Source organism: Eschrichtius robustus, chromosome 4 (assembly GCF_028021215.1).
Source record: "Eschrichtius robustus isolate mEscRob2 chromosome 4, mEscRob2.pri, whole genome shotgun sequence".
In the NCBI taxonomy this organism is placed as follows: domain Eukaryota; kingdom Metazoa; phylum Chordata; class Mammalia; order Artiodactyla; family Eschrichtiidae; genus Eschrichtius; species Eschrichtius robustus.
Window position 1 is genome coordinate 98,102,912 of NC_090827.1, and position 72,089 is coordinate 98,175,000.

The following is a 72,089-nucleotide window of genomic DNA, read 5'->3' on the forward strand; positions in this document are numbered from 1 at the left end:
TCTAGGAACAATATATCACAATGATTCCTGCTTTCAGTCCAAATTACACATTGTAGAGGAACAAAATTTGCCACCCAAAAATGTGGCTCTTAGGCATGAGGGTTGTTTTGGGCTGGTTATTTCTGAGAAACAGTAGACTCAGGAAGTTTTTCTTTTTACTTCCTCCTTTTTTTTTTTTTTGGTTTCCTAGTGCATATAAAATTTATATTTACACTCTACTGTAATCTATTAAGTATGCAACAGCATTATGTCTAAACAAATGTATATACTTTAATTAAAATATTCTTTATTGCTAAAAATTTCCAACCATCAACTGAGCCTTCAGCAAGTCATAATCTTTTTTCTAGTAGAAGATCCTGCATCAGTGTTGATAGCTGCTGACTGTTCAGGGTGTGGCTGCTGAAGGCTGGGACGGCTACGGCAATTTCTTAAAATAAGCCAACAATGAAGTTTGCCACATTGATTGACTCTTCCTTTCATGAATGATTTCTCAGTAGCATGCATTTTACCCATAGCAGAACTTTTTTCAAAGTTGGAGTCAACCCTTTCAAATCCTGCTGTTGCTTTGTCAACTATGTTTAAGCCATATTCTAAATCCTTTGTTGTCATTTCAACAATCTTATACAGCATCTTCACCAGGAATAGATTCGATCTCAAGGAACCACTTTCTTGCCTCATTCATAAGAAGCAATTCCTCATCCATGAAAGTCTTATCATGAGATGGCAGCCATTCAGTCACGTCTTCAGGCTCCACTTCTAACTCTAGATCTCTTGCTATTTCTACCACACCTGCAGCTATTTCCTCCATTGAAATCTTGAATCCCTCAAAGTCATTCATAAGGGTTGGAGTCCATTTCTTCTAAACTCCTGTTAATGTTGATATTTTGACCTCTTCCCTGGAAAGTCACGAATGTTTAATATTCTTAATGGTATTTAGAATGGTGACTCCTTGCCATAGGTTTGCAATTTACTTTGTCCAGATCCACTGGAGGAATCGCAATCTATGGTAGCTATAGCCTTATTTTTTTTTTAACATCTTTATTGGAGTATAATTGCTTTACAATGTTGTGTTAGTTTCTGCTGTATAACGAAGTGAGTCGGAGAGACCTTCAAGATGGTGGTGGAGTAAGACGTGGAGATCACCTTCTTCCCCACAAATACATCAGAAATACATCTACATGTGGAACAACTACTTCACAACACATACTGAATGCTGGCAGAAGACCTCAGACATCCCAAGAGGCAAGAAACTCCCCACGTACCTGGGTAGGGAAAAAGAAAATAGGAAAAACAGAGACGAAAGAATAGGGATGGGTCCTGTACCTCTGGGAGGGAGCTGTGAAGGAGGAAAAGTTTCCACACAGTAGGAAGCCCCTTCACTGGCGGAGACGAGAGGTGGCAGGGGTGAAGCTTCAGAGCCACCGAGGAGAGCACAGCAATAGGGGTGCAGAGGGCAAAGCACAGAGAGATTCCCACACAGAGGAGCGGTGCCAACCAGCTCTCACCAGCCTGAGAGGCTAGTCTGCTCACCCGCCGGGGCGGGCAGGGGCTGGGAGCTGAGGCTCCAGCTTCAGAGGTCAGATCCCAGGGAGAGGACTGAGGTTGCCTGTGTGAACACAGCCTGAAGGGGGCTAGTGTGCCACAGCTAGCCAGGAGGGAGTCTGGGAAAAGGTCTGGACCTGCTGAAGAGGCAAGAGACCATTGTTTTGGGGTGCACGAGGAGAGGGGATTCTGAGCACCACCATTCACTCCCTTCTGGCTTGCAGAGTTTCTGCTGAAAGATCAGCTGTACCTTACGGGGATTCCTTTTTATGTTATTTGTTGTTTTCCCTTGCTGCTTTTAATATTTTTTCTTTGAATTTAATTTTTGATAGTTGGATTAATATGTGTCTTGGCATGTTTCTCCTTGAATTTATCCTGTATGGGGCTCTCCTCACTTCCTAGACTTGATTGACTATTTCCTTTCCCATGTTAGGGAAGTTTTCAACTATAATCTCCTCATATGTTTTCTCAGCCCCTTTCTTTTTCTCTTCTTCTTCTGGGACCCCTATAATTCGAATGTTGGTCCATTTAATGTTGTCCCAGAGGTCTCTCAGATTGTCCTCAATTCTTTTCATTCTTTTATCTTTATTCTGCTCTGCAGTAGTTATTTCCACTATTTTATCTTCCAGGTCACTTATCCATTCTTCTGCCTCAGTTATTCTGCTATTGATTCCTTCTAGAGAATTTTTAATTTCATTTATTGTGTTGTTCATCATTGTTTGTTTGCTCTTTAGTTCTGCTAGGTCCTTGTTAAACATTTCTTGTATCTTCTTCATTCTATTTCCAAGATTTTGGATCATCTTTACTATCATTACTCTGAATTCTTTTTCAGGTAGCCTGCCTATTTCCTCTTCATTTGTTTGGTCTGGTGGGTTTTTACCTTGTGCCTTCATCTGCTGCATATTTCTCTGTCTTCTCATTTTGCTTATCTTACTGGGTTTGGGGTATCATTTTCTCAGGCTGTAAGTTCGTAGTTCATGTTGTTTTTGGTGTCTGTCCCCAGTGGGTGAGGTTGGTTCAGTGGCTTGTGTAGGCTTCCTGGTGGAGGGGTCTGATTCCTGTGTTCTGGTGGGTGTTGCTGGATCTTGTCTTTCTGGTGGGCAGGGGCACATCCCATGGTGTTTTGGGGTGTCTGTGAACTTAGTATGATTTTAGGCAGCCTCTGCTAATGGGTGGTGTTTGTTCCTGTGTTGTTTGGCATGGGGCATCCAGCACTGGAGTTTGCTGGCCGTTGGGTGGAGCTGGGTCTTAGCGTTGAGACGGAGATCTCTGGGAGAGCTCTCGCCAATTGATATTACGTGGGGCTGGGAGGTCTCCGGTGGTCCAATGTCCTGTTCTCGGCTCTCCCACCTCAGAGGCTCAGGCCTGACACCAGGCTGGAGCACCAAGACCCGTTCAGCCACACAGCTCAGAAGAAAAGGGAGGAAAAAAGAAATTAAAAATAATTTTAAAAATAATATTAAATTTAAAAAATTTTTAATAAAAAAATAATAAACATAAAAAAGAAGAGGGCAAACCAATAAACAAATCCACCAATGATAACAAGCACTAAACACTAAACTAATATAAACATAAAATCAGAAACAAATCAGTTGCAGACAGCAAATCCCAAGTCTACAGTGACTCCCAAAGTCCACAGCCACAATTTTGGGATGATTTGTTGTCTATTCAGGTATTCCACAGATGCAGGGTACATCAAGTTGATTATGGGGATTTAATCTGCTGCTCCTGAGGCTGCTGGGAGAGATTTCCCTTTCTCTTCTTTGTTTGCACAGCTCCTGGGGTTCAGCTTTGGATTTGGACCCGCCTCTGCGTGTAGGTTGCCCTCAGGCATCTGTTCCCCCCCCCCCCCGCACCCAAAAAGGAGGGGATTAAAGCAGCAGCTGATTGCTGTTGCTCAGCTGTTGCTCATTCAGGCCGGGTTGGGGCGGGGGAGGGAGAGGTACGGTAGTTATAACTGGAATTCAGGGTGAGCCTGCAGCAGCAGAGGCCAGCAGGATGTTGCAAGAGCCTGGGGGCGCCATGTGTTCTCCCAGGAAAGTTGTCCCCGAATCACGGGACCCTGGCAGTGGCGGGCTGCACAGGCTTCCATGGTGGGGAGGTGTGGATAGTGACCTGTGCTTGCACACAGCATTCTTGGTGGCTGCAGCAGCAGCATTAGTGTTTCATGCCCGTCTCTGGGGTCCAAGCTGATAGCCGTGGCTCACACCCATCTCTGAAGCTCTTTTAGGTGGTGCTCTGCCTTCCGTGAGCAGACAGGGAAAGAATCCCCTCTCCTCACACACCCCGAAACAATGGTCTCTTGCCTCTTAGGCAGGTCCAGACTTTTTCCCGGACTCCCTCCGGGCTAGCTGTGGCGCACTAGCCCCCTTCAGGCTGTGTTCACGCCGCCAACCCCAGTCTTCTCCCTGCGATCCAACCGAAGCCCAAGCCTCAGCTCCCAGCCCCTGCCCCCGTGGGTGAGCAGACAAGCCTCTCAGGCTGGTGAGTGCTGGTCGGCACCAATCCTCTGTGCGGGAATCTCTCCGCTTTGCCCTCCCCACCCCTGTTGCTGTGCTCTCCTCTGTGGCTCCGAAGCTTCCCACCTCTGCCACCCGCAGTCTCTGCCCCCAAAGGGGCTTCCTAGTGTGTGGAAACCTTTCCTCCTTCACAGCTCCCTCCCACAGGTGCAGGTCCTGTCCCTATTCTTTTGTCTCTGTTGTTTCTTTTTTCTTTTGCCCTACCCAGGTATGTGGGTATTTTCTTGCCTTTTGAGAAGTCTGAGAACTTCTGCTAGCGTTCAGTAGGTGTTCTGTAGGAGTTGTTCCACGTGTAGATGTATTTTTGATGTATTTGTGGGGGGGAAGGTGATCTCCACATCTTACTCTTCCGCCATCTTGAAGGTCCCCAGCTCTTACCTCCTCCTTAATTTTTAAAATAATTTAGATAGGGAGTGTGTGCCAGGAAGTGAGCTATTATGAAAGATAACTTCTTTTTACATCAGCAAGACTCCTCTGTATGACAAGGGAAACATTTGCATACCAAACATTTACTCTTCCCACCTCCCTGTCGATTGTCTTCCTCCCCTTTGAAGTCCTAGACCCACATCTCCTTCTCCTTAGCTCAGGATAGCATATAAGCCTCAATTGCCTGTCTGTGGGTCTCATATTCTTATGCGGCCTGTATATATACATTATCAAATTTGTTTTTCTCCCATTAATCTGTCTTATGTTAATTTGGTTATTAGACCAGCCAAAGAACCAAGAAGGGTAGAGAAAATATTTTTTCTCCCTTACAACATCAATTTAGTTGTTGTGGTTTGTGGGTTAGATTATGGTTTTTCTGAAATAGGATTTTAATTAAATGCTTCACATATCTGTTGGTAGCCTACCATTCTGTATAGTCATTGTGCATAGAAAAAAATAAGTAATATCAATGGTTTCAAGAAGCAGCTCCTAACTTAGCAGAAGAGACAGATAGGCAAACTTACCTAGATAGAAATTCGACTCTGCTAAATTAAAGATGTGTAGTAAGTGCAATCATATTATAGAGGAGACAGTTGTTGGCAACCTCAAAGTAGTTTTCATAGGGAAGATGATATTTTTATCAGTACTTGAAATAATAATTTTACAGTTGGATAAACAAGAGGAAAATATTCCAAGTAGGAAGAATAGCAAAGGTAAGTACTTTAAAAAAATGAAGTATTTAAAGAATAATTTAAAAATTTAGTGTGGCAAAAGCATAAGCCATGTGTTAGGAATAATTACCAATAAAGGTGAACAGGATAGACTTTGAAGAGCCACAAACACCATGCTGAAGTTTTACATCCTATGTACTATAAGCAATAAGGAGTCACAAGGGAACATACTTTGGTTTGGTTTTGGTTTAATTGTATTCTGCCCAGACAATAACTGGTCTCTGAAGATACCTTGAACATCCCGCTGGGATCATTCTGTATGTGAAGTAAAACCTTTTGCTACGTTATGAAGATGTAAAAATTATAAAGTATCACGGAAAGAAGAATGTTATTCCCCCAAAATCCATAGGATAATATGTCAGCTTGTCAGCTATACCTACAAATTTACCCAAGTATCTGTCTATTTCTATTAGTATCATTAATAAAACCCAGATCCAAGACACCATCATTTCTCACCTACACTACTGGACTGGCTATAATCATTTTAAAACATAAGCCAACCACTTGAACTCCCTTGTTTAAAACTTTCTTTAATTCTTAATTTCATTGAAAATACAATAGAAGCTTTTATTTATGTCTCACAAGGTTTTTATAACATCCTCAAACTCACCACATACCCATGCTTCTATGCAGTCACTCTTCTTCAGCAACACAGGTTTTTCTTGTTCTTCTAACAGCTAAACTCTTTTCTACCACAGGGTCTTTATTCTCTTTTACCTTTCCTGGAACACAGATCTTCTGTATATTTGAATGTTCCACCCCTTCACTTCATCAAAGTTTTTGTTCAAAGACTTCTATTAGGGAGATTGGTCCTGACCATAAACTGAAAAGTAGCTCCTTTTTTCAGTCATCATTCTCTAGTCTCTATCATTTCATGCCATTTTATTTCCTTTTGGCATTTATTGCAAGCATAAATTATTGTAATTTTTACTTATTTATTTGTAATCATCTGTCATATCAGTGAGAGCAGTCTCTTTTATTTACCTTTGCTTCTCCAGTGCTGTAAAGAGTGCAGGCATGTGTGTTTATAAAATGTTTGTTGAATGAATGAATGAATGACTTACTAAAGCCAAAGTCACATGAGAGTAAAAGTGAAACAGAAAGCAACTGAGATGCTAAATCCAAAAGCAGAAGGAAAAAAAAAAAAAGACAGATGACTAAAGAGGAAAGCATGAGCATCACATGTATTAATAGGAAAGAAAAAAACAAAAGAGACATAGCTAGTGTCCAAATGGCTATGTTTACAGTCAAAGGCCATTTAAATTCATTACATCAGCGATAAGTGGGAGCATTTGGAATTAATCGTCCTCTCTGTGACTGCACAGGCTCTGGGGGACCTGCTGAAGGAAGTGTGAGAGATCTTCATAAGCAGCCTATGCATGGACTCACGGGCGGCTGGAGGAAGAGGCAATGTGTGCTTATGTAGCACAGCAGCGGCAGCTGGAAAGTCAATGCCACATCGCAGGATCCCTCCACAGATCTTATAGCAGAGCACTGGTGAATACAGGAGCAGGAATTATCTATAAGAAACTCTGCCATTAGGAGATGTGATCCTAATTTTAACAAGCTGGGTTTTATATCTGCTCCCTGACAGAGAAAAGAGAGAGGGGAGGCAATGAGGTGAAGACCGGAAGTCTTGGAAATAAAAAAGATACTATGTTTGTTGTTACTTTGAGAATTCTGTCAGGTGGGTAATTCCAAAGCCAGTAAAATCAAAAGGAAGAAACAAGGTCAGAATTAGACCAGTAGGTACTTGAGGTGTGTTCAGACTATTGGTTTAAGTATTCCTCTAAACCACCTATTTAAGGCAGATGTTGATGCTAGCTAGAGCTGTTTCTCTAGGTGTGAAACAAGTTCCTTCAAATGAGAAGGGAAAACTACAAAATCTAGGATCTGGTGGTTCATGTAAAAAGGCAGCAAATACTTGCATTCTAGTTGTATTTTTTGTTTGTTTGTTTCTTTCCTGAGGCAACTGATAATATTGTCTGCAAATGACTAACATTATATATACATATATATATTCACATATATATATATATATATAAAATTAACAGTGCTAGTCATCACACAAACTTTCCTACAGACACTCTATTTGGCTGAGCTACCTGTAGGAAGAGCTGCCAGCTGGGGAAATGGATCTGTGTGGCCCAGAATGCTAATATAAATGCTGATCTCCTGAATCTGTGAGAACCACATGGAATGAATAGTAACACAGCGTATTGTAGGTTTTACGCAGGAAAAAAAAAATGCCTGTGATTAGAGAAAAATTCATGGGGAATAAAAGAATGTGGAGGCAGAATTACAGACTTAGTACAGGAAAATAGATTAAGGTTGAGAAAAAGTAAGATAAAAAGAGATTTGGCAGGACGCTGAAATGCTTTTAAATCCATGCAAATAACCGACAAGGGGAAACGAATAAGTTGAAAGAATAAAACAATGTGTTTTAGAGCAAGACAAAAGATCAGCTACAGGGACAAAACATTAAAAAACCTTTACAAGTTATCTAAGAGTACGAAATTACTTGAAAATGTTCTCAAGTATGTATGCAAAAAACAATAACCAAGCAAAGAACATTAATTGAGCAAACAAGGAAAAATCAGAGCGACCTGGGTTAGCAATATTATGCAAATAAAATGGAGGGATTCTGCTTTAAAAAAAAGAATTCATTATAAATCTTGAATGGAGCATTTGGGAAAGATTTTTTACTTTATGCCGTTTAAAGTTTGCACAAAACAGGTACTGATCAAATTCTCATGCATCACACTATAGAGAAACAGCGTGACAATCTTCAATTCTGAGAGGCTGGGTGCTGGACCTCTAGTGCTGAAACATCATAGACTCTATATCTTGTCCCCCAAGGGGCTAAATATGAGTTATTAATCTGGAGTTTCTATGGATGTGTTTTGTATATGGGGAGGCTGAAGATTTGTGAATAATTTAAAACCATAAACTGTAGGAGAGCAGGGCCTATTGCTGTCATCATCTTTTTGTTTTTCAAAAAAGTCCTCAACTTTAGTTTCAAAAGCACTGAATGGTTACCAAATGATGATATAAAAGCTTAATGTAATGATGATATAAAAGCTTAATGTAACATTTGTAGATCATAATACATACATAGCATAACATATATAGATCACATATATATGTGTGTATGAAATGTATATATAGTTATTATATATTATCTATATATTATTATCAATAAGCATTAGTTTATGTTTTTATATAATCATTTGGTCATCATTCATATATATAATAACTTGTGGAATTGAGAATCAATTGTAAATCCCCAGTGAACAGTGGATTGTTTTGGGAACTACATACCTGATGCAATAAGGAGTCATCAATAAAGGTACTCAATGGATAGATAACTATCTCCAAAAGCACACTGAAATACCAGTGTTTTCTTTCCTCTCTCAAACATGATGATGTTGTATCTAATACAACCAGTTTATTTTGCTCAAATTATAATTTGTCTTTATTAATTAAAGGCAACATAGTTTCATCATTCACTTAGTCACTATTTCAACAGTTTGAGATTAAATTATTAAGTGTTTTATATATATATATATATACTTTTTTTTTATGTTTCTATTTTGCTAGATTTTCTTTTTCTTGGAATGGCCAGCCATAATTTTCATCTGGAAAAAGCTTGCCTCTCTAAAGGCATGAAATCTCATACAGAAAAATGAAGGTCTTGATTCAGCTGTCTGTAAAACCATATAGCTTATTAAACTGAACTGCTATTGTGTTGCAACGGCATGATAATTAATCATGGGACAAGGCTAAAAGCCCAGAACAGAGAAGCTTTCTGTTCTTAGTGCTGTCAAAATGGGTGAAGTGGGCATGGTATTCATTAAAAACTTGAAGAAGTGGTATCCACTAATTTTTTTTTAATCAAATACTGGACTTAGAATGTGGGTAATAAGTTTAAACAAATACAACATAAGCACAGTTGCTTGAAATCTGGAACAAACATTTTAAGATTGGATCTTTGCCCTATTTCAGGTACAAAATAAATATCTTCATATCCTCTGCATTGTAGAGAAAATGTATGGGAAATTTTCTGGGGTCTACTGTATGGAAACTGAGACGATTCTGGTAATTTTCTGTTACCCAAATATGAATTTGGGCAGACCTCTGCAGACTATCTCATTTGTTAACATTTTCCCTTATAACACATCCCTTTGTTTTGTTTGTTTGTTTTTAAATTTACTTATTTATTTAGTTTTGGACTGCGTTGGGTCTTCGTTGCTGCGTGCAGGCTTCCTCTAGTTGCGGCGAGCGGGGGCTATTCTTTGTTGCGGTGCGCGGGCTCCTCATTGCAGCAGCTTCTCTTGTTGCAGAGCACAGGCTCTAGGCACGTGGGCTTCAGTAATTGTAGCATGCGGGTTCAGTAGTTGTGGCATGCAGGCCCTAGAGCACGCAGGCTCAGTAGTTGTGGCGCACGGGCTTAGTTGCTCTGCAGCATGTGGGATCTTCCCAGACCAGGGATCGAACCCATGTCCCCTGCATTGGCAGGCAGACTCTTAACCACTGCTGACACCAGGGAAATCCCCTTCCCTTTGTTTTTAAACTCTAAATTTTGTCTTATGTACAGGTCTCTCAATACAGTGATATTCAGTCAGTGCTTAAATAGAAACAATTTGTATTAGCTTCCCCCAAATTTATTTCCTGTTATAAAACATTTGTAACAAAAACATATGAGAGAAAATTCTTGACTTTTACATTTCAAGTATAATTTGTAGAATGTCATATTTATATAGGGAAAATTTGAAATGCCTGTGGATTCCCAACAATTGGAAAGTGTGTTTTGCTTATTGTGGGCTTAAGAGATGCATTCTGGCAAAATGCACCATATATGACACTTTCTCTGCTATATTGTTCTCATCTGAGCATGACTTCACTATGTCTTTGTATTTAGCCCTTGTTTTTGTCTATTATGATAAAATGAGTCCCAAAGAAGTTGAGAAATTATTAAAGAAGATTGTACAAAATGAAGCAAAGCAGATGAGTAAAGTCCATGTCTCTGCATATAAGACAACTGTTTGTTAATAACTGTATTAATATTTTGGATACCAAGTGGCAATGTTTAAAGCAATTTACATGTTTACCTGATAGTTTCGTACTTTTTTTCTGGCATTTTACACAATTTATCTACATTTGTGGATAGTGTTTGCACATTTTAAAGATACATGTAGCGCTTTATAATGTTTCTCATTTAAACTAATGAGAAATTGGGTCCTATTAGGATTTTAGAGTAGAAAGTCTGACTCTCAGTAAAGGGTTACTAACTTTAAGTGGGTGATGACTGATTTTGGTCCTTCTAAGGCTCTGAATTGTCAAGTAGCCTCATGGATGCTTTTCCTTGGAATCTGGCGTCATTTTTAGGCAGATTTCAGCCTCTTCAAGGTTGCTCTTGTTTCTCCATGATTAGGGCAACATTACATCTTAGGAGACACAGCTGTGAATCCCTCCCACTCTACAGCTGCAAGTAATGAGATAGTAAAGGGAGATTGGACAGGATTGAAAGGAAGATCTCTGAACATGGAAGTTAGTTTAATACTTAGCCTCCTCTAATATTGACCTAGAGCCCAGGACAATAGCTTATTTTACCCATGAGACTTTGTAAATTTTGATAAGACATTTACTAACAGAGGAGTTGTGTCATTTGGAAAGCAAGAGTAGGTATACTTGACTACACTTAGGTAAAATCTAAGAAAATATACACATAAACGCTTCATGAGAGGTGAGCAGTTTAACCTCAAATTATTTTTAAAAACAAAGTTGAATAAATAGTTAAATTAGTTAATGGCAAAATTAAAATGTTTACTTTTAACAAAAATGCATACATTAGATTTGAAAAGAAGACTTTACTTTAAAGGTCAAACCAACACAGACATCTATTTCCTGCACTTGGCATTCCCTATTGTGAGTGCATTTCCATAGATGTCTGTACTTTTCAAAGTATATATTTTTATCATGCGCAGTGGTTTGCAGAGGGAGGAAAGAATATTCTATTTCTTGATTATGCAAATAATGACATTTTCTTCTTATATTCTTTTCAATAATGGGTCAAAATCAAGCAAATAAAGAATAAGTGTTTAAAATCTGAAAAACAATCACTTGTCTGTATTGACACCACTGTGTCATATGGATAGTAATGACTCATACTTCAGTACCACCCTCATGGGCTATTCAAATTTGACTTTCTTTCTCTCCTTTCCTTCTTCCTTTCCCTTCCCTTTTCATCCCTTTCTTTCCCTTCCTTTCCCTTCCGTTCCATTCCCTTCTTCTGCCTTCCTGCTTTCCTGCCTTCTTTCCTTTTCTCATGCTCATTCTTTTTTTTTTTAAAACATCTTTATTGGAGTATAATTGCTTTACAATGGTGTGTTAGTTTCTGTTTTATAACAAAGTGAATCAGTTATACATATACATATGTTCCCATATCTCTTCCCTCTTGCATCTCCCTCCCTCCCACCCTCCCTATCCCACCCCTCTAGGTGGTCACAAACCACAGAGCTGATCTCCCTGTGCTATGTGGTTGCTTCCCACTAGCTATCTATTTTACGTTTGGTAGTGTATAAATGTCCATGCCACTCTCTCACTTTGTCACATCTTACCCTTCCCCCTCCCCATATCCTCAAGTCCGTTCTCTAGTAGGTCTGTGTCTTTATTCCCGTCTTGCCACTAGGTTCTTACATTTGCTGTCTCCTCTCTCACTCTCAAATGTAATTCTGTGCCTTGGAAACAGAGATTCCTATCCCCATCATTGAAAGTAAATTTCTAACTCTTCTGCAGCATCATGGCTTTCAAAACAAGGCTCTTTTTTTTTTTTTTAATGTAAATGTTCAAATAAAATTAGCTTCAGTATTTGAATTGCCATTACTGTTGGTAAATGAACTTTTATAAATGTTTTATCACGAAGAGCATTTGCATCCAAATAAGGAAAGACTAAGCTTCAATATCCATTCTATTTGGTTGGCAATCTCTCAAACAGTTTCCTATTGGAAAATTGTTAAGGGCACTTGATGAATGATTTCACTTAGTTACACTAGATGGGTTAGCACACCTTGTAGTATTCAGAGTTTTATTGGCAAGGAATATTAAGTTCATCTTTTCTACATTTATAATTTCCCTTCTGTTTTCTTCAAGTTCTTACTTAGATCAGCAGTTCTCAAAATTATTCAGTTGGTTTAGCAGCTGCAAGTCACAGTGCTCTTTGTGAAACACCACTGAAATACTGAGATACCCAGGATAAGGCATCTTTAAATTACAAATACACAATTTTGTGGCATATAAAATATCATTTTACATACATATGGGATTGATAAGAAACAAGAGTTGATGTTCTAAGACAAATATATTTGGAAGAAAAACATAAAATTAAAAAAAATTTATCTCCATTAGGTATTTTTCTACAAATTGGGAAAAGACTCATTATTCAATTATAGCAGCAGAACACCTTGATCCTGGTAATGGAACATGCTCTGCACAATAATTATTTAAAAACCATCTTCCTACAGACTTTGAAAAAAGACCAGGCAAGTAAAGAACATGTACATGACTATAATCAACATGAAAACTGGCTGGATATTTAAATGTATAAAATTCATGCTACACTGCATGATGTATGATCCGAACAGATTGTTTTAAGCAAATATAAGTTAATTCCATTAAAACTTTTAGTTGGTATTAATATTGTCTGCATATTTAGATATTCCTTGGACAATAACTTATAGATAAATTGATATGATAAGCAGTAGTCCTATAGTTTTATCTTTCTGTAAAAAGATAAAATAAAATGGGGCTTCCCTGGTGGTGCAGTGGTTGAGAATCTGCCTGCCAATGCAGGGGACATGGGTTCGAACCCTGGTCTGGGAAGATCCCACATGCTGCGGAGCAACTAGGCCCGTGAGCCACAACTACTGAGCCTGCGCGTCTGGAGCCTGTGCTCCGCAACAAGAGAGGCCGTGATAGTGCGAGGTCCGCGCACTGCGATGAAGAGTGGCCCCCGCTTGCCGCAACTAGAGAAAGCCCTTGCACAGAAACGAAGACCCAACACAGCCAAAAATAAATAATAAATTAAAAATTAAAAAAAAATAAAATGAAACAACAATCTAACAAATATGCACAAACTCATTAAATAACTGAAATATATTTTTTAAAGAAATGTCTTTGTCATATAGCACAAAGAATGCAGAGGAGATATATTCATACAGGCTGCTATTTTTTAAATTGATTACTGGTACAAGATATTCTCAGATCATCACAGTCATAGAAGAAGGTTCTGGCAAAAATCCACCATCTATTCCTTCTATAAAGGGTTGGTAAATTTAGGAGAATTTAAAGTTGAGTTTTTTCTTTATCGGTAGTCTGCATCAGGCTTAATTTCTCAAGATGGTGATCAAATAATTAAGAAATACAGTTCTTGTTCACATAGGTTGTAGAGAGATTAGGTACACAAAAAACTGAGAGAAAGATTAGGATGGGGCTTCCCTGGTGGCGCAGTGGTTAAGAATCTGCCTGCCAATGCAGGGGTCACGGGTTCGAGCCCTGGTCTGGGAAGATCCCACATGCCGCGGAGCAGCTGGGCCCCTGAGCCACAATTACTGAGCCTGCACGTCTGGAGCCTGTGCTCCGCAACAAGAGAGGCCGCGATAGTGAGAGGCCCGCGCACTGCGATGAAGAGTGGCCCCCGCTTGCCACAACTAGAGAAAGCCTTTGCACAGAAACGAAGACCCAACACAGCCATAAATAAATAAATAAATAAAATTAAAAAAAAAAAAAGAAAAAAAAACCCCTAGGCATTGGGTTAGCCCAGTGTTTGCACGTATATTAAAAAAAAAGATTAGTATATATATATATATGTATATATATATATATATACATATATATATATATTATATATACACACACATATGTATGTATATATATATCTATTTTACTACTAAGAACTGGTTGATTGATAAGTATCAACTATAAAATGGAATATTAAAAAAACAGAATTACAGTTATTTGGCCTGAAAAATATAACTGAAAATAAGTAATTTAATTTTGCAAATGATGAAGCCAAAGCTTAGAGAGGATATGTGACATTTCCAAAATATCAGTGTGGGAAGGGATCTGTTTACACAATGTATAAACAGACATTTCGTCAAAGAAGATAGACAAATGGCCAATAAGCACGTGAAAATATGCTCAATATAATTAGTCATTAGGGAAATGAAAACCAAAACTACAATGAGATATCATATCATGCCCATTAAGATGGCTTCTATCAAAACAAAAACAAACACAGAAACAAACAGAAAAACCCAGAAAGTATCAAGTTTTGGTGAGGATGTGGAGAAATCAAAACCTTTATACACTGTTGGTGGGAATGTAAAATGGTACAGCTGCTGTGGAAAACAATATGGTGGTTCCTCAAAAAATTACAAATAGAATTACCATATGATCCAGCAATTCCACTTCCGGGTATATGCCCAAAGGAGTTGAAAGCTGGGTCTCAAAGAGACACTTGTACTCTCATATTTAGCAGTGTTCATTGTTCACAGTAACTAAAATGTGGAAGCAACCCAAGGGTCCGTCAACACATGAACAGACAAGTAAAATGTGGTACGTACACACAATGGAATATTAAAAGGGAAGGGGATTTTGACTTATGCTACAACATGGATGAACTTTGATGACATTATGCTAGGTAAAATAACCCAGTCACAAGAAGACAAATACTGCATAATTCCCCTTATGGGAGGTATGTAGAGTCATCAAAATCACAGAGACAAAAATAGAATGGTGCTTGTTAGGGGCTGGGAGGAGGGGGGAATGAAGAGTTATTGTTTAATGGGTATAGAGTTTCAGTTTTACAAGATGAAAATAGTTAATGGCATGGACAGTGGTGATGGTTGTGCAACATCATGAGTATATTTAATACTACTGAATTAAACACTTAAATGGTTAAGGTGGTAAATTTATGTTATTTGTATTTTACCACAATAATAAAAAGTTGGGGAAAAAAAGATCCTATGGTGCATACCGAGAAGAAAGAAATCAAATAAAACATGGTCTCTGCTCACAAAAAGTTTATAGCTTATTAGTGGAAAAAGTGCAAGTACAGAAATAACTAGAATACACCAATCTAAGATGTGGGACTTCAGTCTGGTGACTTTTTATTCTATCACATCGTCTCCTAATCATTAGAAATGGGTGATGATTGAGAACTCTGACAAGAGGCTGGTACCTCTGGCTACAATGGGCATTAGCAGATGTGTCTGCCTTTGAGGTTCACAGTTGTTCAGAATGGGTGTGGAGTCCAGAGCAAGATAACTTTCCCAGAAGAAAACACGGACTGTTTCAAAATCTTCTTACAATTAAGTCTGAATTTTGTTTAATAAGCAAACACCTCCCTAACACCTTGTCCTAAAGGTCCTCTTCAGTAAAACCTGGCATTGTAAAGAATTAGAGTTGTAATGTGGGAATAAATACACCCTCATATTATTACATTTTATTTATTCTTGACTAATATCATTTGAGATATTTCTACACACTGTTTTTCAAACTACAGGAATGATATATAAATAGAGATTAGAGAATTTTAAATGCAGATTAACTCAAAATCTTTTAATTATAAGCAAGTATATTTCTACATTAAAATTGAGGTAAGATCCCATTTGAATTTTGACCTCATGAAAGAGTTGCTATACAACTAAATATAGATTACATAAAATCACTTGCAGAGTAAAAGGGAGGGCTAAGAGAGTATTTCTTCAATATATCCATATTTGGAAGTATAGAATATTCCATTGAAGAAGGCACAAGAATAGCTTAAACCTTGAAAGTTCAGGGTGGAATTTCATTTTATTCTCTGCTTTCATTTAAGTCCCACTCTCACATTTATCAAGGGTGAGAAATACAGGCCACTCCCACAGGAGGTCTTGCTATCTGGAGATCTTATGGCAGAGCTTCAATACAATACTAGCCAGTGTTCCGAGTTGCAAAAAATAAATCAAAACTAAATTTGGATTATATAAGCAGAAAGGGGATTTACTGATAGAACACTGAAGGGTGTGACTTCAGAATGGCAGTGTGAAGAGTTCTACAAAACTGTCACCCAGTGAAATAACCACTAATGGTGAAAATCATAAAAAAATTAAAGTATCTATAAATGGTCCTAAGGGCATGTAATAAATGAAGAAACTAAATCTTAGTAAGAATAGCAAGAGTCTGTGGCAGTTGAGCACAGTTCCCCACATCCTACCGCCTCCTGCACAGCAGCTCAGCAGATGGAAGCACCGCTCTGGGCTCTGGGCCCTGGGCCCTGGGTGTGTGTTGCCAAGAAGATGGAGGCTTTCTTTTCCCCCAGCTCCCAACCAAGGGCTACCATGACTCGAAAGCTGCAGTACACCATGTTTCCGATGCCCCTTCATCTTGGCATTGTAGAAGCTGGACTCCAGGTGAGTGCCTCTGAGAGTTCAGGGGATTGTAAGATGTGCGATGGGGGGCTGTACCCCACACAGGTCTAGAATACTGGAACTGGAGAATACCCAGGGCACGGCTAGGGTGGAGGCTGCACGCTGCGAGAGGCAAGCAGAGAAAAGCAGAGGCTGCCACCGCCCTGAACACCCCACGTCACTCTGAGAGAAGTGGGCCACTGTCCCTGTTCCTAACTCAGAGATTTTGTGTAGGCATAGAGATAGACCATAAGAATAGAGAGTTCTCAAGCCCTTTCCAAAGGAATTGACTTCATTTTGAACAGAGTACGGGAAATTAAAATCTAAGGGCAGTATTAAACACAGTGGAGATTTTGGTGGTAAGCAACTAGAAGGAGTTTGGTAGGTCAAAGGGTGCAGCAAGCTAGCTGTAGGCCAGCTAGTTCACCGGAGAAAACTAGCAAAAGATTCAGCTGAGAAGAGCAGTCCTAGAGTCACAACAAGTCTCAAAGACTGGTCTCAAAAAACTAACCCCTAAAAGTGGGAACAAACCAAATATCTATTAGCTGATAAACAGAAAATAAAATATGTGTATTCTTAAAATGGGATATTATTTTGTGAAAGAAAAATGAAGTAATGATACATGTTACAACATGGATGAACGTTGAAGACATGATGCTCAATGAAAGAAGCGAGCCACAGAATATCATGTATTGTATGTTTCCATTTACATGAAATATCCAGAAGAGACGAATCTATAGAGACAGAAAATGCCTAGGACTGAAGGTGTTAGGGTTGTGGTGGAATGACTGCTATGAGGTACAGGATTTCTTTTTGGGGTGATGAACATATTCTAAAATTGATGTGGTGATTATTGTACAACTCTATGAATGTACCAAAAACCACTGAACTGTATATTTTAAACAAGTGAATTGCATGGTATGTGAATTGTATCTCAATAAAGCTGTTATGTATATATTATTTAAGTAGATATTTGGTGGTTCCCGTTATTGCTGGGATGATTGGAGAAACAGGCTATGAAAGGATTGAGAAGAAAAGGTAGCCAGACTACTGGAACCACAGCTGGAATGAATTTATAACATCTGAGACTATTAAACACCTGGCCACTGCAGCCTGCCCTGCCACTACCAGTTTTCCTTGGATATTATATTGCAAGGACTTCTGTCATTGGTACCACCATTGAAAGAGATTCTCCACTCTCTTTGTTGTTTGTCTCATTAGCTCCCACGTCAAAGCACTGAGATGGCTCATCTAATTGGTTAAGCTTACATTACATGTCTGACTGAGCATGAAGTGTAAATAGAAAGTCATCTGCTCTCTTGTATTAGGAGTGAACTTTGGGTCCTTATCAGGCAAGAGTCCTTCAAGCATAGGAAAAGAACTCAATGCTGGGCAGATTAAGATGACAAATATACAATAATAAATAAATATAAAATACAACATAAATATATATAGTATTTATATAAATATATCCTAAAATGAAAATAACTAACACATATACTTCTTACCATGTACAAGACAAGGTACCATTCCAAGAGCTTTACATATTTTTTTTTTTTAGAGGGAAGGATTTTTTTTTTTTTTTTTTTTGGCTGTGTTGGGTCTTCGTTTTGTGCGAGGGCTTCCTCTAGTCGTGGCAAGCGGGGGCCACTCTTCATCGCGGTGCGCGGGCCTTTCACTATCGTTGCCTCACTTGTTGCGAGGCACAGGCTCCAGACGCACAGGCTCAGTAGTTGTGGCTCACGGGCCTAGTTGCTCCGCGGCATGTGGGATCTTCCCAGACCAGGGCTCGAACCCGTGTCCCCTGCATTGGCAGGCAGATTCTCAACCACTGCGCCACCAGGGAAGTCCCAGAGCTTTACATATTTTAACTCACTTCTTATTTTTTGCATCAACTATGTGAAGTAGGTACTTTTATCATACTTCATTGTTTTCTAGATGAGGAAATTGAGACCCAGAGAGATAATGTAAACATTTCCATGATCACTTAGCTAGCAAGTAGCAGAGACAGGATTTGAAACCAGAGTGCCTCTGGAGACTAGGCTCTAACCACTGCTATGTGGAACTCCCTGCCTGTGAATAACAAAGGTCTTTGGATTCAATTCAGCTCTCCTAGATGGATCATGATCTATATTCAGAAACATGCTTTTTCTGCCAGGCATATCCATTGAAAAAAGCCAGATTAATTTAGCACCCTATTATTTTACTTCTTCAGGGTTCTTTTTGATGCTAGGGAAGGGAGTAGGTAGCAAAAGTGAGTACAATATAACCTTCACTCTTAACAAACTTACAGTAGAAATGGATTCATGCTAAATGAGTATATAAAACTTAATTAAATAAGGTCTTTGCTTTCCAAGAGATGAAAACTGAAAACCCTGTTTCAAAATAAATATCAAGTGGAAGTACACTATATATAAAATAAAATAAAAATATAATGAGTTTGATTCAAGCTTGGGTTTTGAAATTTGAACCTATACTCATTTACTCCTCTCCCTGGTCCTCTAAGACAATTTCTGCAACACCTCTGAGGAAACCCTCAGCTCCCTGAATTTCAGTTTGAAAATCCTAAATTATGACAAATTCAGAAAGAAATGGAAAAACAAAGATTTATTGGACTTTCTAGGAAAAGAGATAGCACTGAGTTAAGGGGAATCCAAAAGCAATCTTTAAGGAGGATGGAATTTGAGCTAAGCCTTGACAGATGCAGATGGGTGGTGGTGATGAACTAGGAAGAGGACTATTATGACCATAGATTCACAAGCAGTGTTCAGGAAGCAGTGGATGATCTAGTTTTGTTTGAACATAGGTCATATGCACAGGGCACTCGGAAGTCTGGTCAGATAGACTGACTCAATGTTATAGACCATGAGCTGCCAATGGACAATAGGCTTAAGATGGAAAGTAACAAGAAATCATTGTTTGTTAATTAGAGAGTGATATTATCAGAACTATGTTTTATGTTTTAGGATTTAATAGTGTGTGTGTGTGTGTGTGTGTGTGAGTGTGCTTGTTTTGTGTGTGTGATGGTTTTCAATGGTGGCAGAAAGGAGAAATAGAGACCGGCTAGAAGACTGTTGCAGAATACTGCTAATGAGACTTAGTTAAATGGGAAAGAAAGGAGAAATGTTTGCTGGATTGACAAATGGATGAAAAATTAACAAAAGAATGAATAAATGCATGATGTAGTACAGAGGCAGAATCCATATAATTGGATCCGTTTTGACAACATGAGAGAAAAGTCGGATGTTGATGTCAAGAGTTTATTTAAAATGAAGATATCTATCTAGGGTAATGCTCATATAATTAACAAATCAAGAAGATGAAAAAAGGAGTGACGGTTTTGAGGTAGATATCATATATTTGTTTGATCTAGTCAGATAAGGTTATATTGGAGCATCTTTATGCTGATGTCAAAAAGTTGAAATTACAAATCTGAACTTTAAGAGAGATTTCAGACTATAAAATCTGATAATATATACGCAGAGAAAATAAATTAAACTGTAGGGATAGATTCAGAATATGATCAGAAGAAATTAAAAAGAGAGAGAAGTTCTGAAAAATGAGGACTTCTAGGGGATAAAAGTATGAAAAATATCAGAATAGTTAGATAGGAGACATGACTCAAGTTTGCAATGAGCCTAGACGCCCTGAATGAGAATTTAAAGAATTGATTTGCAAAGTAGGTTAGAAAAGGGCATCAAATATTGCAGAAATTAAGGATTTTATACGACAAGTGATCAACTCTGCTGAATAAAAAACATCATTTGGACTGTATAAAACCTTTGTCAAAGCACCCTTAGCAATAGCATATTGGAAAACAGAAGAATCCCTCCAGCTAGTTTTGAGACTTTTAGGCTTTGAAAACCTTACTTTATGATTAACCAAAGTGCATAATTTCTTCATTGAGTTTATGTTAGGTCACATGAAGTAGGCCTAAAGTTTTGGAATTATTCTGCGGTTTTGAACAAAATTAACATGAATATTTTTTGAAAGATACGCTTATAAAAATGTGCCATTTTCTGAAGACATTGAAGAGCAATGTTGAGGTTTTATTTCACACGTATGAGATCTTCCAGTTACTCAAATAGATGTCCAGTAAGTGTTTCTCAAAAACATCCTAAATATGATGATAACCAGTGCCTCTTATGTTGACGTGCTGAGTCATTCTATTTACTCTATTTCTTTTTGTTTGAAATAGCAATAATATAGTAAGTATTTTCTATTTAGATATTAGGCTTCACACTGTTCACACCATGTTTAAGGATCATGAAGAAAAACAAATCTGAACTAAAAATAAGCCACTGTGTAAATTTTCTAGGGCAAAAGGAAGAAAAGACAAGACTCTCTCTCTCTTTCTCTCACTCTCACTCTCTCTCTGTCTCTGTCTCTGTCTCTCTCTCTCACACACACACACAAAAGCATAGCTAAGATTTTGAAATTTTGTTTTATAGCTTATTTTTAGTAGTGTGTAGATAAAGCTAATCTTCCAAGTCTACCATGAGGGTTGAGTTAATATATACAAACATGATTTACAAATTATAAAACACTCTAAAACCATTGTTCTACTAATCATATTGAAATTTGCATAAGTCAACAAGAGAGTATTTCTTAATCCAACATAGTAGATCATGAAAGAGAAAGTAGCACTAATGATGATTTCAGTTGCTATAGTCCTTATAATTCTACTCATTTTGTCTTAGCTCACGTTCATCCCATGAAGAAGTAAAAACTTAGATGCTATTATTTTTCTAATTGTTTAAATGACAAAATTAATATCTACATGTACTCATTTTCAAACATCACATAATTATCAAGATGGAAAATAACAAAAATATGCTGGATTATGTATCAGTATTTTGTGCCCCCAAAGTAACTTTTTCAAGGTCAGAAATCAAGTGACAGGGATTATACTTTGATCTCTTGCCATTCACCACATATAATATTTCTTGAATTCATATCTATGTCTGGATTTTTTTCTGTCAAAATAATATTTTTTCAAAACAAAATTATTAAAACTGACTTTCAGACATTTTATTTAATTCAGTAAAGATTTACTGAAAGCTTAGAATGTTCAAGGTAGATGTTTAAGATATTGTGATTAATTAAAAATCAATAGTGTATGCTTCCCCACTGCTCTCTCCCCTCCTCCCATAATATCACAGGGATTCTTAAGTTAGTAAATAAGGTAAGTACTTACAAATTGTTAATAAGTCAGACTTGCATAAATAGTGTAATAAATATTCATACAAAGTGCTATAGGAGTGAGGGGGATAAAAATGAGAAATTTATGCTGATGGAAGTGACGTGGGAAGGTGTCTTGGATCAGGTAGAATTTGATAATGGCATGGCAGGGAAGTAAATGTAGACAGGAAGATAAAGAATAGAGGATATGGATGGCATTCTTCAATGGCCAAACTCAAGTGAAAACTTCAGGGATCTGAGATTATACTCAGAAAATTCACGACAACATCTATCCATAGAATTGCCTAAGGTGTGTTGAGCAAAGAGCACCTTGAGAGAAATATTTTGAACACTCGTTATAGACACAGGTATGTGGGGCAGTCACATCAAATAAGTAGGAGGGCACATTTGAAAAGAAAAGAAATCAAATTATAGAGAGATGGTATAAAGTAATAGTACTGATTGTTCAACAAAATATTATGCTAACTACAATAAACAGTTATGTAATTGCCTTGACACAAAAACTTAATAAACTCTTCATCTCAGATCTGCCTCTTTTCTGCTAAAAATGAAAGGAGATTTTATCTGACATCATTGAAGCCTAATTTTAATAGGCATCTTTGGAAAATACATAGCCATTTATCTTTTCTTAACCATGAGGCAAAAATATATCTTTTTGAAAAATTGTGCATAAATCAAATATTGGGCAGCTGCATACCTGACAATTTAGAGAACTTGGAAGTATTTCAGGACCTTAGATAACTATGTCCCAGGTCTTCTGATTTATCTTTGAAGATTTATTAATAGAGGTATATTCCATTTTATGCAGATTTTATATTCTTTGTAATATTGCAGTTAATCTCACAGAATTGAATTGTAGTTTTATAAAAGAATGATGCAGAAATTAGAATTTAATACCAAAGAATAAGAAAATTGTGTGCCTTTTAAATGTTATAATAAGTGCTCTGCATAAATAACAAATGGCTTCCATAATATTTGGACGTTCTATGCTGATATTTCCCAACTCTTTTCTTACTTAAAAACCAATGACTGCTTTTCCTAAAGTTCCCTTGTATCAGGTGGCTTCTCTGTCCAGTAACCAGTTTGGCTCTCCATTGCCCAACCACATTGAACCCTCTTTCTAACAATCAAAACCCTGTAAAATATGAACACGTGTTTCCTAATTATTTTTTCCCTCCCTCAAGTCTTTATCATTCACATGATTTCAAATGAGACTATATTCCACACCACTTTCAGTATAGGTCAAGCCTACTTATGTATTTGGCCATCACGAACACCTAGTCCGCTGATCTCTACTATCTGAAGTTCTCCTATTATTCAAGACCCACCTCTGTTTCACTAGGTCTTTTTAAGGAGATTATTAACTGACTACTAATTAAAAGCAGAGCACATTTAAATATTATCCTTGCCTTTAAGGATCTTATAGTTCAATCAGAGCAAATCAAAAGAATACATAAGTAAGACTGCTAATACTTAGACTTCTCTGATGAAGGAATTCTGTGGCATGAACATGATGGCAAGTCAAAGCTGTATGTATATGAGTAGCTATATTCCAGGAGGCAAAGGGTCTATTTTCAGGCAGGATGTTGGACACATGAACACTGAATGGCCTCCCCAGCTCTACCCCTAATAGTACAGACTGTGCTATAAAAAAATTATTATTTGAAATACAAATGTAACTGGTATCCTGTATTTTTATTTTCTAAATCTGGCAACCCTATTGACAAATGAGTGACATTACATCAGAAATGAAATTTTTGACTTTACCATCACACTCTATCCAGATCAGGGTATCTCAGCCTTAATGTTATTAACATCTGGGGCCAGATAATTCTTTGTTGGGGGTTGGTTGTTCTGTGCATTGTAGAGTAAATAGCAGTATTCTGAGGCTCTACCCACTAGATGCCAGTAACATCCACCCCATTGTGACAGCCAAAAAATGTCTCCAGATATTGCCTAGTTTCCCCTGAGAGCAATTTTTTGTGTGTGAAGCTATAAGTTTTCATAAAAAAATACTGGAAGTATGCCACAGTGTCTATATATTCATCTGAAGAGTAAGTATAAGGATGGAGTTCTGAGAAAAACAGGTCTTAACACTACAGAAAATAAATGTGGTCCTTAAATTGTTCAAAGGAAACATTTTTTTTAAATGTTAAGAGTTAAATATAAGAGTTAAAGATAAACTAATTTAATGATCAGGATTATTCAGGCCAAATCTTTCTCTTTCAGCTAGATACTTGCAGCAAACAAACAAAATAAGTGGCACACATGGAGTTGTTTAAAATAGTTGCACTTTATTCAGTGTGTAACATAAATTTCTAGCTAATCTACTTGCTGATACATTTGATTGTTAAGAGCAGACCATGAAAAAGCCTTCTGTTGTATGGTCCTACTTGGAAAGCTATTGACTCGATACTCAGCACCAAAGCAGTTCGGGTGCAAAATATTTAGTCTGACAGAAGATACTTACAGATCATGAGATGCATGCCCTACACACTTCTACATTTGCACGTGGCCTACTGAGATGCAAATAGACTATTCTGTGGCTCATTTTTCTTGGATAAAGTCATGATAAAACTTCTGTGGTGAGCTAAGGTGCAATTTAAGATGATTGAAATAACAAGAATGCCTGCTGAGGTCCGTTTTAATTCAGTGAGAAAAACAGCTGTGGGATAAGGATAAATGATAGAGAGGAGATGGGGTTTGTGCCTATTTATGTTACTATCAAAGAAGAGGGTGTAAACTCCAGGAGAGATACTTCGTCTGTTTCCATCTTTGTTGTATTTCCCAAAAGAACTTAGCATGGTACCTGGCCCATAGAAGATGCTCAATAATATATTTATTACGAATAAATTAATGGATGAATGAATGAATGAAGACAACAGATGGAGCTGACATAGTCATATCTGATATCGTTAATTAGGCACCCTGTCCGATTAGAGGTAGTACTTTGTTTGGCAGATTAGCATCACCTTGCTTACACAGTTGTATTGATTAAAAGAGAAATAAAACTCTTAACATTACTATACTTAATAAGTGATTATGCTTTTATCAGAATTAATATTATCATTCATTAAGACAGACTATAGGGCTCTAATTTCAACCAGCCATGCTAAGTTTGGTAAGTGGTATTCTGTATCTCAGAATTTAGGTGTATGAATAGATGAGACATAAAATATCGCAGGCATTTACTGGCAAATGATGAGTGACTTCCAGATGGAAAGAGAGAGAGAGAAAGGAAAAGAGAGAGAGAGAGAGAAAGAGAGAACTTGAGAACCTGATTTAGTTATTTGAGGGGAAAATTATGTGCTTCATATTAAATATTGCAAAAAAAAGCAGGAGCAAATTTTGCCTTTAAAAATGCCTGGACAGTGTTCTGGGTGTACTGCTCCTACTTTTCTAAAGTTGATAGGATTTTGGTAGCGCCTGGCAATTTTGCATAATATAGCAATTAGCTGTGCTCTAGCCTCAGATATTTTAAAGGAAAGTAATTTCTCAAATACTAATGTTAATGAGATTGATGAAACCAGTTTTATCATTTTGGAAACATCTGTTGGGCCATGACTAATTGGAAAAAGAATAGTGATCAAAATTTTTGAAACATCTCCTTCATATTTTATTATAAAGAAGCAATTACCCTATAGAAGTGTAAAATGCATATAGAACACAATTATGGGTTTTTTATTATTCAGATTTCAATACAAATATTCAAAGACAAAAAATTAAATGTATATCATTGGTTTAAAAATCCTGCTTGCTGCTCCATTTTCCCCTTCACACCTAAATTAGAACAGACATTGCATATTTTCAATAGCAGAGGAGAGAATGTCTTCCTCCACAGGCACTAAATTTGTGCTTTTATTTTCAGCCCAGCACTGCAAGACATTAATATTACCTATCTGGCAGTATAGTATGAAATTGGGCAAATCTCATAGTGGTGCCATCCTGTGATAGTCTCTTAAACTCTGAGCCTCAATTTCCTTATCTGTAAAATGGGAATAACAATGACTTCTAGGATTAAATGTAATGATGTTTACAAATGGTTTAGGACCATGTTTGGCACATAGTAATTGACAGGAGGCTACTGTTATGTGGTTTTCCAAACAATTTCAATCCAGGTATCAAAATAATCTTTTGGTTTTAAGTAAACACTTTCTGCTATTATGTACATCTTTATGGTCTGATATATCAATGTGTTTCTTGGTTTTTTTTTTTAATTATATGGTAATACAAATATAAACTTAGATATATATTGTACAAGGGATCAATGTTGCTGTTTGCTGAGCCCTAAATCCATTCAAGTCAATACATTTAGTTCCAGACAACTAAGATTTATGGAGCAAGCATCAAATGCCAAGAATTATGCTCGGCACTGTATAGATAAAGATAAGCAAAATTCCATAGAACTCAGTCTTGGTTGTGAAATAGAAGCAATCATTTTACTTTAATATGCAGAGCAAAATTTAGCTTTTTTCTCCCGACTATAAAACCTAGACCCTGGGCTTTACCTATGTATATCAGAAAGGCACATTTGAGTGTGTGCTTGTGTGTGTGTGTGCGTGCGCACGTGTGTATGCTTTCTTTTGTTTCTTTAATAATGGAAGCTGCCCTTTCAAAGATGAAAGTTATCTCTATTCCTAGAGCAACTGATGAAAACAGAGGCAGCTTTTAAAACATCAATTCTTTTCCATCCAACTATATATCAGCAAATGCATTCATTTAACCACCAAGTATTTATTGAGCACCTACCTACTTGACATTCTGATAAAAGGTGGGAGATACAAAGATACAAAGAAGTAAAACAGGAAAGACTCCACTCTTTCAGAGTTCAGACTCTACTGTATCTACAAATATACATCATATAAACATGCACACATATCAAATATATACATACATATAAAACAGGCCTTTCCTCCATCCCACAACTTAAAATTTTAACAAAAGAGAAGAAGAAAAAGTAAAATGTTCGCACACACTCAGTATATCTGCAAACTTCTCATGAGAAAGCATCCATTCATTTGTGTAATAAATATTATTGTGCAGCTTGTATTTGCCAGACACTTTGCTGAGTACTGGTTACAAAGAGACAGAAAAGACCTTGTCCTTGGCTCAAGTTGATCTCAGGCTCTCACTCTAGGTGCAAACAACAACTGGTGAAGAACATTAAACCCTGGAGTTTGACACCCCTCCCCCATGTCCATCACCTCTCATTGACTTATTCTTATGTAACTTATATAACTCTCAACTCTTGAGAGTCACTGATTTTGAAGCGGGAGCTCGACAACGGAAGTAAATAAATGCAATAAAATGCTAGAGGTTTTATGAGAGAAACGTTTACAAAGTTCAACAGTATCACAAGTGTTGGTCTGAATAATTTAATCTTGCAGAAGGAAGGTGTTTGACATACCTGGAATAAATGAATGGACCTTTGAAATAAAATTTGAAAGGTAAGTAAAATAATCCAGCCTGTTTCCCTAGGCTATTGGTTTTGAAGAAGAGGCAGGCATTTAGAAAGTGGGAGTTATGCCGTCCGTCCGAGGTTAAAATAAAACATAGATGAAACAACATGGCACTTTCCGAGAACTTCAAGTGGTGTGGTGTGAGTAGAAAGTAGTTTTAAAGAAAGTGGAGAAATAGACATGAGCCTGATTTTACACACATGCGTGTGCGCGTGCGTGCACACACACAGATATTTATTCCATGGACTGAAGAGTATGGGTTTTTTCTAATGGGTCATATTGAATTATTTTAAATTGGCAATAAAACAATTAAACTTGCATTTTTGAAAGATTTCCATGGAAGCTGCATTAGAGGGATGTAAAATTGCAAATCAAAATTGCAGATGACGATTTCAACAATCTTGTTGAGTCTGATAATAAAAATATCAAGGAGGCAAAACCCAAACATTCAAAAATTCAATTAGTTTTGTTAGACAAATGCAATACAGCAATAAAAAATATTTTGTTCTCTTAGATGGAAAAGTACACTTGATAGTCTTCTACACCAGATTTGACATTCAGTTGCTGAGGGCTTGCCATATAGAATCTGTGGAAACCAGTTCTCTGATTTCTTCCTTTGCCAATGTAAAGGCAGAATGTAAAAACTTTTGGCAAACATTCGTTTCAACCAAACTTTGCGTGTTAAACATCTCAGCTGAAAAATGTCTTGTTATGCTATATTCTTATTCACAGCTTTCTAAACAAAAGGTCAAATATTTTATTTTTAAGTTGTCACATAACAGCTGCAAAAAATTTTAAGTAACTGGCAACTTGTGCATAAAAAGTTGAGACTTAAAAGTATCTGCTTATACAAAGGCTAATAAATCTGTAAATTTTGTCTGAATGTGAATTTTGCTTACTTATCAAGTTTCTTGGACTGTTAGTTTAATCCATAGGGCAGTAGAATTCTCTAGGCTATTTTTCTTGCTATATTAAGAGTGTTCCTCAGACAAATACTAATTCAGCATAAAGATAATGATTTCAAGGAATAAGTCCTAGAGAAAAATAAGTTTGGATAGTAGATAAAAAATGTTAAATTTCTAGTGAGTGTGGAGAACATTTTAAAAATTTAACAATGCTTGGGCGTGCTTAAGGTTATAAATTATAGAATCAATCTTTAAAAGTGACTAAATATTTTAAAATTTATTCTGCTTTAATGATTATTAGAAATATTTAAAAAACATTTCTAATCTGGCATCAGTGTCTTGTAATCTATTCATGGGACTTAGATCACTTTCTCAAAGAGTAACTTTAAATACATAAATGGAGCCCTTACCCTTAAAAAAATAAAAAGAAACAGAAAAAAATGTAGGTTTATATGAGATAGCAAAATAAAAGTAACAGTAATCATTTTTCCCCCAGCTATTATCATGGTCAGTTGTTAATTAGTAAACTCATGGAAACCTGAACAGTCTTGCCTCTATCACCAAATATCTTACAATTCCTTTTCATATTTCAATGTTACCTCAATCTCTCTTAATACCATCTCTTTCACCAACATTGGAACTCATGATTTTTCTTAGTCTCCTTTACTGTTTTTTTTTTTCCTCTTCTCACATTTTAAAAGTACACAATTACATTAACTAACATTGCTTTCATAAATGTATTCCCTGGTCAACATTGCCAATTCAGTTCACAGAATCAGAAATTTTTGTCCAATTTTGGAGTAAAATTTTCATCCATCTACAACTTAACCCCATTATGTAGTTGATGCCAGAATCCCATTCATACCAAAAACTCACTCAAAGAAGTCTTTGCTTATTTGTTGATCTCTAATTACAGTGAACTCAGGGTTTCCTTCAAAACAGTCAATTGCACCTTAGAATACTAATTTAGAAAGTTTTGCTTATATAGAAATATAGTTGTTTTTCCTAAATTTTATATACTTTATTAGCTTACTTGGGCTGCCATAATGAAATACCACATACAGAGTGGCTTACACAACAGAAATTTAGTATTCACATTTCTAAAGGCTGGAAGTACAAAGGTCAAGACACTGGCAAGGAAAGTTTCATTCTCAGGCTTCTCCTCTTAGCTTGTAGGTGGTCACCATCTCACTGTGAGCTCACATGACCTCTTCTTTCCTCTTCTTTGTATGTGCATAGGGAGAGAGAGAAAGAAAGAATGAGAGAGAGAAGGGAGAGAGAGAAAGAAAGAATGAGAGAGAGAAGGGAGAGAGAGCTCTCTGGTGACTCTTCTAATAAAGACATCAATCCTATGGGATCAGGGTCGCATCCTTATGACCTCATTTAACCTTATTTCCTTACCCCAAATATAACAACAATGAAGATTAAGTCATCAACACATGAATTTGGGGGGTGACACAAACACTCAGTCCATAACATATACTAGCTAGACCCCTTGAAGCTATATGGAAAAGTGCATTTTAGATACCCTATAACTACTACAATTATTTAAAACATGAGATATTCTTTGGTTTTCACACACCTCCCAGTAGCTACAATTGTTCTTCCTAGAATATCTCGTTGGTACACTTCCTACAGCATTAGCTATTAATTCACATGTTTCTTTTCCATTTGAGGACCCATGAAAAGTTCTGAACACTGCTTCCCTAACTCACTCTCCCCATATCCAAGAATAAGTAAGTATAATAGAAAACAGGTCAGTGAATTTTCCACAGAGAATGTTTTACAAAAAAATAAAATTTTTCATGGAAAGTAATCTAAAAGAAGTCTCCCCCTGTGCTGCATAAAAGATTAAGGTGCCATGTTTTTGGAATATTGATGAGAAAAGGATGAAAATGTTCACTCTGAGAAGCTGTTTTCTTCCATCCCAAAGTTGGTAGCTGGCAGTCTGGCATCTTAGTTTACATCCTGGACATTAAACCCAGGCTGTAAATATACCTAATGGGGTTTTCAGTAGTTTTGTTTATCTCCCTGAGGACAGAAGAAACCTGCTGCTTAGAAATGTCAGATCTTAAACCTTGTTTCTGTGAGCTGTTTTTATTCATGTTCCATGTTGTGTTTCTCTGACTCACACACAAAAGTCAACTTCAAAAGCTATTTGTCATATTTGAAATTCTTAAGTAGTTAAGCTTTAGTTTGAAGAACCACCTGGAAAAGTGTAGACAGGCAGTACATCCAGCACATTAAACCCAGACTATGAATATCTAACATTTTTTATATCACAATTTTGTATTCCAGAAAACCAAGCAAACTTGGCATTATATAACCTCATAAATATAAAATAGTGTTATATTACATAACATTATAAAATGTTACTTTCTTCATGTTCTCCTGTGAATTGATTTCATGCTTACCATTGTATTATTATTAATAACTGTAGAAATTCTATGACATAATTAACAACTTTTCATATGCAGAGATTCGGGGTGATGTATAAAATTAGTCCTGAGTTTCAAGCATAACAAATACGTTTTGTTCATACATTATCAAGGTCAGAGTTTTGGGGTTTAATATGATGCCCTCATTTGAATTCTTAGATTCTAACAATCATTTATATCACTGATTTATCCTCAGTGATAGATCAGAGTTGCTTAGCTTAGACATAGAGTAATAGAATGTTATCGTTGCAAGCACCTCAGGGTAAATTTTGAGATAACTGATTTTGCAGAAATGTCTTAGAAAATAAGGTCATGAAGCTAATGAGTAGCAAAGCCAAGGAATGAACCTAGCATTTCTGTAGGTTAATACAGTAATCTGCCCTGGACTCTGACTCAAAATTTCTAATCCCCAGCATAGTAGGCTATTCGCTTTTCTTTTCTTTTTTCAGAATCACTTATTGGTTTCTAACATATTATAAAATTATTTATTTATTGCTTACTGTTATGGTCCATTTTCCCTTATACAATTCAAGTACAATAAGGCAGGACTTTTTATGTGTCTTACTTACTGATACATTCTAAGTGGCTAGCAAGTGATCCATAAATATTTATTTAAAGAATGAATGAGTTAATAGTGCCTAAGATATATAAAACTGTAGACACCATTCATTATCTTATTTCACATGTATTTATTTGGTGTCTACTTGTTCCAAATACTGTCCTATACGTTGGATTTAAGATAATAAAGAAAACCAACATGGCCTCTTCAGTCACGGTACTTACAATGTATTGAGAAGGCTGAATATTACACAAGTAAACATCATAATTAATAAGCGACATTTTTAAGCCAAACCCAGTTGTCATTTATGTCAGTTCACATACCGTTCATACTGTGATATTGCTTTATTAGATTATTAAATAATCCTTCTTATTACAGAAAGTCAAATGGATTATTGAGATGGTAGAAATAGCAGCACATTCAAGGCTTTTGTGCAATTATTTTTGTTTGTCTAGGCATGGCCTTGACGTCAAACTCCACCATGACTGCATTTTTATATCAATGCTATTTCCATTTATATACCATAACTCTGGTACCCTGAATGCACTCTCCTCTGTTAAATGTCAATCAGAGGTTAAGGGAGGATTTGTTTTGTTCTACCAAAGGCAATATTTCACCTGAGAACCTCATCTTATATATCTGGATACCAAGATCACCAATCCTGGCCAACTTCTCTTTCAAAACATCAAGTACTAAAAGATTACACTAGAGGAAATTCTAAAGTCATTAAATCTATCTCTAAGCAAATCTTTAGAGTTGTGACTGGCGTGTTTTTAAAATGCCCTTTTAATATTTACCTAAATTATTTCATAGAGTTTCTTTCTCTCTCTCTCTCTCATCTTTAATTTTCATCAATCAGTTACTCTGGAAATGACATTGATAATATCTTAATTACAAACTTAGTAAACCAATAATGCTCATGTTTTCAAGTAAGGCGTTGATTGAGTTCTCGTAACATTGGGAAGAATCAAATGACTATTATTTGTGATTGATTAAACAAATTATTGAAAGTTTTCAATCACTTGATTATGAGCAAAGAGTTTATTTAATGTTGTATACAATAAGGTCATAATTAGTGAAACTTTTCTTCTATTTTTTTGCAGCAGAAAATATGGGATGATTCTAAACTCAATATTATGAGAAATGGATGCCTTAACTAGACATTTGTAGATGAGGCTAGCTACATAATTCTGAAAAGAAATAAAAATAAATAATTTGCCCATAGTCTAATATTAATAGATGAAGGCAGATAGTGAATCCATGCTAATTGTAACTATTCATGATAATATCATTATATGTTCACTAAATATGAGCTATAAGTCTTTGTTGTTCACAGATATAAAGAAAATGTTATTCATTAAGGAATTTGTAAGCAACCTAGATTTGATATGTAATTTTTAGACAAAGTTAAAACTGCTAAAATCATTTGTAAAAATAATTTGTAGGGAATTCCCTGGCGGTCTAGTGGTTAGGACTGGGCACTTTCACTGCTGGGGGCCCGGGTTTGATCCCAGGTTGGGCAACTAAGATCCCATAAGCCCCACAGCCAAAAAACAAACAAACAAAAATATGTAGAGTAAATGTGAGTCTTTTAAATTTAGAAGGTAATTAAATATCATGCATTTCCTCAGAAAACATTTAGCATGAATATAAATATAATGCTCTCTCTCTCCACACATATATATACATATATATAAAATCATAAAGATATATGGAAAGTAAATATATAGCATTGAACATAATTTGGAATATTGTCATCAATGGAATTTGAAATAAAATATTTTGTCACACTGCTAAATGTATAACTGGTAGGTATATATTTAGATATCTAGATGGAGGACATTATAAATGGTAGTGGTATAATATAACAAATTTACACATATAGGACATGCTATTCCTATAAGGTTTACAAACTGAAGATCTAAATAAATCTAAAGTTTATATAAATGTATTTTCCAGATATTTAAAACTTAAAGGTATTAAAGAAATGGTTAATATGTTGGTGTATTTGTATTCCTACTTGTTATTTCTTGGAGTCTAACTACTGTCGTTACACAAATGTCACCTAGAATTCATCATGGTGGTTTGGGAAGACATGATATGACATAGCCAGCAGTTAACTCCTTATTAATATTCTTAGCCCCATGCAACTCCACTACTCAGAACATTTTAATTCTGAATTATCAAGTACTACAAAATATCTATACTAATGATCAAAATCTCTCACTACCATTTAATTTAAACTTTAAAAATTACATTTGAAAAATAAAGGCTTATGTTGCAATTTTCAGGTCAAATGAGTTCTGGCTCTGGCAGATAAAAATAAACACACTTAGGGACTTCCCTGATGGCCCAGTGGTTAAGAATCCGCACTTCCAGTGCAGGGGACACGGGCTCTATCCCTAGTCTGGGAGCTAAGATCCTGCATGCTGCGCGGTAAGGCTGAAAATAAAAATAAACACACTTAAATTTCATGTTATAATATACATAGACTAATTCTATGATGTTATTTTCTCATTCTAACCACTTACCATATATAGCATGACATATAAGGTAAAAAAACAACTTGAGCAAGTCCCATTATGACAATAGATTAATACCAAGAATATTTTTCTACTGCTTTCATTTCAAAACATCTTTTCAAAATGTGTGAAATATTGCAGTACTTGGATAGCACAGACAGCCTATAAAATGTGACTCTGATTGATGGTATTACTGGGAAGTAAATATTCACCTGTCGCCTGATCCCCATGGAGGGAATATACTTTCCCATCTCATGGATGTTGTACTTGGCCTTGTGACTTGCTTTCAGCAAGTGAAATGTGAGTAGGCATGACATATAGCGTGTGGGCTCTTGCTCAATATTACTTAGCTTCTTGGCTGCTCTCATCTGCAGTAAAAAAAAAAGCACACTCCATGCGGTAGTTGCTTTTTCTTCCTGGGTGGGTGAATGAGGATGTGTGAACAGACTTGGAGCAAGCCTGTGCCTGGAGCAGAGTATCTGCTGCTGGTCCGCAGGTCTAAGAATGAGAGATGAACGCGTGTAGTTGTAAGCCATTGAGATTCTGGCAGTATTATCTAAGCAAAAATTGATGAAAGAGTATCTCACAATAAAAACAACAGCAAAACAAAATAAAATAGAAAAACCACAACATCCTTTCAATTGTCACAGAACACGGATTAATACTATAAAATTATATGGAAAATTGTATGGCCTAAAAGTTTATAATGGGGCTATGTGAAGACTAAAATGAGTTATTTGACTTAAAATACATAATTTAGCTTGTTTTTTCGTAGGTTATTTGCCCCATCGGCTTATATTTATTTAAAGCACAGCTGCAAAGAAAAATGAATCCATTTATTCAATGCTCATTTAATAAATATTTATTGTGACTACTGTAGTTCAGTTTCTGGTGGGTTCAAACAAAAAAAGAAAGAGAAAGAAAAGGGGGGGAAAAAAACCTATAGTATGTAAAATTAAAGATTGCTGTTTTCCATTCCAGATAACAAATGTTTGTCCATGTTCTCTTCTTATAATTAGAGCTATTCGAATATTGGTAGATATAGTAGACATTTAAATGAGACCGTGAGAACATTTTGCTATAGTCAATACAGATTTATTTTATAAATATCTAATAGTTTAGAGTAGTTGCATTAATAATAATGAAGATAATGAGCACTGTGTGTTTATTTGAATTATCTCATTTAGTATTTTCAACAATTCATTGTAGGCAGGCACGATCACTATATGTATTTTCTAAAGTAAGAAATGGAAGTTAAAGTGATATAATTGATTTTCCCAAATATAATCTGTAGGACTGCGATGAAGTTACAATTTGAACCAATTTCCTGTGATTCTCTGATTGTTCTGATCACTCACTGAAGAATTATTTTCCCTTGACATGGTGGCAGCAAGTGAGCCATTCTGAACAGCTAGTAAGTATCTGATGAATAACCAACCATGATATTAATTAAGCTTCATAAAATCTCTTTATTTGCACAAATATATCCTAATTTCTACATGGTAATTCAAGACCCTTAAAATTCAAATTTAACTCTATAGTTCAAGAACCATTTCAACAGGTTGAGCTTTTTTCTTTTCCACTCAAAAACTATGATTTGTGCTCTTATGCAGTTTTCTTCATGTTCCTCTTGTAAGGACAGAGCCAATGCTAACATTATTACCTTAATTAAGAGCATTTTACAGACTTCTACAGCTCTGTGAGGCTTAGAAAGAATCAAATTTTACTTCCTCGTTTTATGGAAATAAAATAGAAGTCTCGTGACCTCATATAGTGTTTTTTAAATACAGCTATCATAGAATTTTTCTAAACTTTTGTGTTGACTTCAGGGAAAGCGATTTATATATTTCCCAGTTGTACTTTGAGTAGATTTAGCTACTTTAAATCCAGTCCCATTATGAAACGTCCCTCAAAAAATAGCATGAACATGGAGTTGAACGGGAGAATAATGGAAAATTGGTTCAACTCGCAACCCACAGCAGTATAACTGCATCTAAAAAGTCGCCATTAAACTTCAGCTCCTGGTGACATGTATTTTCAATTTCTAATATCTGGTTCTTTCTTACTCGGAACCAAAATCTGGCTCCCTGAAATATCACCTACTGATCATTGATTTTCCAATTGGAATCAATGCAAAATTGATTCCTCTGTAGAACGGAACTTCATTAATTTGAAATCACTGAGAATGTTTCTAAGCTGAAGTCTCTTAAATTCCTCTACTGCATCTCATTATGAGCCATTATATCTTAGGTCCTGTCCTTGCTGATTAACTTGTTAGCGATTCTTAAGTTTGTCAAAATCCTCCATGACATAGGGTGCTGTTTACCAAAAGAGCACTCAGAATATAGTGAGAACATATTGTAGTGTAAAGTTGCACAGCCTTGTATTATATAAACATTGATTCAAAATCATCATGCAGCTTTTTAAACCCCTCACAAGAAAAGCTGTTAAATAACCTCTTTGCCCCCAGAACTAAAAAATATTAATAAAGTAAATGAAAAGGTAAAAAGTACAAGTATTGTTGAACAATATAATTTTTCATATTCACTCACTGCTCTATCTCCCTTGGTATTTGGGTAGCAAGTTTTAAAACTGTATATTTAAAAAGGGAAAGAACACTAAGACAAGCACGACCATGCTTTTGACATTTGTTCCAGAAATCCAGTTTTAGTACAGGACAACTCTAACTCAACTTGACAAATGGTGTTTTCAATTTCAATTTCAAATTTTCAATTACAAAAAATGAGGGATTTTTTTAAAAATTTGGGCTTAGTAAAATGACTAGGTCAAGCCTGCACAGCTGACTAGCCAGAGGGCCATCTGCACTATTCATATCCTGCCATGTTTCTGGCTACAGTTTGGTACTTCTGGTTGGCAATCACCTGCTCCTCTGTAAGACAATGGATCCTGTGGCTGGCTATGATACTGACAACAGTGTCAGTGATCCCAGACATCTCCTGATCAATTGAGTTGGTGTAATTGGCCAGATCTCAGGAGACTGAGCCTAGTGAATAGTGGAGGGTAGGTGGATTAACTCTGTACCTTCATGATGTCTCAAGTCTGGATGAATTTTAACAAACCTTCTGAGTTTCAGTCACCACAACCATCTTGTCCCACAAGACACAAACACCCAGAAGTTTCTCCTGACCCCTTTTGAGACATAATGCTGGCAAGTTAATAGAGTTATATATAGAGATAATAGCTACTTGTGACGTGTTACAATTTCCTCATTATTGCAAAGCATGTTGGTTTGGTTTTCCTGTAAGTTCTTAATCTTCTCTTGGTATTAGTTATTTGGGTACATGATAATTCACCTTGAATTTGTCCCTTGTCAGGTATTTGCCAACCTTTTTAGACACTGGACTCTTATTTCTAAATCTAGTTACAACCTGAATTATCTGTGACTCAGGGAAGGAGGTGGATAGGCAGAATAAGGCATTATTTTCGTATTTCTTTATGAGTTTTGTTTTATTTTTTAGTATTTATTTAATGCTTCTCCTCAGCTTGCTCTTTTCTTAGGTATATGTTGTTTTCATTTTTCTTCGGGGACTCTATTTTTCCTAAGATTTAATCATTTTTATGGCTTTCATTATTGACTAAAAAGCAGGACACATAAACACAATATTTCTTGTACTTAACATTTGACAAAAATGCAGTGTTTGATGACCTACCATAACACTCCCAACTCAAGTGTTATTTCTCCAGGAAAACCAATATTTCAAGGGAAATATAAGGGACCAGTAAGAATATGAAACATTAGCTGATTCATAGTGCCAGTTTTCATATTCATAGGATCTTCTGACTACAGGAGATATTAGTGACAGTGGCTAAAATATATGTGGCATATAAGCTCAAGTACTCTCTAAGTACTCCCTGTACTTAGCGGTCCTTCAGCTCATTTGAAAGTCTTAGGTTAGGAGAGTCTTATTCTTAAAGAAGTCTCTTTTCTCCAGATAGCTCTGTATATTAGAAATTCATTTTAGTGTTATTTTTCTTTATTTCTTTGCGACTTTTTTTTACTCTTTACATACCCCTTGGTGTCACAGAGGGGGAAACAATCTAATTCTCCTTTCTCATGATTACATATCATTTCACCACTGAGTCTTCATATTTCCTAACCTAAAAGTTTTCATATATTTGTCCTTCATTCGTTAATGAAATATTTGTATTACTATTATATAAAAAAATAAAAGAACATAGTTTAAGAGGACATACTCTGGACCTAATTCTCTGGGAGCTGCACTGTTTTACAAGCTATATGAATATGGGCAAATTATTTAACCTTTCTGTCTCAATTTTCTCTCCTGTAAAATGTGAATAATAGGATAATTACGATAATACCCTCCTTATTAGATAAGCAGGAGGATTAAATTACTATACCAAAATAATAGATATATATAAATGAATCACTCTGCTGTACACCTGAAACTAACACAACATTGTTAATCAACTGTATTCCAATATAAAATAAAAATTAAAAACAAAAAACAAAAAAGAAAAAATATTACTATACCCAATAACTGCCAAAATATATTATTTTAAGATGCATATAGAACATTTTAGAGATTCACTCATATTGACTCATAAAGCATGTATCAAACACTTTAAAAAAATGAAATCATTAGGCTATGATATCTGAAACCAGAAGATTTAACCAAAAAAAATAAATAAATAAACATATACTCTGAAAATTCTTTCATAAATGTTTGGAAATTAAGTAATACAGTTCTAAATAACCCATGAGTCAAATGGATTACAATTATATTGGAGACTTGGTCATAATTGAAATTAGTAAGAATTTTGAGCTGAAAGATGATAAAATATATTATAATTGTGGAAAGGCATTAAAGGTCATGAAGAGAAAAAAATATTTAACTTCAAATGCATATATTTAAAAAGAAGAAAGGCTGAAAATCAGTTATCTAATAATCCATTACAAGAAGGTAATAAAATAATTGCAAATTATTTTGAATGAAAGAGAAGGAAAATAATAATAAATAGCTTAAATTAATAAACAGAAAAAATAGACTCTGCAAAAGAAAATTTGAGTGCTTTAAAAAATTAGCAAAATAATCCCTGTCAAAACTGAGAACAGTTGCTGTTGTCTAGGCAAAAGGAATTATAATGATTGGGCCTGGGATGTAAACTGAGCAAGTCAAGTAAGAATATTGGGAAGAATGAAGGATGCATTTTTGCCTGACCTACCCACTACTCTTGCAAATCGCTCCAATATATACTGCTTTATATCGTAGTCCCAAAGCACAGAGCTAGGAGGATGATGTCTACTCTTCCTTACTCCCATTGATAATCCTAAATTATTATTTAATAGCAATAATAGGCATCTACGAATATATGGAGTTCTTTCTTTTTATCTTCAATCAGTGGTTTACAATTTTTACTAACTCACAGATTAAGCACTTGAATAAACAATCTGACATTTCTCATAAAATCATTCTGGACTCACAATTCTTTTTTCCCTCCTTTTTTCCCTCCCTTTCCCCTTTGTCCTTTGGTTCCTTCCTTCCATCACTCCTTCCTTCTTTCTTCCCTGATTTCTTTCTTTACTTCCTTCAACAAAGATTTAAGGTGCATGCAACACTTGACAAGGGCCTGGGGATTTAAAATTGAACAGAGGAGTCCCTGCCCTCAAGAAACTTACAGCCAGTGAGGATAGTGCAAGTAGAAAGAGGAAGGATGAATCGCATACTTCTTGCAGCATCATCTCTTTAAGTGTATCATCACAATAACCCTCTAAGATATGTGCTAATTCACTTCCATTTTACAAATTAAAATAACTAAAGTGAAGGAAGATAAAGACTTTATGTATGATTTTACTGAAAATGAGTACTAGCTCTCCCTTGGGGCAGCCCTGCACGCTGGCTGCTGGTATCACTTCTAGACAAGTTGGAGAGCGAAGAAAGGTTCCTGGTTCTTTGAGCTTCAGGTCCTGTCTGAATGGGGGTTGTTCGCTGTCTGCTCTTTTCTTCTCCCCGTACAAGGAGATAGCCGTGTGGTTGACAGGGTCTTGGTGCTCCGGCCAGCTGTCAGTCCTGAGCCTCTAAGGAGGGAGAGCCAAGTTCAGGACATTGGACCACCGGAGACTTCCTGACCCCATGTAATATCAATCAGCAAGAGCTCTCCCAGAGATCTCCGTCTCAATGCTAAGAACCAGCTCCACTAAATGACCAGCAAGCTACAGTGCTGGACAAGCCATGCCAAACAACTAGCAAGACAGGAACACAACCCCACACATTAGCATAGAGACTGCCTCAAATCATAATAAGTTCACAGACACCCCAAAACACACCAGCAGACGCGGTCCTGCCCACCACAAAGACAAGATCCAGCCTCCTCCACCAGAACACAGGCACCAGTCCCATCTACCAGGAAGCCTACACAACCCACTGAACCAACCTTACCCACTGGGGGCAGAAACCAAAAACAACAGGAACTACAAATGGGCAGCCTGTGAAAAGGAGACCCCAAACACAGTAATTTAAACAAAATGAGAAGACAGAGAAATATGCAGCAGATGAGGAAGCAAGGTAAAAACCCAGCAGACCAAAAAAATGAAGAGGAAATAGGCAGTCTACCTGAAAAACAATTCAGAGTACTGATAGTAAAGAAGATCCAAAATCTTGGAAATAGAATGGAGACAATACAAGAAAAGTTTAACAAGGACCTAGCAGAACTAAAGAGCAGACAAACAATGATGAACAACACAATAAATGAAATTAAAAATTCTCTAGAAGGAATCAGTAGCAGAACTGAGGCAGAAGAACAGATAAGTGACCTGGAAGATAAAATAATAGAAATAATTACCACAGAGCAGAATAAAGAAAAAAGAATGAAAAGAATTCAAGACAGTCTCAGAGATATCTGGGACAACATTAATGCACCAACATTCGAATTATAGGGGTCCCAGAAGAAGAAGAGAAAAAGAAAGGGACTGAGAAAATATTTGAAGAGATTTTAATTGAAAACTTCCCTAATATGGGAAAGGAAATAGCCAATCAAGTACAGGAAGTGCAGAGAGTCCCATACAGGATAAATCCAAGGAGAAACATGTCAAGACACATATTAAAAAAACTATCAAAAATTAAATTCAAAGAAAAAATATTAAAACCAGCAAGGGAAAAGCAACAAATAACATACAAGGGAATCCCCATAAGGCTAACAGCTGATCTTTCAGCAGAAACTCTGCAAGCCAGAAGGGGGTGTCAGGACATATGTAAAGTGATGAAAGGGAAAAACCCACAACCAAGATTACTCTACCCAGCAAGGATCTCACTGAGATTTGATGGAGAAATTAAAACCGTTACAAACAAGCAAAAGGTAAGAGAATTCAGCACCACCAAACCAGCTTTACAACAAATGCTAAAGGAACTTCTCTAGGCAGGAAACACAAGAGAAGGAAAAGACCTACAATAACAAATGCAAAACAATTAAGAAAATGGTAATAGGAACATAACATACATTTCGATATTTACCTTAATGTAAATTGATTAAATGCTCCAACCAAAAGACATAGACTGGCTGAATGGATGCAAAAACAAGACTCGTATATATGCTGTCTACAAGAGACCCACTTCAGACCTAGGGACACATACAGACTGAAAGTGAGGGGATGGAAAAGATATTCTATGCAAATGGAAATCAAAAGAAAGCTGGAGTAGTAATTCTCATATAAGACAAAATAGACTTTAAAATAAAGATTATTACAAGAGCCAAAGAAGAATAACACATAATGATCAAGGGATCAATCCAAGAAGAAGATATAACAATTGTAAATATTTATTCACCCAACATAGGAGCACCTCAATACATACAGCAAACACTAACAGCCATAAAAGGGGAAATCGACACCCCACTTTCACCAATGGACACATCAAGCAAAATGAAAATAAATAAGGAAACACAAGCTTTAAATGACACATTAAACAAGATGGACCTAATTGATATTTATAGGATATTCCATCCAAAAGCAACAGAATACACTTTCTTCTCAAGTGCTCATGGAACATTCTCCAGGATAGATCATATCTTGGATCACAAATCAAGACTTGGTAAATTTAGAAAATTTGAAGTCATATTAAGTATCTTTTCTGACCAAAATGCTATGAGACTAGATATCAATTACAGGAAAAAAAAACTATGAAAAATACAAACACATGGAGGCTAAACAATATATTACTAAAAACCAAGAGCTCACTGTAGAAGTCAAAGAGGATATCAAAAAATACCTAGAAACAAATGACAATGAAAAAATGACAACCCCAAACCTATGGGATGCAGCAAAAGCAGTTCTAAGAGGGAAGGTTTACAGCAATACAATCCTACCTCAAGAAACAAGAAACACCTCAAATAAACAACCTAACCTTACACCTAAAGCAATTAGAGAAAGAAGAACAAAAACCCCCCAAAGTTAGCAGAAGGAAAGAAATCATAAAGATCAGATCAGAAATAAATGAAAAAGAAATGAAGGAAACAATAGCAAAGATCAATAAAACTAAAAGCTGGTTCTTAGAGAAGATAAACAAAATTGAAAAACGATTAGCCAGCCTCATCAAGAAAAAAATGGAGGAAATTCAAATCAATAGAATTAGAAATGAAAAAGGAGAAGTAACAACTGACACTATAGCAATACAAAGAATCATGAGAGATTACTACAAGCAACTGTATGCCACTAAAATGGACAACCTGGAAGAAATGACAAATTCTTAGAAAAGCACAACTTTCTGAGACTGAACCAGGAAGAAATAGAAAATATAAACAGACCAATCCCAAGGACTAAAATTGAGACTGTGATAAAAAATCTTCCAACAAACAAAAGTCCAGGAACAGATGGCTTCACAAGCGAATTCTATCAAGCATTTAGAGAAGAGCTAACACCTATCCTTCTCAAACTCTTCCAAAATATAGCAGAGGGAGGAACACTCCCCAACTCATTCGACGAGGCTACCATCACCCTGATACCAAAACCAGACAAAGATGTCACAAAGAAAGAAAACTACAGACCAATATCACTGATGAACATAGATGTAAAAATCCTCAACAAAATACTGGCAAACAGAATCCAACAGCAAATTAAAAGGATCATACACCATGATCAAGTGGGGTTTATCCCAGGAATGCAAGGATTCTTCATATACGCAAATCAATCGTGACACACCATATTAACAAATTGAAGGATAAAAACCATATGATCATCTCAATAGATGCAGAGAAAGCTTTCAACAAAATTCGACACCCATTTATGATAAAAACCCTCCAGAAAGTAGGTATAGAGTGAACTTACCTCAACATAATAAAGGCCACATATGACAACCCCACAGCCCACATCGTTCTCAATGGTGAAAAACTGAAACCATTTCTACTAAGATCAGGAAGAAGAGAAGGTTGCCCACTCTCACAACTATTATTCAACATAACTTTGGAAGTTTAGCCACAGCAATCAGAGAAGACAAAGAAATAAAAGGAATCCAAATCAGAAAAGAAGTAAAACTGTCACTGTTCGCAGATGACATGATATTTACATAGAGAATCCTAAAGATGCTACCAGAAAACTACTAGAGCTAATCAATGAATTTGGTAAAGTAGCAGGATACAAAATTACTGCACAGAAATCTCTTGCATACCTATACACTAATGATGAAAAATCTGAAAGAGAAATTAAGGAAACACTCCCATTTACCACTGCAACAAATAGAATAAAATATCTAGGAATAAACCTACCTAAGGAGACAAAAGACCTGTATGCAGAAAACTATGACACTGATGAAAGAAATTAAAGATGATACAAACAGATGGAGAGATATACCATGTTTTTGGATTGGAAGAATCAACACTGTGAAAATGACTATACTACCCAAAGCAATCTACAGATTCAATGCAATCCCTATCAAACTACCAATGGCATTTTTCACAGAACTGGAACAAAAAATTTCACAATTTGCATGGAAACACGAAAGACCCCGAAGAGTCAAAGCAATCTTGAGAACGAAAAATGAAGCTGAGGAAACAGGCTCCCTGACTTCAGACTATGCTACAAATCTACAGTAAGCAAGACAGTATGGTACTGGCACAACATCAGAAATATAGATTAATGGAACAGGATAGAAAGCCCAGAGATAAACCGACACACACATGGTCACCTTACCTTTGATAAAGGAGGCAAGAGTATACAATGGAGAAAAGACAGCCTCTTCAATAAGCGGTGCTGGGAAAACTGGACAGCTACATGTAAAAGAATGAAATTTGAACAATCCCTAACACCATAAACAAAAATAAACTCAAAATGGATTAAAGACCTAAATGTATGGTCAGACACTATAAAACTCTTAGAGGAAAACATAGAAAGAACACTATGACAAAAATCACATCAAGATCCTTTTTGACTCACCTCCTAGAGAAATGGAAATAAAAACAGAAATAAACAAATGGGACCTAATGAAACCTAAAAGCTTTTGCACAGCAAAGGAAACCATAAACAGGATGAAAAGACAACCCTCAGAATGGGAGAAAATATTTGCAAATGAAGCAACTGACAAAGGATGAATCTCCAAAATATACAAGAAGCTCATGCAGCTCAATATTAAAACAAACAAACAACCCAAGCCAAAAATGGGGAGAAGACCGAAATAGACATTTCTCCAAAGAAGATATACAGATTGCCAACAAACACATGAAAGGATGCTCAACATCACTAATCATTAGAGAAATGCAAATCAAAACAACAATGAGGTAACACCTCACACCGGTCAGAATGGCCATCATCAAAAAATTTACAAACAATAAATGCTGGAGAGGGTGTGGGGAAAAGGGAACCCTCCTACACTGTTGGTGGGAATGTGAATTGATCAAGCCACTATGGAGAAAAGTATGGAGGTTCCTTAAAAAACTAAATATAGAACTACCATATGATCCAGCAATCCCACTACTGGACATATACCCTGAGAAAACCATAATTCAAAAAGAGAGATGTACCAATGTTCATTGCAGCAGTATTTACAATAGCCAGGACATGGAAGCAACCTAAGTGTCCATCGACAGATGAATGGATAAAGAAGATGTGGCACATATATACAATGGAATATTACTCAGCCATAAAAGGAAACGAAATTGAGTTATTTGCAGTCAGGTGGATGAACCGAGAGACTGTCATACAGAGTGAAGTTAGTCCGAAAGAGAAAAACAAATACCGTTTGCTAACACATATATATGGAATCTAAAAAAAAAAATGGTTCTAAAGAACCTGGGGGCAGGACAGGTATAAAGACACAGACGTAGAGAATGGACTTAAGCACACAGGGAAGGGGAAGTGTAAGCTGGGACGAAGTGGGAGAGTGGCATTGACATACATGCACTACCAAACGTAAAATAGATAGCTAGTGGGAAGCAGCCGCATAGCACAGGGAGATCAGCTCTGTGCTTTGTGACCACCTAGAGGGGTGGGATAGGGAGTGTGAGAGGGAGACTCAAGAGGGAGGGGATATGGGATATAAGTATACGTATAGCTGATTCACTTTGTTATACAGCAAAACTAACACAATAATGTAAAGCAATTATACTCCAATAAAGATGTTAAAAAAAATGAGTACTGAAACAAGGATTAAGCACAGGCAATCTATAGATATTATTACACTAAGCACACCTCCAAATTTAAAGTCATGTATGACCTTTTCATTTCTACTGAATTACGTCTCATTTCTATCATGGCTCCCCCATACCCAATAGTGTAGGGACCCCTGACAATTTGTCCCCCAAACGTAATACCATCAGAATTGCAAGTTTTGAAAGAGTGCTGATATATCAGGTTCACAAGGTCAAGGTTTAAGTCACAGTTTTGTCATTTACTATTTTTGAAGATTTATCATTACTCTTTCCCTTATGGACCTCAGTTTTCTCATTCTGAGAAAAAGAACTTTATTTTTTTTAAAGTACTTGTTTTTGTTTTTGTTTTTTGCTACGTTTTCATCTTTGAAATTCCTTGATATGCAAGTGGGTAAAATAGTTACATATTTATGAAAATTTGGACTGGTATGCTATAACGTTGGAAATGCACATTGTAAAATGTTTTACTATTTAGCTTATCTCTTTCTCTGAGACATGGAGATAAAGGTATGGAGGAAAAAGTTAAATGGTGGGGAAAGTTGCAGAAGCTAAATATGAGAAGCAAACCACACAATTAAGAGGGTATCTAAGATGATATTGAAGTAATAGCCATAGAAATTCAAGAAAAAAGTATATGACAGGCATGGACCACTGAATTTGAAACAGCTTTGGAAATATAAAACCAAGAAAATATGCCCTGGATAACAGTATGATTAGGTGGTTTTAAATACATTCATGGATTATATTTCAAGATTTTTGGTTAATGTCTGTGTCACTTAACTTCTGTGTGTGTGTGTGTGTGTGTGTGTGTGTGTGTGTGTGATGAAGCAAACCAAACCAAAACAAAAAGGGTTAAAACTATAAACATATATGTAACTTATCCTTCTATGGGTTGACAAATTGAACTTCGCTTAGGTGGAATGTTCTACTGACCTGGGTCAGGCTCAGCTAAGTTCAGTTTCACTCACTCAAGCATCAGTTTAGTCTGCAGCCAGTTTGGCTGGAGGATGGATCATTTATGCTCAACAGAATCAGTTCTTCATCCTTTACTGGGCTATCTTGGACCTATTTACATGCTATCAGTGGCAGGGGTTGAGGAGTTCAGTTCCTGCCAAAAGTCTATATGTGATTTTTCAGGCCCGATCATAGGCAATTATAAAGGCATTTCCTGACGGGCATCTCCTGAGGGAGAAGTTGCCCTCCCTGTGCCAGACTTGGTGCACAGTTAGTGCATTGCAGCCTCTGAAGGGAGTTGCCCTTGAGGGCACAGGCCCCGCCATGCTCTTGAACTTATCTGCATTTCTAGCTCTGGTGCCTGCTTTCAGAGGCCTCTTTATCTAAGGCCATCAGCAGAGAACTCTGGCAAGACCTCTATTTAGAGGGAGACAGGAAAGGTCCACTTTGAAGATACATTTTTTTCCACTTTGACTCAGTACTTAACACTTTTGTCTTTCCCTCCCGTGCCCACTTCCTTCAGCCCCAGGTCCATAAAACTGCAAGAACCTTTTGTTTGGGGCTCCAGCAGTGAGATGATTCCTGACATCTGTGTTGGTCCACCTGGCCTTCGACCTTCAGGGAAACGGGAAGAGTCCAAGCTTTCTCCAGTTTAGCCTCTTCCTTATATTATTTCAGGACGTGATTAAAGCCTTGACCATCCTCTCATTTTGGCTTATTGTCTTAATTGGTTAGTAGCACACTTGGCAGCTCAACTCAGTTCTCTGCAGCTCAGCTGAGCTCTAGACGGCAATTCAAAGAGCAAGAATGAAAACACATAAAGCTGAGACCCAGGTTTCCAACTCACATAATGTTGCCTTCACTGTCTCGGCAAGTCAGCCATCCTAGACTAAAGAAGGGGAAAAAGAGACCCACATAATGGAGAAACTGTAATGAATTGTGGACATTTTTACACTTCCTACAATGTCACTCTGGGGATGTAGTTTTATGGCACAATTCAGGGGTCTATCACCTGTTCTTTCCTCTTTGGTATTTCTTGATGGTCAGTTGTGCCATGCTTGAAGTATTATTCACCTGTTAAAGTATATTAGTAACCAAAGGTGTGACTGCAGTGTAGAATTTAAATACTGGGGCCTGAAGAGTAAAGTCACAGAATCTCCAGACGGAAAGGAGAAGTAAAAGTGAGGGCTCAAATTGGCTAAAAAACTGGGAATGTTTATTTCAAGAGGAAAAATTTAGTTTTAAGATAATAGTTGTAGAAGAAGGAATAACCTTATTCTATATTATCCCAAGGGGAAGAATTATATAAAAAGCTGAAAGCTAAGATATCAAGATTTAAATGTGTAATATGGAAGATATTTGTAACAATTACAGCCTTCTGAAAATAAAACAGACTGACTTGTAAAAAATTAAAGGAGATGTAGAGTGACTGGAGTATCAGAGACGTTAAAATGAGAAAACCTTTTGTATCTTTTATAGTCACAAAACTCTTTGGTTTTATGTCCTGTCCTTTCATTTTTTAAATCTAGTTTTTCACTGAGCTTTTCTTACTCCATCAAAACAAATTAAAATATATAAGTGAATTGTTGTTTATAGTAGGAATGAATAGAAAACTAAACTGTGTTTCACATATATGTTACTGATTTAGAGATGCACTCACCAGCCTAAGTGTGTGTGTGCATATACCTGGGTATTAAAGTATGACACCTTGGAAGGAACTGGAATGTGGAATACTCACCCTCATAATGTGTTGTCTGCATTCCTTTATAAAAAGGTTATGATTTTGCTATTTATATCAAGCAATATCTTTATCAAGTTAATTTATTTAGTTTAGCACTTGATTTCAAGATAAGGTGCAGTATTTTTGTGCAGTTTTAAGAATCCTTTCAATTTCCCAGGAGAATATATTTACTAACTAAAAATTATGTTAGCATTAACTCAACCGAAATTAGCCTTTTGAGTTTTGGCACTTACTATTTGTGTAAATGTGAGCATACTACACTTTAGTTTCTTCACTAGTAAAGCAAGGATAATAAGATTAACACCATTTTAAGTTTTTTGTGTTTTCAATTTGACAAAGTATGCAAAAAAGCATTTTGCATGATGCCTTACAAAAAATAAATGATGAATAAATGTCACTTACTTATCACTACTGTCATCGTGGTCATCATCACAATTATCATCATTACTGTAATTAGAAAACTATATGATATAATAATGCAAAGTACAGACTTTGGAATCTACCACTCTGGGTTCAAGTCTTAGTTCAGTCACTGAATAGCTGGTGACTCTAGATTTAATTAAGTCATCTGTATTTCAGTTTCCTCATCTATAACATGGGAATCATATTACCAAATTATTATAGTTGTTTGAGTATTCAGTTAAGATGATGGATGTAAAATTCTTAGAACAATGCCAGAATCATAGCAAATACTCCCAAAATGTAAGCTACTATTATTAGATTTATTATGATGGAATTTGGTTTTTATCACCATTACATCAGAGGAGGTAACTTCTTGAAGCAACTGTAATAGACTGCAGTCATGAGTTTTTTGGTCATTTTTCTTCATGAAAAGCATCTAAATATTCCTATAATTTACAGATTTATTTACTGATTCACACACTATGTACCAAATAATACAACATAAGGGTGACTTGTAAATAAATGAACCAAAAATTGTAATAGTACAATTATATACTTGTGTTGAGTAGAGCTATTTAATCAGTAATTTTCTGTTAAATATTAGATACTTGAGCTTCATTCTTTTTTCAATATTTATTTGCCAAAAATGTGTGTGAGAACCGAGGTTATGGCAGGAACTATAATTTCCTGATCTATTTTCTCATTGAGCTTACATTCTAACAAAATAGTAAAACATTAAAACCATTTAAAAATATATTTTGGTGTTTAGTTTTAATTTGCCTGGAGATGTTGATGTAGTAAGTAAAGAAAAACCCAAAGATCCAATTTAGACTCAAACTAAAAAAGACATCTAGAATATCTTCACACTTTCTCATCTTAATTTTCTCCTTGAGTCAATCACTTATGAAGTTTTCCCACAATACAGCTTCCAATTCTGTCTTTACAACATTCATCTTTTATTGAGTTCCTTCTCCATTCTTCAAAAAAGAATCTTATTGTAATTGTTTACATGCCTCTCTCTCTCTCTAGATCATATTTTCAGTGAGGGCAGCAGGCCATGGAATTAGTTTCATGGAATTATCAATTGCAGCATGGACTTTAAGAAAGTAAACGGTTTCAGTAAATGGAATTATAGAGATACCATGATTCATCCATGACTTAGGGCCCAAAATACAATGATAATTTCGCCTGTTGAAAGAGTAACTTCTATGTTAGAAAGAAAACTTGAGTTATGGTCACAAAATAAAGTCACATTCTCTGCTGTTAAAAAAGTGTCACTGGTTATTCAGTGAGCCAACTGGCTCACGATTTGCATGTAATCTGATTATATGAAATACAATCTTCACTTTTTTTCATAAATAGTGTTGCTGTGTTGGCCTGTTTTACTTTCCCTAGTTCTAGAAACAGACATTTGATATGGAGAGACTGCATATTGATCTTTGAAGATCCAGTATATGTTATTTCAAATGCTTTTAGAATAGAAAAAAGGAAAAGAAAAAAAAATATTCCCTTAGGTAACAATTTTTTTTCAAACACTAGTGTGGAAATAGCCTGACACACACACACTATTAAAAGGGTTTATTGATTTTTCTTAGAGAAGCAACCTAACAATTTCATTCACAACATTTTAAAGCATAGGAGTTTATTTCACTTGCATCATGATGACTGTGAGAGTTTTATAGACTTCCCAAAGGCTGTGACATAAAACTTGAAATCAAAGCAATCACCTTGAGATTTTCTAAACATTATCCATCACTTCCACTGCTCATTATACACTCTATTATGACCCTTCTCTTGACTTCATTTTTCAACCACCTTAAGAATGATTTAAGGATAAGTCTTATATTAATAATAGTAAAATAAACTAAAATACCCTCTTTTAATCAGTAGGGTGTGTCTAGTTCTATGGATGTATTAATTTTGATGTTTCTAATGGTAATTCTTTTTCAGAATGCACAGCAAAACCATACATGTAATGTCAACAGTTTATCACATATTTCTACCTAATGATTAGAGTTTTGAATCATAAAGAAAATGAAATAACTTTTTAAATTAATAGGCTGAACTAAGGGATTACATACTTCACTCAACATATATAAAATGGGCACAATTACTTTCTTAATAAGATGACAAAATACACACCATATCAAATACTCTGAATGGAATAAATTGAACCACTCCTAAATTTGTAAATGTTTCTATTTCATTTTCCTTTAGAATTTATTTATTTATTTATTTTTTGCTTAATGCTAATCCTAGTATATTCAAATTGGAATAATCATAAAACAAACCCGTGTAATCCTCATTTGGTTCTGGAATCTTCTTTGCAATATTTCTGCCAACTGAATGATAAACTACTTACCAAATACAGTATTTTTTTACTTATCTGAATTAAAATGTATTTTGTAGAGCCAAAGTCTGAGTCTCTGTAACTTTATCTAGTAGCCAAGTTCATTTGCCCATGTTTTTATATATTTATTCATTTAAAATATAATTATTGATTACCAAGATTTAAACTGGTGAGCAAGACAGACTGGGTTCACATTCCCCTGAAGATATAAGTCTAGTGAGAGAGTACTGATCAAATAATTCACAAAAGAATGAGAAATTACTAGTGTGATAAATGTTATAAAGAAATGGTTTAGATGCCAGGGGAAGCTTTACATGTTGAAGAGAAGTTAATGGAGTAAATGAGGAAAGGAGAAGTCAGTGTGAAGAGCCAACATTTATAAAGTTCCTTCTGGAATGCGAGACAGCAGAGCATAGATTTGAGAGATGCATATGAGGTAAAATATGCATGTGGAGGGGTCATGAGGAGTCAAAGATAATTTCAAATTTGTGTATGGTGGAACAGAATGGATAATGGTGGTAGCATAAAATAAATACAATAAATACAAAATTGTAAAGAAAATTTATAAAGAATAAAATAAGAAATCAATGAAACTTGAAATTTAAGCAGCACAGAAAGAATTAATCAACTCAAAAGTTGATTTTTGGGGGCAAGACTTAAAAACAATGGACAGGAGGAGATTAACCAAGATGGCGGAGTAGAAGGACGTGCTCTCACTCCCTCTTGTGAGAGCACCAGAATCACAACTGGCTGCTGGACAATCATCAACAGGAAGACACTGGACTTCACCAAGGAGGATACCCCACGTCCAAGGACAGAGGAGAAGCCACAGTGAGACGGTAGGAGGGGTGCAATCAGAGTAAAATCAAATCCCATAACTGCCGGGTGGGTGACTCACAGACTGGCGAGCACTTATACCACAGAAGTCCACCCACTGGAGTGAAGGTTCTGAGCCCCACATCAGGCATCCCAACCTGGGGGTCCGGAAACGGGAGGAAGAATTCCTAGAGAATCAGACTTTGAAGCCTAGTGGGAATTGATTGCAGGACTTTGACAGGACTTGGGGAAACAGAGACCCCACTCTTGGAGGGCACACACAAAATAGTGTGTGCATCGGGACCCGGGGAAGGAGCAGTGACCCTGGGGGAGACTGAACCAGACCTACCTGCTGGTGTTGGGGGGTCTCCTGCAGAGGCGGGGGCTGGCTCTGTTTCACCGTGGGGACAAGGAAACTGGCAGCGGAGGTTCTGGGAAGTACTCCTTGGCGTGAGCCCTCCCAGAGTCTGCCATTAGCCCCACCAAAGAGCCTGGGTAGGCTCCAGTGTTGGGTTGCCTCAGGCAAAACAACCAACAGGGAGGGAACCCAGTCCCACCCATCAACAGTCAAGTGGATTAAAGTTTTACAGAGCTCTGACTGCCACAGCAACAGTCAGCTCTACCCACCTCCAGAGCCTCACATCAAGCCTCTTAGAAGGCCTCAACCACCAGAGGGCAGACAGCAGAAGCAAGAAAAACTACAATCCTGCAGCCTGTGGAACAAAAACCACAGTTACAGAAAGAAAGACAAGATGAAAAGGCAGAGGGCTATATACCAGATGAAGGAACAAGAAAAACCCCCAGAAAAACAACTAAATGAAGTGGAGATAGGCAACCTTCCAGACAAAGAATTCAGAATAATGATAGTGCAGGTGATCTAGGACCTCGGAATAAGAATGGAGGCAAAGATTAAGAAGATGCAAGAAATGAATAACAAAGACCTAGAAGAATTAAAGAACAAACAGACAGAGATGACCAATACAATAACTGAAATGAAAACTACACTAGAAGGAATCAATAGTAGAATAACTGAGGCAGAAGAACGGATAAGTGACCTGGAAGACAGAATGGTGGAATTCACTGCTGCGGAACAGACTAAAGAAAAAAGAATGAAAAGAAATGAAGACAGCCTAAGAGACCTCTGGGACAACATTAAATGCAACAACATTCGCATTATAGGGGTCCCAGAAGGAGAAGAGAGAGAGAAAGGACCAGAGGAAATATTTGAAGAGATTATAGTCGAAAACTTCCCTAACATGGGAAAGGAAATAGCCACCCAAGTCCAGGAAGCGCAGAGAGTCCCATACAGGATAAACCCAAGGAGAAACACGCCGAGACACATAGTAATCAAAGTGGCAAAAATTAAAGACAAAGAAAAATTATTGAAAGCAGCAAGGGAAAAATGACAAATAACATACAAGGGAACTCCCATAAGGTTAACAGCTGATTTCTCAGCAGAAACTCTACAGGCCAGAAGGGAGTGGCATGATATGCTTAAAGTGATGAAAGGGAAGAACCTACAACCAAGATTACTCTACCCGGCAAGGATCTCATTTAGATTTGATGGAGAAATCAAAAGCTTTACAGATAAGCAAAAGCTAAGAGAATTCAGCACCACCAAACCAGCTCTACAACAAATGTTAAAGGAACTTCTCTAAGTGGGAAACACAAGAGAAGAAAAGGACCTACAAAAACAAACCCAAAACAATTAAGAAAATGGTCATAGGAACATACATATGGATAATTACCTTAAACGTGAATGGATTAAATGCTCCAACCAAAAGACACAGGCTTGCTGAATGGATACAAAAACAAGACCCATATATATACTGTCTACAAGAGACCCACTTTAGACCTAGGGACACATACAGACTGAAAGTGAGGGGATGGAAAATGATATTCCATGCAAATGGAAATCAAAAGAAAGCTGGAGTAGCTATACTTATATCAGATAAAATAGACTTTAAAATAAAGAATGTTACAAGAGACAAGGAAGGACACTACATAATGATCAAGGGATCAATCCAAGAAGAAGATACAACAATTATAAATATATATGCACCCAACATAGGAGCACCTCAATACATAAGGTAACTGCTAACAGCTATAAAAGAGGAAATTGACAGTAACACAATAATAGTGGGGGACTTTAACACCCCACTTACACCAATGGACAGATCATCCAAATGAAAATAAATAAGGAAACAGAAACTTTAAATGACACAATAGACCAGATAGATTTAATTGATATTTATAGGACATTCCATCCAAAAACAGCAGATTACATGTTCTTCTCAGGTGCACACGGAACATTCTCCAGGATAGATCACATCTTGGGTCACAAATCAAGCCTCAGTAAATTTAAGAAAATTGAAATCATATCAAGCATCTTTTCTGACCACAATGCTACGAGATTAGAAATGAATTACAGGGAAAAAAACGTAAAAAATACAAACACATGGAGGCTAAACAATACATTACTAAATAACCAAGAGATCACTGAAGAAATCAAAGAAGAAATCAAAAAATACCTAGAGACAAATGACAATGAAAACACGACGACCCAAAACCTATGGGATGCAGCAAAAGCAGTTCTAAGAGGGAAGTTTATAGCTATACAAGCCCACCTAAAGAAACAAGAAAAATCTCAAGTAAACAATCTAACCTTACACCTAAAGAAACTAGACAAAGAAGAACAAACAAAACCCAAAGTTAGCAGAAGGAAAGAAATCATAAAGATCAGAGCGGAAATAAATGAAATAGAAACAAAGAAAACAATAGCAAAGATCAATAAAACTAAAAGCTGGTTCTTTGAGAAGATAAACAAAATTGATAAGCCATTAGCCAGACTCGTCAAGAAAAAGAGGGAGAGGACTCAAATCAATAAAATCAGAAATGAAAAAAGAGAAGTTACAACAGACAACAAAAAGAATAAACTACCTAGGAATAAACCTACCTAGGGAGACAAAAGACCTGTATGCAGAAAACTATAAGACACTGATGAAAGAAATTAAAGATGATACCAACAGATGGAGAGATATACCATGTTCTTGGATTGGAAGAATCAACATTGTGAAAATGACTATACTACCCAAAGCAATCTACAGATTCAGTGCAATCCCTACCAAATTACCAATGGCATTTTTTACAGAGCTAGAACAAATCATCTTATAATTTGTATGGAGACACAAAAGACCCCGAATAGCCAAAGCAGTCTTGAGGGAAAAAAACGGAGCTGGAGGAATCAGACTCCCTGACTTCACACTATACTACAAAGCTACAGTAATCAAGACAATATGGTACTGGCACAAAAACAGAAACATAGATCAATGGAACAAGATAGAAAGCCCAAAGATAAACCCACGCACCTATGGTCAACTAATCTATGACAAAGGAGGCAAAGATATACAATGGAGAAAAGACAGTCTCTTCAATAAGTGGTGCTGGGAAAACTGGACAGCTACATGTAAAAGAATGAAATTAGAACACTCCCTAACACCATACACAAAAATAAACTCAAAATGGATTAGAGACCTAAATGTAAGACCAGACACTATAAAACTCTTAGAGGAAAACATAGGAAGAACACTCTTTGACATAAATCACAGCGAGATCTTTTTTGATCCACCTCCTAGACTAATGGAAATAAAAACAAAAATAAACAAATGGGACCTAATGAAACTTCAAAGCTTTTGCACAGCAAAGGAAACCATAAACAAGACGAAAAGACAACCCTCAGGATGGGAGAAAATTTGCAAACGAATCAGCGGACAAAGGATTAATCTCCAAAATATATAAACAGCTCATTCAGCTCAATATTAAAGAAACAAACACCCCAATCCAAAAATGGGCAGAAGACCTAAATAGACATTTCTCCAAAGAAGACATACAGACGGCCATGAAGCACATGAAAAGATGCTCAACATCACTAATTATTAGAGAAATGCAAATCAAAACTACAATGAGGTATCACCTCACACCAGTTAGAATGGGCATCATCAGAAAATCTACAAACAACAAATGCTGGAGAGGGTGTGGAGAAAAGGGAACCCTCTTGCACTGTTGGTGGGAATGTAAATTGATACAGCCACTATGGAGAACAATATGGAGGTTCCTTAAAAAACTAAAAATAGAACAACATATGACCCAGGAGTCCCACTACTGGGCATATACCCTGTGAAAACCATAATTCAAAAAGAGTTATGTACCACAATGTGTATCGCAGCACTATTTACAATAGCCAGGACAGGGAAGCAACCTAAATGCCCATCAACAGACGAATGGATAAAGAAGTTGTGGTACATACATACAATGGAATATTACTCAGCCATAAAAAGGAACGAAATTGAGTCATTTGTTGAGACGTTGATGGATCTAGAGACTGTCATACAGAGTGAAGTAAGTCAGAAAGAGAAAAACAAATATCGTATATTAACGCATGTATGTGGAACCTAGAAAAATGGTACAGATGAGCCGGTTTGCCGGGCAGAAGTTGAGACACAGATGTAGAGAACAGACATATGGACACCAAGGGGGGAAAACTGCGGTGGGGTGGGGATGGTGGTGTGCTGAATTGGGCAATTGGGATTGACATGTATACACTGATGTGTATAAAATTGATGACTAATAAGAACCTGCAGTATAAAAAAACAAACAAAACAACTAATACTAAACTTTCATTGGGTTATTTGTATGGACTTATGTTAATATAAATGTTTCAGACATTACATGAAATTTCTAAAAATCTTACATGTTCTGGCATAATGTTATAAGTCATAATCCTAGTTATTACTTTAAAACGTATATCTCAGAAATAACTATTTTTCTTGTCAACTGCATTATTATGAACTTTCATCAAATCTTTAACTGTGGTCATTTTTAAGTCTTTTGTCATTTACAGACAGTTCCGGGTGTACTCTGATGCTTTTGTAAATATGTTCCTATAAAAGAGTTTCATCTTCAGGAAATTCATGGAAAAGACTCTGACAAGTACAGGTTTCTGGTAACTGACTGTACTGCTGAACTGAATGAATAAGCATTTTCAGAACTCTAATGAAAAACTGATGAACTCATAAAAGTGCTAACAAAAGATCAAGATTAAAAAAAAATTAATTACATGGGACTGAGTGAACTGATGAGGATGAGTATAATTTTTGTGACTTTCTGTTTGAATTAAAAAAAAAAAATCCCACAAGGACTCAGAGGCAGAGAATATACAAATCAATTTTCACTGCAAAGTAAAGGAGCTGTTACAGTGGAGGATTACTGGACTGAATGTCAATATTATGACATTGTATGAGTGTGTTTCATGTTTGGTAATTGCAATCATTGTTGCTTTTGTTGTGGTCATCCATGTACAATGCTTGGTGTCAGTCTAGTTATCTCTTGTAAAAATAAAATACAGTGTGTGTGTGAAAAAAAAAACAAAAAAAAAAAACAATGGACAAACCTTTAAAAACACCAACCAGGAAAAAGAGAAAAGAATTCACAAGTCAGAAACATTATAAATAAAAAGGACATCTTAACTACAGTGTAGCAGGGATTATAAGGCTAATAAAAAGTACTATCACAAATTTATGGCAATAGATTTGATAAAATAAAAATAGTTATAAGAAAATCTAACTTGCTAACATCTAATCTGACTCAGGATGAAATTTAAAGCCTGAATAATATTGGTACACTAATTAAACTTATTGAAGTCATATTTTAACATCTTTTCTACAAAGAAAACAACAATCCCAGGCTTTAAAGCATATTTCTATCAAATTTTCAAGTCTCATATCAATTTGATGTTTTTCAGAGAAAGAGTGAATGCTCTGCATCTCATTCTATGGGGCTAATATAACCTTGATGATCAATACTAGAAAAATAATGTGAGAAATGATAATTATAGGCTTACTTGGTCCATGAATATAGATGCATACATCCTAAACAAACTCAGCAAAATTTCCAATAACACAAATTAGAAAATAAGGTAATTGGTAAGTTAATGTCATCCTATAGTCAGCTCTCTTCGTTTGGAATAAAAGAAGGTTAAAATTGTATCTTAGTAAAGAAGAGGAAGAAAATGAAGAGAGGGGAATGGCCTGCTGGAGAAGTGGCATGAAATCCTATTTTGAGGATCGGGGTGTAGAGATTAGGTCCTTCTGTTTTTAACGTTTTCCCAGGTCAATAACTCTTGATTGGGCCAATAATATTGGCTTTAATGATTCAGAATAATTGTGAAATCTGCAATATTGTCCTGAAAGTCCAGGAATGTGTCATTTTTAAATGACAGAAATTATACACACATGCACACAAAAACACAGAGACATTTATGCCTGGTCATAAAACAGCTATCATGCAGTACCTGTGAATTTGGGCTTGCATTGAAAAGATGCAGGAAAATCCTTCTGTGACTCTCTGCCAGGCCTACTGGTGTCGTTTCTTAATCTCATTGTATTAACAAGTCGAGTTTTGCAATGTGCTTTTAAAAAGCCAACATTTACTATACTGGGATTTTCTTAGCTATGCAAGGATGTTTAAATATTATACTTTTAAATGTCATTAACTCTATTAAGAGATTAAAAGAGATAAATATGATCATCTCAGTAGATACAGAAAAAGGTTCTAATAAAATTGAATATGTATTCATAATTAAGAAAAAAAAAACAAATCAAAAAGCATAAACTATTTGGGAACTAGGTCCTCTGGAACATAATTTTTAGGAAGAGAAGGCATTTGGCGTATTCTGTTTATTGGTATATCATCTCAGCATCTAGAACAGTTTCTTGCACATAGAAGACAATACTTTAACTTTTGATTGAATAAAACTTTTTAAATTTGATGAGTGCTACACATCTAACTCAAAATATTGATAAGCAACAACTTAAATGGGTACATGTTAGAAGCATTTCTTTTAAAATTGAGAATTATACCCTCTATTTCCTCTCCTATTCAATTTTTGCACTGGAGGCTTTATACAGTCCAATAAGAAAATAAAATTAAGTAAATACATAGAAAATGAAAAGAGGAAAATAAAACTATTATTTGTCATCAATGATTTTCTACATGGGAAACACAAACAGATAGGTAGACAATCCATTATAAATAGAGAAGATTAGAAGCCTCACCGGATATGATTTAAAAGGCCAATTTTATTTCTGAACATCAGCAACAAATATTTGAACAAAAGATTTATGATCTAATTTACAATAGCAATAAAGCTATTTATTTCATTTGGGAATAAATTTGGCAAGGAACGTGCAAGAATTTTTTAATGATGAATAATAAAACAATGTAATAAAAGGCATTAAAGAACTCCTAAGAAAGTGGAGAAATTTCCCATTTTCAGAAAGCTTAATATTATACAGTATCATTTTCCCAACTTACTATAGAACACCCTTAGTGATCAATAAAACACCTCTAAGAAATATCCAAACAGGGATTTTTGTGACATTTAACAAAGCAGTACACATTTTACAAGAAAAAGTATACAACTAAGATAGCTTGGAAAAGACCAAGAAAAGTGGAGATGCATCATCAAGTTATCAGGTTGCCTCTCAAAGTTAGAGTAAGTAGCATAACGTGTTACAGGTAAAAAGACAGAACTGACCAATGGAACAGAAAAGAGAGACAAGAAACAGACCCATACATATATAGAAATCTGATAGACACCTGGTGGTCTGACATATCATTAGGAAAAGAACATGTATTCAATGAAGAGAGTTTTAACCAATGTTTATTTGGAGGGGTAAAGTTAAATTGGGAGCCTGACACACATCATAAATAAAATTTTCATGTGTTGGATAGTTTCTGGGTTCCCCATTGTGCTCCACTGGTCTATAGTTTTGCTAATCTCACACTCCTGTTTGGAATATTTTTATTTGGATATCATGTCTTATCCCTTATTCAGTTTGTTTGTCTCCCTTTCCTCACTTTGTTACAGATCAATCAGTCTGCAATAGGGGAAAAAATAATTTTCAAGACAGCATGTTCCATTAGAATAGTATTGAATTTCTGTTTGAATTCTTTTGCAGAAGGCAATAAATAACATAATCAGAAGATTAATACACTTGGGTTCATGAATTCAGAGGATCATAAATGAGAGTACATGAACCTTGTGAAATTGGGTGAGAATTCAGTTTTATATGACTATGTGTATTTTTAAAGGGGGCACAATGTGTTTTTAGCATATATTTGACCTATTGGACATTATTTTATTCATTCTGCATTAGAAAATTTTAAGGCAAATACTCTTGTCTTCAGTCTTCAAACTGCTATTGCATTTACACTTTAATGAAAACTTAGCATTTTCATTCACCACCATGTAAAACAACTTCTCAGAAAGTTTAATGCCCTTCTTTTCAAAGATAAAGAAGTAATATGGTGGCCTCAATTTCTTTGTTTCTAAAATGAGAAGGTAAAGAAATATTTTTCTAGAGCTGAAAAATATTTTCAGCTCTAATATTTGGCTTCTTTGCTGTATATTCAGTCTTTATTACTCACGGGATTATTTGCATCTGCCTTAATAAAGTGATTCTTGTTAAAATCAGTAAAATACATCATTTAAAAAAAGGTTAAATGCGTATCTTAGTAGCTCTTCTGTTACCCAATGATTTCTTAAGAGGCAACGAGACCAATAGCGCTGATAATAAATATTCTCCTGTGATGAATTTATTGCAGTTTAGAAAGCTATAGCTCCAACACCATGTTTCATGCAGAAAAATAACTTTCAACATAATCAACATAAAAATATCGATTTTTTTGTGGCATGCTCACAGAAGCATGAAATTTTTATAAAGTTTCATTGACCCTTCAAATCCTATGACATGAGAGTAAATACTTGATTCAAAGAAGCTTACACTTATTAATAAAAGTTTATGAACTTTGAAAATTGTGGAAGGTGGTGGTATGTAGACACTAAAATAATTTCACAAACCCAAATTTAATTAACTTCTTCTGAGATCAATGTGCCTTTCTACAGTTAATCTATTTCCATAATGTGCCTAGGAGGCAAGTAGAATTTTTTTAATCTCTGCTAGTTATTAAAAATAAACAATGATAAGCTTTTGAGTACTGTTTCCATAAAATATTAGCTGTTTGTGTCCAGATTGCTTCAGATGACAGCTTCAGAGTCCACAGAGTTATCTGAGAGTTGCCAGGTAATTTCAAATGTTGTTACATTCCCATTATATTTGAGAATGAAACAGTACAATCACCTGGCAGCCCTGAAGACAATAATCTCTATAAAGACCAATCAGTGAGCTAACTGCCAAATCATACCTCTTGGTAAAGAAGGGAATCCTTGATGACATTTTGCAGAGCTCCTATCTCAAAAGAGGTCCTACCCTTTGTGATCTTTTAGCATGGCGATTTAACACAAAGCAGTTCTGTACATGGGAAAATGTTCAAAAGTTTGTGACATACCAGATGCTGAGGCAAATGTGGACACTTACAACATGGACTGCTTTACCAATGCAGGAGGAAAATCATTCTTCCTTTGGAATTAGTATATAGTATAGCATAAGCCTTTATACTTCATATTTTAAATTTCTACTAAATAAAAAAACACCTAAATTTTTTCTAGGTTTTGAAGATGCACAGACATGAAAAAAGAATTTAAAGATCTAGGCTCCAGTGCAAGTTTCACTTAAATTAAAGACCAGCAAGGCCAGTCTTTAAAGTGAGATGCAGAAAAATTCTATCTGTGAAGTAAAGGGTAGTTTACCACTGACTCTGTCATAGCCTCACAAACTAAGAGGCTACTTAGACAGAAATCATTCCAGAATCATTCATTCAACCTTTTCATTTTAAAGATGAAGAAAGCTTAAACTCATGGAGTTTTACTTTCTTTCCTCTCTGTATCATTCTCTGCCCTATTGATGATGACATGCAAGGTATGTCTGAGAGAGACACCCAAGACCACACACTCTGCTTTATTCCTTCACATAATTATCAAAATTTAACCCTCTGTAGGTAATTATCTCAAGTCTCTGCTCTCAGCCAACAACTGAATAAACCATTTAATGCATTATGCCTCTGGTATGAGTTGGTCCTAAAAATGGTATGGTTTTATTGTATTTCTTATCTCACAGACACTAGTAAGGATGTGTTTCTAGCATCCTGGAATAAGATTTAAACTGAAATTCAGAGTCATACCACATAAACATACACACATTTTCACAATAAAGAGTTAGATGCCTGAGAATTAGAAAGCAGAATGATGAACAAGCTTCATAACAGGTAAATACAGGCATACCTCAGAGATACTGTGGGTTCAGTTCCATATCACCCTAATAAAGTGAATATTGCAATAAAGCTAATCACATGAATTTTTTGGTTTCCTAGTGCATGTTATTAGACTGTAGTCTATTAAGTGCAATAACATTATGTCTCAAAAAATGATGTACATACCTTAATTAAAAAATACTTTATTGCTAAAAAAATGCTAAACATCATCTGAGCCTTCAGTGAGTCATAATGTTTTTGCTGGTGGAGGGTCCTGCCTCTATGTTGTTGGCTTCTGATTGACCAGGGTGGTGGTTGTTAAAGGTCAAGTGGCTGTGGAAATTTCTTAAAATAAGACAACAGTGAAGTTTGCCACATTGATTGATTCTTCCTTTCATGAACGATTTCTCTGTAGCATGCAAGGCTGTTTGATAGCACTTTACCCACAGTAAAACTTTTTTGAAAATTGGAGTCAATCCTCTCAAATCCTGTCACTGCTTTATCAACTAATTTTACATCACAGTCTAAATCCTTTGTTGACATTTCAACAATCTTCACAGCATCTTCACCAGGAGAAGATTCCATCTCAAGAACACATTTTTTTGTTTATCCGTAAGATGGAACTCCTCATTTGTTACAGTTTGATCATGAGATTGCAGCAATTCAGTCACATCTTCAGGCTCCCCTTCTAATTCTAGCTCTCTTGCTATTTCCACCACATCTGCAGTTCCTTCCTCCACTGAATTCTTGGATCCCCGAAAGCTGTCCATGAGGGTTGGAATCAACTTCTTCCAAACCCCTGTTAATGTTGATATCTTGACTTCTTCCCATGAATCACAAATGTTCTTTATGGCATCTAGAATGCTGAATCCTTTCTAGGAGGTTTTCAATTGACTTTAGCCAAATCCATCAGAGGAATCACTATGGCAGCTATAGCCTTACGAAACATAATTTGTAAATAATGGCTTGAAAGTCAAAATTAGTCTTTGACCCACGGACTGAAGAATGGATGTTTTGTTAGCAGGCATGAAAATGACATTAATCTCCTTGTATCTATCAGAGCTCCTGGGTGACCAGATACACTGTCAATGAGCAGTAATATTTTGAAAGGAATCTCTTTCAGAGCAGTAGGTCTCAACAGTGGGCTTAAAATATTCAGTAAACCATGTTGTCAACAGATGTCTGTCATCCAGGCTTTGTTGTTCCATTTATAGAGCACAGGAAGAGTAGATTTAGCATAATTCTTTTTTTTTTTTTAATTTATTTATTTATTTTTTGGCTGCACCGTGCAGCAACCAGAGATTGAACCCACACCCCCTGCACTCGGAGCACAGAGTCTTTTTTTTTTTTTTTTTAATTTTACTTATTTATTTATTTATGGCTGTGTTGGGTCTTCGCTTCTGTGCGAGGGCTTTCTCTAGTGTGGCAAGCGGGGGCCACTCTTCATCGCAGTGCGCAGGCCTCTCACTATCGCGGCCTCCCTTGTCTTGTTGCGGGGCACAGGCTCCAGACGCACAGGCTCAGTAATTGTGGCTCACAGGCCTAGCTGCTCTGCGGCATGTGGGATCTTCCCAGACCAGGGCTCGAACCCGTGTCCCCTGCATTAGCAGGCAGATTCTCAACCACTGCGCCACCAGGGAAGCCCCATAATTCTTAAAGACCCTAGGATTTTCAGAATGATAGACGAGCACTGGCTTCAACTTAAAGTCACCAGCTGCATTAGCTCTTACCAAGAGAGTCAGCCTGTCCTTTGAAGCTTTGAAACCAGGAATTGGCTTCTCCTTTCTAGCTATGAATGTCTTAGATGGCATCTTCTTCCAATAGAAGGCTGTTTCATTCACATTGTAGCCACCTTCATTAATTATCTTAGCTAGATTTTCTGGATAACTCATTGCAACTTCTACGTTAGCACTCGTTGCTTCGCCTTGCAGTGTTACATTACGGAGACAACTCCTTTCCTCAAACCTCATAAATCAACCTCTGCTAGCTTCCAACTTTTCTTCTGCAGCTCCCTCACCTTCACAGAATTGAAGAGAGTTAGGGCCTTGCTCTGGACTAGGCTTTGGCTTAAGGGAATATTGTGGCTGGTTTGATCTTCTATCCAGACCACTAAACTTTCTCCATATCTGCAATACGGCTGTTTCACTTTCTTATCATTCATGTGTTCACTGGAGTAGCACTTTCAATTCCCTTCAAGAACTTTTTCTCTGCATTTACAACTTGGCTAACTGGTACAAGAGGCCAAGTTCCTCCTATCTTGGCTTTTGACATACCTTCCTCACTAAGCACAATCATTTCTAGCTTTTGATTTAAAGTGAGAGACATGAGACTCTTCCTTTCACTTGAACACTTAGAGGCCACTGTAGGGTTATCAATTGGCCTAACTTCAACATTTTAGTGTCTCAGGGAATAAGAGGGGACCTCAGAGACAGAAAGATGAGGAAACAGTTAGTTGGTGGCACAGTCAGAACACACACAACATTATCTCTTAAGTTCACCATCTTACATGGGTGCAATTCATGGTGCTCCCAAAACAGTTACAATAGTAACATCAGAGATCACTGATCATGGATCATCATAACAAATATAAAAATAATGAAAAGTTTGAAGTACTGTGAGAATTACTAAAATGTGACACAGGGACCCAAAGTGAGCAAATGTTGAAAAAATGGCACCCATAAACTTACTCAATACAGGGTTCCATAAATGTTCAATTTGTAAAAAGTGAAATATCTGTGAAATGCAATAAAGAGAAGCACAATAAAACAAGGTGTGCCTGTACATGGATCAGGGAGAAACCTCAAACTCAAAATTAAAAGAGGGTTGGAATTTAGCAGTAATATCAGGGTATCAGGAAAACTATAAGAAATGGGGTAAGATGTATTTCAGTAAGTTCTGTTAACTTTTGTCTCACTGGCATGGACAGATTATCATGGGCTTACTATAAGTTTGTAAATATGTGGGCCTTTTGAAGGAAAAATAGCATTATTATGTGGGAATTAATTGCAAATACTAGGTAATTCACAGACGTTGGTAAAACAATGAAAATGATGGACTAAAAGTATGGAAGTTTTCACAAGTCAAGCTTTTAAAGAACTTTTTTAAGTTTAACATAAAATAAGGCCAGTTGATTGTGATTGTGTCTCTCATCTTAATCTCACACTTGTTTTATTAATCAAAAGCATTTTGTGCTATTACAGTGGATTAAACCCATTGCTAGGCACTCGTTATGCTCAAAATTTTTTCTATATGACCCAGTGTAGTAAAATGTCAAAAGGAAGCTGTTGGTTGATATAAAGTTGCTGAGGAGGAAGAAATGTAATACAATTTTATTTAGACATTGAAACTTTATGGGAAATACCACCAATGGAGTAAAATCACAGCATTCTGCATTTAAGTTATTGAAAGTCTTTTCTTCTGTATTAGAGATGTTTACCATGCTCACTTTTTGTCAGACTCAATTTTATTTGTCAAGAAAAATCAGTAGCCTTCTGAGAGAATAGTAATACTTTAAAAATGGTTACAATACTCAGTCTAACTTCCAAAACATAATTTGCTGGATAAAAATGGAGGCTGACACTTAAGTATTTGTTAAATTAACTATGGAAGTTATATCTTTGAACTTATAAAGCTATGTCTTAGAGATTTTGCTTCTCGCTTGTTTACTCTCTGATACAAACACAGCCATAAATGTGAGAAGATACCACACTCTGGTAAGGATCCGTATCAAAACCCTTAATGTCTCCATGAATTTCATAAATAAAATATTAGAATTCAAGAATAGTAAGTTACAGAGAAAATTAAAACAAAATAAATGGAAATCAAAATAATAAAAATGGAAATTAACCAGAAGAAAACACAGGCAGGTATATAATCTCATGATATTAAAATAATTATTAATTATAAAAAGTTAAAATAAAAAAGAAAAATGGGAAAGTTTGAGTACATATACATTACAAATTATGCCAATCTTAAGAATATAAATAATACCAACAGTCAAATGGCAAACTGGAAAACAATCTGCTATATATGTCACTCAGAAAATTAAATTCTTAATAAAAAAGAAAATAGACAATGAGCAAATTACCAGTTGGTGCAACTCCACCCATGCAAACAATCTCAAAAACTACAAATGGTTAAGGAACAGAGTAAAATACTCAATATGACTTATAATTAAAGAAATGCAAATGAACATTCTAATATGCTACTTGTGGGAATACAAATGTATGGAAACTTTCTGGAGGGCAACTTGGCAACATTTATCCAAATCATCAAAATACCCATACTCTTTGACCCAGTTATTCCATTTTAGGAATATATCCTAAGGAAATAATCATAGATATACACAATGAATTATGCATAAGAATGTTTATTGTAGCATTATTTATGGTAGCAAAACCCTGGGACAAGGCACAGTATCCAATACTAAAGGAATAGGTGAGTAAATGACTACAAAATAAGAGAACCCAATAATACAATGCAATAGTATGTATTCCTCACAACAAATTTTCACATACTAAAAATGTTATAGAATACATAAAAATGAAAATACATAATAGAAACTGTCAAATGCATGTTCTAATTTTCTTTAATTGTATAATTATATAATTGTATAATTTCTTTAACAGAGACATGTATTCACATATATTCCTAGAAGGAGATACCCTAAAATTTAATATTTTACATTAACGTGTGCTGTGATTATGGATGATTCCTTTCTTTCCCTTTGCTTAGTTCGGCATTTTATGAAAACTGTACATTATACTTATACTAATTCTATCAGGAAAGACACTACACATTAAAGAAATGTCTGTATATTTTCACTTTCTGAATATGTTAAGCAAAAAGAATTATCATTTTGAGACAAATGAAATGTGAATATGATATTAATATAGTACAAAGTGGAATGAACTATTTTTATTGTAATTGTATTGAAGGAAGTACAAATTATAAACTGATTACTCACTTATGAATAATAACATAAAGCAAAATTTTTAGAAATGTAGATGAAATTGCCAATTATAATTGTAATATGATAAGCTAACAAAATTGTGAAATTTATTTAATCACGTAAGAGGGCCATGGCTTTAAAAGTATAACTAGTGATATTCATATCCTACACTAAGTTACATATTTAGAAAACACAACTGTTCAAGTGTCCATAAAACATTTTCCTGTATCTGTTAAATATATTTAATATTAATATATTAATTGAGAAAAGGATGTATTCCCTGATAGTGATGCACTAAAAGTATACAATATTTTTAAATGCATTTAAAACTTATTACTTGAGAATTTAAATATATGTTCCAAAACAATTATTGTTTCAAAAATAAAGTATGGTTTAGTAAAATAATTAAAGTAAATACAAGATTTAAAAGTTCAATATGACAAAGAGAACAGTGTTACTTATATCAGTGCTACTCAGCAAATATGTCTTTGAAAAACATTCTTTGGGTCAATTAACTGTATTTTTAAAAAATTCAAATATGATGTTTTTATTCAGAGTGAAGAATTTTCAACATACACACATGCAATGAGGGTAGTATAAAGGATATATAAGACTTCCTGGCACAATTCTAGCAACTTTACTGTAAGTTTGAAATTATTTCAAAATATAACCTACTACAAAAAGAAAAATCTGGTATAATCTCAGATCCCCTTCCCTTCCCCACCCTACAGAGTCAGGAGGGTGCTCTCCCTACCCCCTACCTCCTTACACACATACACACTTGACAGGGTGTTTGAAATTTAGTCTCTTGCCTAGATAAAACAAAGTATCCTGACATTGGGAAATGCATTGTGAACACCATACTGTAAACCCGGGAATAAAAAGAGCTTACATGATAAAGGCTGAGACTCTATGATCATCCCTTCCATACCATCCCACTTTACTTTGCTTTTGAAATGGTAGTATCCAGGTGGAAATGTAAATCTAGCCCTTCCTTAGAAGCAAAATAAGAAATTGGTGAGCATAGCAGTCTCTGCCATAACTCGCTTTTTTTAAAAAATTTGAGCATTATAATGATAGATAAATTTTTCACCACCTTTCTCTATATCAATTAATAGCAATTGCATTCTTACAATTTCTCAGGCCAAAACCTTCAGTGGCATCTGTGACTCCTCTTTTCTTTCCCTACCACACATGGATCCATTAGTAATCCTATGAGTTTCAGGCTTTTGTTAATTGTTCTCTTGGACTGCATTGCTTTTTCCTTAGTTCTTTCTTACTACCTTTTTGGATTCAAGAATTTTTCCATTTACACCCATTCACTTTACCATTACCTCTGTATATTAATTCTATATGTATATGATTATTACTTTTTCTGAATCATAATAAGTTTGAAGCATCATGCCTCCTTAACCCTAAATAATTTAGTATTTATTTCTTAAAGAAAAGCACATATTCTTTTTTTTTTAATTTTTATTTTATATTGGAGTAGAGTTGATTAACAATGTGTTAGTTTCAGGTGTACAGCAAAGTGATTCAGTTATACATATACATGTGTCTATTCTTTTTCAAATTCTTTTCCCATTTAGGTTATTACAGAGTATTCAGCAGAGTTCCCTGTGCTATACAGTGGGCCCTCATTGGTTACCTATTTTAAGTACAGCAGTGTGTACATGTCATTCACAAACTTCAATCTGCCCCCTGTTCAAACCCCTGGTAAGCATAAATTCATTCTCTAAATCTGTGAGTCTGTTTCTGTTTGGTAAATAAGTTCATTTGTATCATTTTTTTTAGATTCCACATATAAGCAATATCATATGATATTTGTCTTTCTCTGTCTTACTTCGCCTAGTATGATTCTCTCCAGGTCCATCCATGTTGCAAAAAGCACATATTCTTACCAAAGCACAATTGTTTAAAAAATTAGGAAAAATCAGGAAATTATCTCATCCACAGGCAATATTCAGTTAATCAATTTTCACAATAATGCCCTTCATAGCTATTTGTTTTCCTTTTCCAGGATCAAATACAGAGTCACATATTGCATTGAGTTGTCATGTCTCTTTAGTGGCAGTCTTTCTTTATGTTTATTGAGTTTAACATTTTTTAAAAATTGAAGTGCAGTTGACTTACAATATGATATTAATTTCAGGTGTGCAATATAGTAATTGGACATTTTTATAGATTACACACCATACAAAATTATTTGTAAGATATTGGCTATATTCCCTGTGCTGTACATTATATCCTTGTAACTTATTTATTATACCTAATAGTTTGTACCTCTTAATCCCCTTCACATATCTTGCCCCTCTCCTCACCCATCTTGCCTCTGGTAACCACGAGTTTGCTCTATTTCTGAGTCTGTTTCTGTTTTGTTATATTCCTTCATTTGTTTTATTTTATAGAGTCAACATGTAAGTGAAAAAATATAGTATTTGTCTTTCTTTGTCTCACTTAGTTCACTTAGCATAATACCTTCAGGTCCATCCATGTTGTTGCAAATGGCAAAATTTCATTCTTTTTCTATGACTGAGTAATATTCCTTTGTGTACATATGTACCACATCTTCCTTATCCATTCATCTGTTGATGGATACTTAGGTTGCTTCCATATCTTGGCTGTTGTAAATAATGCCACTGTGAACACTGGGGTACTACATTGTTTCAAATTAGTGTTTTCGTTTTCTTTGGATATATACCCAGAAGTGGAATTGCTGGATTATATGGTAGTTCTTTTAATTTCTGAGGAACCTCCATACTATCTTCCATAATGGCTGTATCAATTTACCTTCTAACACTTTTAAAGACAAAAGGTCAGTTATTTCGTAGAATGACCCCTAACTTAGCGCTCTCTGATGCCTCTTCATGATTAGATTCAATGGGATGAGATTCTTTCTTTCTCTGAGTATCTTATTTAACACTGATGCTGTTTGTCCCAACTTCAGTGATTCAAGTTAGGTTTGGTGTCTTGTTTCAGGTGGTACTCCACACATTTCTCAATGCTGGTATTACTGTTTATCCTTTGAAACTAATAAGTAGCTTGTGGGGATATATTTTGAAATTATGTAACCATCCTGTTCCTGGTCAAACTTTTACCCTCTAGGTTTAGTATCCATTGGTGATTTATCACTCCTGGCATTATACTCTAAGAGATATTATTTATCCATTTGCTTATATACATGGAGTCATGGATTATTACTTTATTCAACACTGGATTCATAATCCATTCCTTTTATTACTTACTTTGATGCTCAAATAGTTCCAAATTCAGCCAAAAGGGAGTTCTGTCAAACTGGCTTGTGCCATTTTGACATATTTCCATGATTCTTTGAGTTCCTGTTGTGCAATGTAATAGATTGTACCAGGCTTATATTGCTCTTTTCCAGTCCTGGAAATAATAACCACTTCTCTAATAAGCCCTGGATCCTTTTAATGGGAGATGGTATTCAGAAATCAAAATCTGAAAAGAGTGCTTATTTCTTCTTTTTCTTTCTTATTCTCTGCTCTCACTCTTATTTTTACTTTCTTCTCCCTCTCTCCTTCTCTTGTTGTCTCCCTTGCTCACATATACATGTATAATATGAATACATATTGATACTTTCAATCCCCATCTAAAATCACTTGGTACATAGTAGTTTTCTACTTTCCCAATGTTGAAAGTCTTTAAATAGTAAGAAACATGGATTCCATTATCCTCAATATATTAACTAGAATTTACTATTTGTTTACTTCTTTTACAGGATAAAATGTACATATAATGATATTCACAAACTGAGACTGTGATTCAGTAAGTTTTAACAAGGGGATATACCCATTTAATAAATGTGATAACAAGATAAAGAAAATTTCCCTCAGACTAAGGGGTTCATCATGTCCCTTAGCAGTCAATCACAACCTTCTATATTCTTCAACCAAGAAACAATTGTATATTCTTTTTTCAACATAGATTGGTTTTGCCTACTTCAAAAGTTCATATAAGGGAAGTCATGCCACATGTACTCTTTAACTGTTCACCAAAATATCTCTGAAATTTATACATGTTGTTAAAGAAATCAGTTTGTTCCTTTTTACAGCTGAGAAGTACTTCATTGTAATGAATATAGAGTGCAGTGTGTATCCATTCTCTTGTTGATAGAATTTCATGTTATTTCAGTTTTGAGATATTATAAATAAATCTCCTGTAAACATTTATGAATACATCTTCTTTTTGCGGACATTTATTTTTATTTTTCTTGCCCAAGTCCTAAAGAGCATAACTGCTAGGTCAAAGGGCAGCTGTATGTTCAGTATGTTCAGCTTTATAGGAAACTGCAAAACTTTTCATAGAATAGTTGTGTTATTTTCCACTACCAACAACAATCAATGAGAGTTTAGGTTATTCGACATCCATGCCAATATTTGGTATTAACAGTCTTTCTAAAAGTTTGGTCATTAAAGTGAAAATATAGTGGTATCTCAGTGTAATTAGAACTTAGTTGACTAATGATATTAAGCACTTTTAAATTAACCTTTAGTCCATTCATACATATATGTAGAAATATATGTATAGATAGATAGATATAGATATAGAAAATGTTTGTTCAAGTCTTTTGTCCATTTATTTATTGGTTTGAACTTTAGCTCTTGAGTTGTAAAAACTTTTAAAAATATATTTTGAATATGTCTGTTATCAGATCTATGTTTCCCATCTGTGGTTTGCATACTAATCTACTTAATGGTGTCTTTTGATGATCAGATGTTTCTAATGTTGATGAAGTATAATTTGTAATATTTTGTAGTAACTGTTTTATTCTGAGGATTCTTCACTTACCTTCAGGCCAACTTTGGGCCATTTCTTGTCATTTAAACTCTGTAGCTTTAATTTTTATGGTTAGGTCAGGTCATGATTCATTTTGAACTGCTTGTGTGAGATGTTAAATATAAATCAAGGTTGCATTTTTCCGTATGAATCGCCACTTGTTCTAGAAAAGTTTGTTGAAAAGTCTTTGCATTTCCCATTAAATTGCTTTGAAACTTTTTTTGAAAAATCAATTGAACTTATAAGTGTTAGTTTACATCTATATTCTGTTCCACTGGTCTGTTTGTCTCTACTTATTCCACTACCACAGTGTCTGTAGCATCAGGGTAAGAGGTGAAATCTGGTAGTGTAAATCTTCTAATTATGTTCTACTTTTTCAAGACTTTTGACTATCGTCTTTTGCATTTATTAATTTTAGAATAATCTTATCATTTTCTACCAGAGCCTACTAATATATTGATTTAGATTTTGTTGACTCCACAGATCAATTTGGGAAAATT